This window comes from Impatiens glandulifera, chromosome 1, assembly GCF_907164915.1.
Source record: "Impatiens glandulifera chromosome 1, dImpGla2.1, whole genome shotgun sequence".
In the NCBI taxonomy this organism is placed as follows: domain Eukaryota; kingdom Viridiplantae; phylum Streptophyta; class Magnoliopsida; order Ericales; family Balsaminaceae; genus Impatiens; species Impatiens glandulifera.
Genome location: NC_061862.1, coordinates 77,830,089 through 77,902,177, shown reverse-complemented (window position 1 = coordinate 77,902,177; position 72,089 = coordinate 77,830,089). Strand labels below are relative to the sequence as shown.

At 32.3% G+C, this 72,089-nt stretch overlaps 5 protein-coding genes across 6 annotated transcripts; 2 read left to right on the top strand and 3 right to left on the bottom strand.

The window, feature by feature from the left end:
- Positions 1-30,865: 30,865 nt before the first annotated feature.
- Positions 30,866-34,984, top strand: LOC124918992 (GTP 3',8-cyclase, mitochondrial). The gene is made up of 7 exons (XM_047459085.1): positions 30,866-31,135; positions 31,508-32,089; positions 32,210-32,377; positions 32,458-32,649; positions 33,207-33,275; positions 33,380-33,510; positions 34,670-34,984. Exons 1-6 carry the CDS (start codon positions 31,067-31,069, stop codon positions 33,461-33,463), a joined length of 1,164 nt encoding a protein of 387 aa, XP_047315041.1. The 5' UTR covers positions 30,866-31,066; the 3' UTR covers positions 33,464-33,510; positions 34,670-34,984.
- A 638-nt stretch (positions 34,985-35,622) lies between these two features.
- Positions 35,623-35,997, bottom strand: LOC124933350 (VQ motif-containing protein 25-like). Its single transcript, XM_047473834.1, has one exon. The coding sequence runs from the start codon at positions 35,995-35,997 to the stop codon at positions 35,623-35,625; it is 375 nt and encodes a 124-aa protein (XP_047329790.1).
- Positions 35,998-37,973: 1,976 nt separating this feature from the next.
- Positions 37,974-40,293, bottom strand: LOC124918991 (E3 ubiquitin-protein ligase RING1-like). Its single transcript, XM_047459084.1, has 2 exons — positions 39,117-40,293; positions 37,974-38,286 (listed from the first exon to the last, which is right to left on the bottom strand). The coding sequence occupies exon 1, from the start codon at positions 40,206-40,208 to the stop codon at positions 39,159-39,161; it is 1,050 nt and encodes a 349-aa protein (XP_047315040.1). The 5' UTR covers positions 40,209-40,293; the 3' UTR covers positions 37,974-38,286; positions 39,117-39,158.
- A 2,268-nt stretch (positions 40,294-42,561) lies between these two features.
- On the bottom strand, positions 42,562-43,127 carry LOC124921720. The gene has a single exon (XM_047462410.1). It carries the CDS (start codon positions 43,073-43,075, stop codon positions 42,659-42,661), a length of 417 nt encoding a protein of 138 aa, XP_047318366.1. The 5' UTR covers positions 43,076-43,127; the 3' UTR covers positions 42,562-42,658.
- Positions 43,128-53,623: 10,496 nt separating this feature from the next.
- Positions 53,624-59,693, top strand: LOC124918990 (major facilitator superfamily domain-containing protein 12-like). Of its 2 annotated transcripts, none has more exons than XM_047459083.1 (13): positions 53,624-53,800; positions 54,322-54,509; positions 55,290-55,359; positions 55,521-55,717; positions 55,884-55,959; positions 56,073-56,156; positions 56,233-56,312; positions 56,711-56,837; positions 57,333-57,392; positions 57,484-57,534; positions 57,620-57,778; positions 58,009-58,141; positions 59,162-59,693. In XM_047459083.1, the coding sequence occupies exons 2-13, from the start codon at positions 54,352-54,354 to the stop codon at positions 59,335-59,337; spliced, it is 1,371 nt and encodes a 456-aa protein (XP_047315039.1). In that variant the 5' UTR covers positions 53,624-53,800; positions 54,322-54,351; the 3' UTR covers positions 59,338-59,693. The 2 variants fall into 2 exon arrangements, with proteins under 2 accessions (XP_047315039.1, XP_047315038.1); XM_047459082.1 differs by having other exon boundaries at positions 59,150-59,693.
- Positions 59,694-72,089: the final 12,396 nt, after the last annotated feature.

Here is a 72,089-nt window from a genome sequence, read left to right as displayed (position 1 = left end):
ACTTTTAATACAAAATTCAAACAAATTTGAATTTATACAAAGTTAAGTTCTTAGGTTCTTGAATATTGTGTTATCTTTAAATTTAAAGATTAAAATTTGGTCTTACAAGTTTTTTATCAAATTGAATTTGAATAATTCACTTCAACTCAAAAAACTCAAGTTTAATTTAATTTTTGTTTTTTTTAAATCAGGTTGATATTCATGAACTTTAGTTCAAAAATTGCACCGTAATAAACTTTCTAAGGCATCTCCAACCCACAATGATCCCAAAATGAGTTTTCCTATTCCAACTCACACCTAAAACAAAACTCATTTACCCCATTTTCTCTCGGATATAAATCCAAATTTGGGTATGTACTGTTCACGTATTCAAATATTTTTTAAAAAAACAAAATGCTCCTCTAACTATATTTATATGTTATATAGGTAGAATTGAATAAATGTGTAAAAGAGAATATTCTAAAAATATTCTTTTAAGTTTGAAAATGAGATTTTAGGTTGGTAATGAATTACTGTTTGATAGGACATTTACTGCATTTTGAGTTTGAGAATGAATTTTTGAGTTGGAGATGGTCTAACAACTATAAATAAATTTTGTTTTGAATAATCTATTTATATTAATTTTAAAAATCAAATAACAATTATATATATATATATATATCCCATTAAAATAATTTAATTGACAAGAGTAGTTTCTAAGAGATTAAAGGTCACGTACTTGATTCTCACTTAAAACGCCTACAATAAAAATGAAAGTCATGATTTTTGAATGTCATTCTAGTTTCTAATCTTAAAATAACTAGATAGATACACGTACGTTGTGTAAGAAAAAATTATAAACAAACTAGTAATGTCGTGCCATAATCAAATTTTATGTTTAAGAAACTCAATCGCATCACTAGAAAAACAAGAAACGTCGTTCGTCGATTGAAACGAGACTTGAACGATAGACACGGTCATCACAACACAATTGATGGCATGATCGGCTCGAACGACATGAATGACACGAATTGCACGATCGGCACGAATGACACGATTGGCACGAACGACATGATTGTTACTAACCCTAAATCTCTCATAATTGTGTCGGTATCTTTTCTATACGCTTATTTCCTTGTCATAAGCGCCAGTGTGTTCTATAATCTTGGGTGTTCTCGGAAAGTTGTCTTTCAAAGCAATTTAATCGCTAAATCTTTAGGGTTTCTGAATTTCTCTATTTTTGCATTTACTCTACTTTATTATTGTGTTCTACTCTTCAACAATGGAGAAAAAGAAAAAGAATAAATTCAAGGAGTCAAAGAGTTTGTTATGAAAGGTCTCAAGGAGATTGTTGAAGAAGGCATTCAAGAAAAACAAGACAAGAGCAAAGTAAATCAAATGTTGTGGAAAATTCTGAAGAAAATAATGTAAGAAAGCAGTGGAAGAAGATTTCTGAAGAAAATAATGCGAAAAATCAAGGAAAGAATGAAGGAGCCTTGAATGTTGGTTACAATGAAATAGTTAATCTATTTAGCCTCAAAAACCAAATCACCAAGTTTCCGATGCATTCTAAAAATTGAGAGATTGTTATTAATAAGGAGAAAGTCCAACATATAACAATTGAATTTAAATTTCTCAATTAAGTAGAAGAAAAGTGCATACAGGAATGGGAAAATGTGGTGGTAGGGAATTATATTGGAAAAAATATAGTATCATTCTCAATCACTAAATAAGCTTTAATGAAACAATGGAAGGAAAAGGGGCTTGAGAAGATCTCTACAAATATCCATGATTTCTACTTTCTTCAATTCAAAAATGAGTCGAATTTGGATGAAATTCTGGAAAATGGACATACATACATTGGATTCAACTGCATAAAATTGGAAAGATGGTCTGAAAATTTGAACATGTTAAGTAAACTTAAGGAGACAACACATATATGGTTCAAGTTTGGGAATATCTCTACACACATGTACAAAGTAGAAGTCATTAGTCATTTTACAGGGTTATTGGGAAAATCATTATACATGGACAGAATAACAGAAAGAGTAGAGCATATATCATTTGTTATAATTAGTATAGAGGTGAATCCTCATAGAACATTGCCGAATAATATGATAGTGATCGACAGGAAAGGAAAATTTAATGTCTTGGGAATCACTTATGAGTGAAGACCGAACAGTTGTACATTCTACAGTACTTTCCAACATGATAGCGCGAAATGTGCTCAAACTATGGAAGAATAGCATAAAATACAGAAAGGCTAAGAAGTAAAAAATCAGGAAAAAGAAATAGAGGAGTCTAAAAGCAAAGAGCAAAATATGGAGGGAGAGAAAAAAGTATAAACCAATGAGGGCTCTGAAAATGAAGAAAACAATGAAATTGAAGGAATAAGTGAGTTTCTATTGAAGAAAAGAATAAAGGTAGCGATGAAATAGATAATGAAGAAGATGAAGAAAATTGATTCTCAAACAACTCAAGTTGTAATATAGGAAATTAGAGAGGAGGATACTCGGAATAATCAATGAAAGATGAAGCAAAGACAAGAATCCTGAAACTGAAGTTGAGAACAACAAAGATAAGAATGCTGAAAATTCTAAAAAATGATATTTTCTATCATATTAGCATGGGTTTGTTCAAAGAAAGATTACACAATGAGAATAAGCAAGCTTCATCATCTTCTTCAATTCAATCTCCTTTCAACGCAAGGGGAAGAGGAAGTGGAAGGGGAAGAAGGCACAAGACGCAGTAGACTTATATGGAAATAAACACTCTGATTGGGATAATTAGGAGCTGTTATTGATTGTAATATTTTAGTTTGTAATATTTGTTATGTGATTGTGTGAATGTTACTAATCAAATACTTTAGGTTATGTTAATTGTCATCTTTTAATCATAGTTAGTGTCTGTCTAGCTATGATTTTTGACCCTCTCACTTTTAGAATTTTTAATGAAATAATATTAACTGTTTTTCCAAAAAAAACGTGTTTAATTTAAAATATAAAGTCTTATTAGTTTACTTGGCTAAAGGGTTGTACTTGTTTTTGTAAGGTGGGAAGTTCGAAACTTATATATACGATATTTTTTTAAATTTAACTATTTCAAATTTATAGGTGGGTCAACCCACGACCCGACCCAAATATAAATTTACTCTCACATACATATCCAAACTAACCACAACTCTCAGCTCGACAATCCGGACATTTTGAAATTAAGCATTATTATTATTATTATATATATAAACTTTTTTTAATTTATGGGCAAGTCAACCCACAACTCGATCAAGTATTCATTACTCTCACATTCATATTCAAATTAACCATAGATCTTGATCCAACAATTCGAACATTTTGAAATTAAGAATTTATATATATATATATATATATATATAGTTTCTTTCTTATTACTTTAAAATCCAACTTTATTGATTTGGTGCTTTCTCTTTTTCAAATATGAGTAACTTATTATTTTTGTTATCTATCTTTATTTTAAAATAAAGTTTGATCTCTTTTTTAGCCAAACAAATCAATCAAAATATGATCAAATCTACATATCCATCAAGAAATGGATTAGAAATACGAGTTGGGGTGGGCTTGAGAAAAAATTTGGTGGGCTTAAAAAAATAACGAAAAAATTATTAATAAAACGATAGTGTATATAGATAATTTGTTTTTTCCCAATATTCTAAATAAAGTGTGCCTGGTTAGAATATGAGTTATTTGGAAATGATTATTTTATTGTTAAATAATATGCTTTATTTATATTTTGATTGCTAGAGGTAAAATGTTTAAGAAAATCAAAATACTTTCTATTTAATTATATGCTTTCTTCTATTTTTACTTTTTGAAATATTAATATTTATATATGTATGAATTTATTATAGGATTAGTATTCCCTTAGTGAATCTGAACATTTTCTAAATAATTAATGACGCTAATCTCTTTTGGATAGGCTTAACCTTTTGAAAGTAAAACCTTTAATAGAGTTTAAAATATACCCCTCTCATTCTCCAAATAAACAGTCTATGCATACATTATCCTCGTAAGCACACAAAATAATTAACTAACTTAAATATTATCGTACCAATTATTAAGGACAAAATATTTTTTTGGGTTTCTCTTTATGTTAACCTTTCTTGTTTCTTGTAAGTTTACTCTTTTTATATTATTTTTTTATTTTATTCTTTATTGTATAATTAAAGTGATAAACCTAATATAATTTATAATGGAATAATGAATACTTTGTTTTGATAGAGGAGAGCGGTGGAAGTGACGTTGGGCTATGGTTGGAAAATGAGTTATATTTGAAATTTATTGTTAAACAATCTATTTGGTTGAAATTTTGAATGCTAGATCAATGTAAAACAAAATTAAAATACTCTTCTATTTATATGTTTTCATATCTTTAATATTTTAAAAATGATTTAAATAAAATAAAATATTTGATTGTTTTATTTTATAATTAAATTATTTTTTTTGAAAAACAGCCTAGTGCCATTTCATTAAAAAAACCCAAAAGAGGGAAAAAAATACAAAAGTTTAATATCAGATCTAGACAATTTCTAGATTTGACAATAACAATAATCAATTAGAGCCTATATCGTTTTTACTTTTATTCTACTTGTGACTTTCTCAAACGAAATATCTCATATCTGACAGAGCTTTCTATTCTCTTCATTCCTTTCGATTCCTCTCCAGGATTGAATGAGTGCATTTCCATCTAAAGTTATATCTCTCCAAATATCTTCAGCGGTTCTACTTCTTCCACTGTGAGCTCTTGAATTTCTTTCTTTCCAGATATTGTCGATTACTGCTCCAAAATAGCATTTCAACATACTTACATAGAAGGATCTTCCTTTTGCTTTATTCTTCATCCACTCTTGGATTTCTTCCCATATTCCTGGAAAGTTGATGATGTTCATATTTGCAGCATACATCTTCCAGATTTGTATTACAAAAGAGCATTCCCCAAATAAATGGTTTATACTTTCCTCAACTCCCGAACATAGAACACAGTTGATATCAGGAATGTTTATGTATTTTCGAATTCTGTCTTTTGTTGTCAACCTTTTCCTGTATACCAGCTAGAGAATAAATTGGTGACGAGGAATAATCTTTGGAGACCATACCACATTATGCCAATCTACCTCCTGTCCTCTTGTTCTAACCATTTCCCATGCCTTTCCTATAATAAACTTCTCATTGCTTTCTATTTTCCAGCATATTTCATCATTACTTTCATTGAGTTGTTTCTGTCTCATTAGGTTTAGGATTCTATCACCTTTTGGAATACGCCTCAAAAGTGAATCACATTTACCTTCATAGACGTCTATAAATAAGTACTTGATGTATTCTCTTCTAACTCTGTTTCCTTGCATTTCTTCTTTGAATATAATGGGAATATTATCAAGTCAAGGATCATTCCAGAATAGTACCCCTCTTCTATTTCCAATTGTGGTTTTCACCATTTGAAATGCATCTTTTCTTGTTTTTAGGATTTTCTTCAATGACCATGCCATTTTTTCATTGATGCTTCGTGTCCAGATACTCTGCTCTTCTTTCATAAATCTTGTATGTACCCATTTGACCCATAGGGAGTCCGCTTTTTGCTCTAACTCCCATAAGCTCTTGATGGTGAGGGCTTTGTTCCATTACTTTCTTTGGGATGACTATCTGTTGTGCCTAGTAGCCAATAATTCCAAAGATGACTCTTTTAACGAGCTCGATTCTATCTGCATAAGACAGTTTTTTCGTAGCCCAACCCAAGACAAAATTTCTAACCTTTTCTACCAGTTGTCTGAAGTGATTGTATCGGAGTTGATTTGATGAAAGAGGTACTCCAAGGTATTTCACTGGTAGTTTACCTTCCTTGATTCCCATAATATTGAATATGTTTTCTTTCCTTTCTTCATTAACCTCTCCATAAAAAGCCTAACTTTTGTCCTCATTGATGTATAGACCTATAATACTCGAAAAGATTGTTAGAGCTTCGTTGATTATACTAACAGATTCAATATCCGCATAAGCCACAAAAAATAGATCGTCTGTAAAACATATACGGGTTATTGCTTCTTCTTTGCAGTACGGGTGAAATTTGAAATGATGACTTCTCAAAAACATTTTTAAAATGCAGTCAAGAATTTCCATTATTAAGACGAATAGGTAAGGAGATATAGGGTCTCCTTGCCTTACTCCCCTTTCACCCTTGAAAAAGCCTCCATGAATATCATTCACGCTCACAACAAAGTGAGGAGTGGAAACACATTGCATAATCCAATCAATGAATGAAAAACCTGCAGCAAGGAGGAATTCGTGGATTGATCCCCATCTGATCGAGTCAAAAGCTTTTTTAATGTCAATTTTGAAAGCCACACGTGGCGATATGTTTTTCTTGCCATATCCATTCAATAAGCTCTGCATGAGTAGGATGTTATGGGAAATAGAGCGTTTAGGAATAAATGTTGATTGCCCTAATCCTACAAGTTTATCAATAACTGTTTTCAAACGTTGCGAAATAATTTTTGAAATAATTTTGTAAATAACATTGCAGCATGAAATAGGACGAAAGTCCTGAATTTTTTCTGGAAATGAATTCTTAGGAATCAAATTCAACACTGTGACGTTCCATTGCTTCAACATTTTCCTGTTTTGGAAGAATTCTAAAACCCCTTCGCTTACATCTTTACCTACTATTTCCCAGTTTTCTTTGAAGAAGTTCGCGTTGAAACCATCTGGCCCTGGGCTTTTATCCCCTTTCATCAAAAATACAGCTTTTTTGACTTCTTCCATACTAACTCTTGTAATCAATTAGTTACTACTTTCTTCACTGATTTTTCTTTACACAATCTGTTGAAACAATCTTTGACTGTCCTCTATTATTGTGCTCGTTTCTGTTCCAATCAGCTCTTTGTATAAACTTATTGCTTCCTCATGAACTGCCTTTTTCCCTGTAAAACATCTCCATTTGAGTTTGTGAGCCTTAGGACCTCATTTCTGAAATTCCTTGATGAACATTTTTTAAAGAAGAAAGAAGTATTTTTGTCTCCTAATGAAAGCCAATTTTCTCTATATTTTTGCTTAGCAAAACTTTCCTCTTTAGAACAGAGGTCTCTGAATCGCGTAAGAGCCTCTTTTTCTTCTTCTTTGTTATAAGGTAGATTTGGGGCTCTTAGTGCCTTGCTTTGTATTTCCTCCAGTTTTGTTCTGGCTTCCTCTACTCTTTTAGAAATCCCACTATATTTTTTTCGGTCTAACTTATTTAGCTTCCCTTTCAATAATCTTAGTTTCTCACAAACTCTGAACATCTTTGTTCCATTAATTCTGATGTTCCAAGTTTCATTAAGGATTTCATTAAATTCTTCATCTTTCATCCAGAAGTTGAAGAACTTAAATGGTCTTTTCTATTTTTTCTCCTTCTCCCAAAAGAATTTCAAAGGGCAGTGATCAGAGATATCTGGTTGCAAAACCTGGATTTGGCTTCTTGGGTAAAACTCCACCCATTTTTCATTCACTAGGCATCTATCAATTCTGCTCTTTCTCATGTTGTCCGCCCCTCTTGTAGTTGACCATGAAAATAGATTACCTGAGGAAGACGGTTCAATGCAGCTTATGTCTCGAATGCATTCATCAAAATCCTGCATGTCTTGTTTTATGTCTGTCTCAGGCTCTCTTTCATTTCTGAATCTTGTAACGTTAAAATCTCCCATAATAACCCACGGTTCGTCATCCGTAATGTTTCTTCTCAAATCATTCCAAAGTATCTTCCTCTCTGTCCCAGAGTTGCTTGCATAGACTACCGCAAAGAATATTTTTACCCTTGTCACCAGATTGATAACCTCTGTCAAAATAACTTGCTTGCTTTCAAAAAAATTCTTGATTTCAACCCTTCTTTTATCCCATCCTACTCAGATTCTACTTTTAACCCCATCAGAGTTATGAATAAATTCTCATTCTTCTTTGAAACAACCCTAGGCAACATTCTTTATTTGACTTTGTCTGACTTTTGTTTCAATAATTCCAAATATTGTGATTTCATTCATTTCTACTATTCTTCTAACCTCTTTTCTTTTTATAGGGTCATTTAACCCTCTAATATTCCATGTCATTAAATTCATTAATGAAAAGAAGATGTTCCAGCTTTACTTCCCCTTCCTTTACTTTTTCTTCCTTTTTGTTTTTCCCATATAGTAGGGATATAAGGAATTGTATTTTCCTTAATTAGCTTACCTTGCTGTTTTGGGATTTTTGTGTTTCTCTGGTCAACTTTCTTTTGAATTGGAGATTGTACAGTTTCAACCGATTCAGTTGTCTCTTCTTTATCTTTCTCATTTCCTTTACCCACTTCCCCTTGCTTGCTTTCTCCCATGCTCTCTTTTTCCACTACCTCTTCGGTATTGATTCTTACTTCCAGTTCAAGTTTCTTTGTTACCTCTTCATTCTCAGCCTTTGATTCTGAATCTCTTATCACTCTATCTTCCTTCCCTTGTTCTTCAAAACCTTGTTTTGAATTTCCTTTCTTATCTTGATCCTTCTATTTACTCAATACTGATTCTTTAGTAACCTCTTTCTGTCTTTCATTCTTAACCTTTTCCTTTTCCAACCTTTTTTGTTCTTCTTTCTATTTCTTTTTTGTCTCTGTCTCTGTCTTTGTCTCTTTCTCGATCTTCTTTTTCCTTTCTTCTTCAATTATTTTTGGGCACTTGTAACAGACATGTTCGAATGTATTACAGTCAAAGCATCTATTCGGCCTCCACTCATACGAGATTCTCATAATTATGGGTTCACCTTTTCTATCTGTTATCGTCATCTTGTATGGAAGATTTGATCTCGAGTGTATCTCAATGCACATCCTAGCATAAGTCATATGCTCACCTTTTTCTGTAGTTGGGTCCATGTAGAGTGGACTCCCCAATAGGCTCGCAAAGTGACTTAATGCTTCAGGGTTATACATGTGGGGAGGGATGTTGCGCAATTGGAACCAGATTTGCGCAGTTTCTTTGGGCTTGCTGAAGAGGTTCATACCTTCTGTCCATTTTTCGAGTTTCATGTAGTTTTTCCCAACAAATATGTGCTCGTTGATTAGAATACTTTCGAGATCTGATCCTTCTTTGAATTTGAGAAAGTACAAGTCATGAATGTTTGATGTTACCTTTTCTAGACCATTTTCCCCCAATTGTTCAATTAGGGTTTTTTTGGTTACTAGAAATGGCACCTTGTTTCTTCCGATGAAGTTGCCCACTATGACATTCATCCATGACTTTACGCAGTTTTCCTCAACTTTTTGGGGTAGTTTGAATTCAAACGGGGAACCGATAATTTCAACTTTTGGCTTAAATGTTCCAAGGAAAAATTTCCCCCTCTCTTGAACTGGATTGTCAGCTTTTGTTTCCCCTTTGTTTTTCTGCCCTGCATTGTTTCTGTTGTTCATTCTGCTCGTTACTCTGGTTTTTCCATATTTTCTGATCCTTCCCTTGAGTTTTGCTTTGTTCTTTAGCTTTCTTCCAGACCTGGTCTACATTCCAATTAGAATTGTTCTTGATGAAGTAGACTCTGGTTTTGGGGCATTTAGAGAGCTCTCTCAAAGTTTCAACAGACCAGCTCACAATAGTATCATACTCCTCTTTTTTTAGGAGATTACAGTCTTGTAGGTAATGTAGGTTGAGTTGCTCTGTGTATTGTTGGCTTTTCTCTTTGCTTAAAACGATTTGACCTTTCTTTCCTAATATCAACAGTTTTGTTATCTGATTCCTAAGCCCTTTCAGATTGGCCCTTTCATTAAAACCAACCCTCCATTTCCTCGGGTCTGTTTCTTTACCCAATGCTTTCGCTGTCATTCTTTGCGTTTTTCTTGTTTCACCCAGATTTTTTGCATTAATTATTTCTCTTTCCAATTCTTTCTGGATTACTTTCTCTAGTTCTTCGTCTGAGTCAGGTATCTCAGTAGTCTCAAGTTGAATTTGATTCCCATTGGAATCCGAGTTAATGACCTGTGCATTTTTATTTCCTAAACTATTTTCCAGAACTACTCTATCTTTTCCTAGAGCATGTCCTAGACTATCACAATCTAGGCTATCAGCATGTATTCCACTAACAGTTCTATTTTCATTTGCATTCATCTCATGAGTGTTATTGGGATTGGTAGAAAACATACATGTCGTGTTGACTGCAAAATCCTTATTACTGCTATTGCTCACGTCAGTCAGATTTCCACCATTTCCTCCTGACTTTGGAGACCCATGATTTTTAAAGAGGATATTCGTGTGATTCTCTCCTGAGCCTATGTGGAAGTTAGTTGCATTCGAAATTTCTGTCTTAGGATTAGGGGAGCATGTGTTGGATTCACTCATTGCCCGATTAAGAGAGTTGACCGGGCTTGTACCAACTGTTGACAAAGAGAGAATTTTCCGTACTGCTGAAGCTACGATGTTTGCAAAAGTCATATTTAAAGTGGCCGACACGGACGGATTCGTGTCAGCGAAGCTTTTAACAACTTTACAGTACACATAGGTTTGAATTGATTTTTGATGTACTCTAATCTTGACCGAGAGATCGATGAGTAGATTTAGTAGATTTTCTACGAAAAGATGATCCTTTCGACCGAGAGATGAAATCACGACGCACACGGAACACGGATCGCACAGATGGCACAGTTCGCACGACAACGAACGGTGTGTGATTTCTTTGCGACTACGACCGAGGGTTTCTTCAACGACGATTACGACCGCGAATATGTTATCGGCATATCGCGGAACACTTTATAATTAGATTAGAGTATTGCATAATAATAAAAAAAAAAAGACCTTTAGTGTTTAAATTGGTTGGAACTTTAAGTTTAAACTTTCTATTTTTTAAACTATAATTAATTAGAGAATCTAGATTTGATAGGCTTAATTTATAAAAAAATGAGAGAGAAATAAATAGTATCTATTAGCATGGATAAACTACTTCTACTTAACATTATTTTGGTATTAGTTCTTTTTCGTTTCTTGAAAGTATATTATATTATATACATTTGTTTGTATTATGATTGAAGAGAGGAAAAACATAATTAATTATGAAATATTGAATATTTTGTTTTATAGAAGAGAGCGGAATACTAGTTAAGGCGCAATTACGTGAAACTCCGAGTAACGATTTTCACTATATTTGCTCGGATTTATTTACTTACTTTTGAGGGACATTTATATGCTCATTTGTAAAATTACAGCGCAAAAGAAAATACTTCGTTGTACTCAATTTCCATTTTTTACTACTTATAAATTTTCAATTGAATTATACGTTAATAGATATAGATTGTTTGAAGCACATCAAGAAAATTCTTTATCTGAAATGTGAAACGAAAGAATAATTTTCATATTTTTATTTTGAAATAAGTCATGGACAAAATGGATTTTTAGTCCAAATTTGATAGAAATTGTGCTAATGTTTGTCAGGGAGAAGGTTTCACAACTAGAGGATGTGAAGGGGTTCGTCACAGATGCATTTGCAAGAAACAATGTTAATCCTTAATTTGTGCCATGTGTTTCTACTAATAAATATCACAAATGAACAGCATTCTTATAAAAGATAAATGATAACCTTCTATTCTTAATTAAATATTGAATTAAGATGATCAGCATACTACATTTACATAGAATTTATTTACATCAACAACTTGTGTAATAAATTAAGAATAAAGAGAGACTCTTTAAAAAAAGTATTAATTAGATCTAAAGTTAAAATTTGACCCCTCTAAAGAAAAATGGAAGGAAATAGAAAAAAAAAATTGAATGTGCAAATAAACTATTAATATTAAAAATCTTTCTTTAAAATGGTATAAATAATATAAAAGTGATTAAATTGGCATCTTATCCTAATTTTGGTTTACCAAACATCTCATCTCATGCACATTTATCCATCAATCTAATCGATATCTCATTTTGTGACTTTATATTTTCATTTTGGTATACCTAACCATTTTCAACATTATCAATCTTTTTTACCATCACTTTGACTCACCAATCCCCAATCGACATCTAATATTGTCTCATCTCGTGACCTTAGTTTCAATTCGGCTAACCAATCATCTCATTTCATATTTATCCACCAATTCTCAATCGACCTTTTATCTCGTGATCTTACTTGTTGATTGTTAATGTGAGAGGATATGAAGTTTCATTTTAATATGAGTCGAGTGATTTATTATTATTATTATATATATATTTATTGATACACAAAATTATAAATATAATTAACAATCTTAAATGATTTAATTATTAAATATTCATAATAGAGATCAAAAATTCGAATCGGACTGTGTACAAATTTAAAACAATTATAAAATTTATTTACTGAAAGAATGGTTCACTCTTGGTGGAACACGTGGAACACGAGTAATTCAACTTATTCACGTCTAAATAATGAAAATTTGGTATTCATATTAGGCACATAGACATTGCTTTTGCATTGGAAGGTGATTAAATTGGTTAATTTCATATCATATTATTCAGTCACAACTAAACAATTTGTTAACCAATAATCAACGCAATTATTGTAAAATATATAGATTCCTAAATGAATAATGTAACTAAAATGCTAATTTTTTGGAATATCTATTTCAAATTTCAAAAACTCATATAAACTACCATATAAATATTATGTTTATTACTCGGAGTGAAGGTAAGAAGTCTTAAATAATTAGATGGTTGGGCTTCTATTTTTTTTTATTTGTACATGGTGTGTAATAACAATTACTAGGTTTTTGAAATAAATACCAAATAATTAATCACATAAACTATATACAATGTCTTCTAGTTTCTTTCTCATTACATTTGAAATCCTACTTCATAATTGATTTGGTGCTTTCTCTTCTTCAGATATGATCCAGGGTGAAGGGGACGATATGGAGGACCGTGGTAGGAAGGTTCATCATCATCATAAGGGCCGACGCGGGGATCTTGGCCCTTACCCGACGCACCACTTTCAATTGTTGCAAGTCTTTCTTCAGCAATATTGAATCTTCCGTCCATATTATTGCTTAGTTCGGTCATTTGTTGTTTAAGGGCAGCATGCATAACAGCTGATCCAGACATGTGTTGGTGCAAAATGGCCTGCGTAGCGGCTGATTGTTGGGACAATCCTTCGATTAGGAACTTTAGCGCCTCCATTTCTGTCTGCTGACGAGTTTCTACCATTTGGAGAATCGCCCAGCTCTGATACCAATATGTTAAGCTTGAAACAATAACTTAACTTTCCGAGTTTTGATACCAAGAATCGGGTTCTTGATAGTTGGGACCGAGCGTAGAATTTTATACTCAAGCGCAGCGGATATAATGTGAGAAGAGAATTCGAGGTTAAAGAGAGAAGAAACCGAGGTGAATAGAGAATACTACTAGAATACACCTAATAGTCCAAGATAGAGGTTCAAGACCGAGAGAATAACTTAGAGTAACAACTTTCACAAGCTTCAATTCATAGCCCAAAAAGTGGGGTGGGCATCAGCATTTATAGCGGCTAAATTATCCAATAGTAGTCGGTTACAATTCTGTTACAACAACTTTTAGGGACTTAGTCAACAATCAGTTTTGTGGGAATAGAAAAATAGAATTAAAATATTATTATGCTATAAAAACAAAGTTCCCGACCGAGTCTCTAGCCCAAGTGTTCCATAGGACCGTGGAGGGTACACTTTCTTATTCGTGGATCGTAATATATTGTTATTATTTTTTTTGTTATCTATCTTTATTTTAAAATAAAGTTTGATCTCCTTTTTTTGCATAAACAAATCACAATATTATATGTTCAATGAAAATGTGATCAAATCTACCTAACCATCTTTTAAAATGATATTTGCTTACATCCATATATTTGCATTTCTTTCAATGGAATAGAGATTCAAACAAAAATTATTAGAATAAATTTCACTTTCCAAATAAGTTTGTGAATGAGATGAATTCTACTATAAAGTTAAAACTACACTTTTATGAAAATGATGAGATATCTATTTTCAAATTTTTTAAATAGTTGTATTAATTATATATAATCTTTGAACATTTTAGATTTGTCTTGATCTTAATTAATTTTATATATAAGAAATAGAGACTTCTAAATATCCCAATTTATTACTACAAAATTATGATAAGACTTGATTTTATGTCAAGAACAAATTAAAAGCAATAAAACTATAATGATAAAACACACAAAAAAAAATCTAATTACAAAAGAAAAGTTCTCCTAAATGGAAATTGACATATACACGCTAAATTCTTGTGATTGTAGCATGGTTATATTTTTGTCTTTGCCAAAAATGATTATTTCCTCAACACATTATATATGATTGAATATAAATCTATTTTTCTTCAAACTATAATATATTTTATTTTTTCCAAATATTCTAAATAAGGTGTGCCGCTTGTTAGAAAATGAGTTATTTGAAAATGAATAAATTATTGTTAAATAATCTGCTTTGTTTATATTTTGATTGCTATATGTAAAAAGTTAAAAAAATCAAAATACTCTCTATTTAATTATATATTTTCTTTTATTTTTACTTTTTAAAATATTAATATATATATATATATATATATATATGAATTTATAATAGGATTAATATGCCCTTAGTGAGTCTGAACTTTTTATAAATAATTAATCACGCTAATATCTTTGGATGGGCTCAACCTTTTGAAAGTAAAACTTTTAATAGAGTTTAAATGCCCCTCTCATTCTCAAATAAACATATTTTATGCATACACCATCTTCATAGACACACAAAATAATCAAGTAACTTAAATATTATCGTACCAATTCTCATGGACAAATTATTTTTCGGATTTCTCTTTGTGTTAGTTCTTCTCGTTTCTCGTAAGTTTACTCTTTTTATATTATTCTTTATTGTATAATTGAAGTGATAAACCTAATATATATAATTCATAATGGAATAATGAATACTTTTTTTTATAGAGGAGAGCTGTGGAATAACCTAGGTTATTGTTGGAAAATGAGTTATATTTGAAATTTATTGTTAAACAATCTATTGGCCTGGACAAACTACTTTTCAACATTATTTTGGTGTTAGCTCTTTTTGGTTTCTTGTAAATGTATTATTTATATCCTTTTCTTTGTATTATGATGGAAGAGAAAGACAAAACATAATTAATAATAAAAGATTGAATAAATTTGTTAGATAAAATAAGACCGGTTCAAATAAACCTAACTTAAAATAAACTTTCCATGCAGGAACAAGGAACCGAACCGGAACCAGCTAAAGAAAACCAACCGGTCAAGCTACCAAACCGATCAAGAATACTTGGAACGTGACCGCACAAAGAAAAGATCGGCCAAAGCCTAAAACCGGAATCATCAAATAGCCGATCATCCAAAAGGCAGAGAAACAACCGGAAGAAGTCCGGTTACATCACTCATACCAAAAGCCTTTCGGCTAAGTCAAATGACCGACCAGTACAAGAAGACAATTCGGGTATCTGTTGAGAATGATACCAAAGGAACAGACTGAATACTTCCATATCCATGCAAGTCTGAGGAAAGACTGTAGGCTGCAGAAAACAGTACTACCGGATCCTTCTACTTCGGGATAAGCCAGAAAGGAAATCTTCTAAGTACAGACAACTGTCCAACAGACAGTGCCTACATCAAGTAAAAGACAAACCCGGCAGGTTTGTCTTACAAACCGGAAGAACAGACCGGCAGGCCTGAGACAGAATACCAGGTCTGAGGAAGCGACCGCAGGTCTGAACCTCTGAAACACTGAATCACTGCACCTCTGCTCAGCCAATCAGATTCAAGGAAGAGAAATATGACCGTTGGCATATTTCACCTATAAAAGGAGGCAGTTGCAGAAGAGTAAATGCGGGACATTAAGAGACAACAGTGAGATATTGAGATATTAAGAGACACATTATTGAGATAACAAGCGCTAAGATCATTTACTACAAGTGATAGAGTGTGATGTTTTATAAAGCCTAAGTGTTGAAAGTTAAAGTGTGTTTTACAATTTCGGTGTAAATTGTAAGAGTGTTATCGAGCAGGAAATAAGTCTCGATCGGCTTGTACTTGTATTCCTTAGTGAATATCCTTCTCGCGGTTTCGAGAGGAAGGGGTGACGTAGGAGTTTTATCTCCGAACATCCATAAAATCTGTCTTGTCATTTACTTTCTGCCGGCTTCATTATCTAACCGACTAACTTAACCACACCGCTCCAAACCGACTCTATACTAACCATACCGAATATCCAGATTACCGAAACCGACCCACCATTTCCAAATCTCCATCATCCGAAACCGGCCTTGTCTATCAAACAAGTGTGCTGCTTCAACCTGAAAGCAAACCTCTTCCGCGCTTGAACCTAGTTCAAGGGCTTGTGACAGGTTGTGTAGTATTGAAACCCCGGTGTTAATCTCTAACCAGATTAACCACCGCCCTTCGAGTGTGAACCGCTAACCGGTCCAACCCCCCCGGTTCCCCAGCGGCGACCTAGATCCTAACAATTGGTATCAGAGCAGTTAGTTTCAATACTCAAGCAAGCATGTATCAGGATAAGCCTCCAATGCTAGAAGGTGATGACTTTGCCAACTGGAAGGCACGCATGCACCTGCATCTAGTCACCTTGGATGATGAAATGGAGTCCATTCTGACCGAAGGACCGATAATTATTGATAAGGATAGAAAGGAATGGACGGCTGAAGATAGGAGAAGAAACAATCTGGACAACCATGCAAGTAACCGGATCTCCAACAGCGTGGACAGAAACACATACTGCAAGATCAGAGACTGCCAAACCGCGAAGGAGACATGGAACACGGTTATCCAGATCTTTGAGGGAAATGAAAGAACAAAGGAGAACAAGATAATGGTAGCCACACAGAAGTTTGAGAGCATCAAGATGAAACCAGGAGAAACTATGAAGGAATACAGTGACCGGTTCACTGGTGTGTTAGATGAGTTAGCAACTCTGGGCAAGAAGTATGACAACAAAGAGGTCATTATGAAGGTTTTGAGATCTCTTCCAAGTGCTTGGGACATAAAAACGATGGTAATGAGAGAATCAAAGAGCCTACGTAAGATGAAATTATACGATGTATTCGAAGATCTTAAGGCATATGAGTTCGAAATGAGATCTAGGACTGAAGAGGAAGTTTCGGCATCAACATCAACCAGAGCACTAATCACATCTACAGAACCGACTGCACCTACTCCTACACCTGCACCGGCCCCTGCACCCGTACCGATCAGAACCGCCGAACAGTTCACTGAAGATGCCATGGCAATGCTTGCACAGAAGTTTGGGAGGTTCATGAAGAGGAGTCAACCGACAAACAACTACTATGGTGATAAATCCAATGTAAGATGCTATAACTGTAACTGTTTGGGACATTTTAAGTGGGAGTGCAGGAAACCGAGGAGGGACACCCAGAAACTGAACTATCAAAATGACAGAAACAATTATCAACAAACCGGTGAAGGAAGTGAGGTACCGAAAGCACTGATAGCCGACGATGGAGGAAGTCTATGGGCTCACAGTGACAGTGATGATGAACTCACGTGCCTCATGGCAAATGAAGAACAGGTATTTGACTCTCCCTGTGAGGAATTTACTAAAGATGAGTTATACAATGCATTAAATGACATGGTAGAAGAATATAAGAACCTATTGACCATGCTACCTAAGCACCTCAACATTAGAACCGATCCCACAATACCCATTCCGACAGAACCAGAGGTACCCATCATAACCGAACCGGAGGTCATACAATCTGATGATACCCATACTCTAGAAACCGAGTTAGATCCTAAGACCGAACAACCTAGTGAACCGACTAGAGAACTAACCAAGGAAGAAAATGCCAGACTTCAATATAAGATGGCCGCGTATAAGAGATCTAGTGATATAGTAAGGAACATGAATAAACACTACAGGCATCCTCGTTGTAAGCGTGGCCTGGGATATAGAGAAAATAGCCCCAAAGACCGAAAACCCATAGAGAAAGCAAGGCTTACAAAAGGAAACCTTCCCTTTATAAAATTTCTTAAAAGCTCCTGGACTGCTGAAGAAGAGGAGACCGCATACTATAGGGAAGAAAAGCTAAAATACGACTATGTTGGTCCAACCGATTCATGGCTTGACCCTGTGAAAAGAAAAGCCGAAATCCTCAAACATAAGAAAGCCTTTCCTGAACCGCGTAGATTAAACCATAGATCACCGAACCAAAGACCACCACTATTTAGGACATTTGAAGGAAAACTGAAATACACGAGACCGAGTGCCAAAAGGACAGTTAAGACCCTAGCAAAGAAGACCGTCCGGTTTATCAAGGTTTGGATACCTAAGGGACTAATCGCATGTGGACCCAAGTAAACGTGGGTACCAAACAGTTGTAAATATGTACATTTTGCAGGATCCAAAGAAACGGCTAGGAAACTCCGAATGGTTCTTGGACAGCGGTTGCTCCAGGCACATGACCGGAAACAGCAACTTGTTAACCGATATCAGAACAGCAACCGGTGCTCTAATCACCTTCGGTGACAACTCAAAAGGTAAAACTGTGGGCAAGGGTAAGATTGTCCATGGTAACCTAACTATTGATAATGTACTTTTAGTTGAAAACCTAAGTTTCAACCTACTTAGCATTAGTCAGATGTGTGATGCTGGATACACAGTAGAATTCCTTAAACATGCATGCTTCGTTAAGAACTCTCAAGGCATCGTACTACTAACCGGAAATAGGATAGGTAATATTTACAAGGTAGACTGGAAAACTAGAGTAGAATATCCTATATGCATGATAGCTAAGACTGATCAAACCTGGCTGTGGCATAAGAGACTAAACCATCTAAACATGAAAACCTTAAACTACATTCGCGGTAAAAAGCTAGTTGAAGGTATTCCTGACATAGTATTTAACCAGGATAAGGTTTGTTCAGCATGCCAAATGGGTAAACAAACTAGGTCATCTTTTAAGAGTAAAGGAAACATTCAATCTAGCCGATGCTTAGACCTCCTTCATATGGATTTATTTGGACCGATTCAGGTCATTAGCTTAGGAGGTATGCTCTACACCATGGTAGTTATTGATGACTATTCTAGATATACATGGGTAATATTTCTACCATCTAAACGTGAAACCGTATCAAACCTGATCACACTTCTTAAGCGCCTGCAAAATGAAAAATCAACTCGTATTAATAGCATTCGAAGTGATCGAGGCACCGAATTTACCAATAGTACATTAACTGCATATCTTGATGAATCCGACATTAGACACGAGTTGTCTAGTGCTAGGACTCCTCAACAAAATGGCCTAGCCGAGAGAAGAAACCGGACTCTCAAGGAAGCCGCACGGTCCATGATAGCCGACTCCGGCATTGCTCAGAAATTTTGGGCTGAGGCTATCAACACTGCATGCTATACACAAAACCGCTCTTTAATAAACAAATTTCACAACAAAACGCCGTATGAGGTTTATTTTAACTTAGTTCCCAAACTCAAGTAGCTCAGGATTTTCGGTTGTAAATGTTATATTCATATAAATGGTAAAACTTAACTCACCGTTTTTGATGCAAAAACCGATACCGGCATCATGCTAGGGTACTCGGCAGTAAGTAAAGCATATAGAGTATATAATAATAGAACTGCAACCATGGAGGAAACAATTCACGTTGTTTTCGATGAATCGGTTGAAAGCAATACTGCTTCATGCTTTGATCTACACAACAGATTGGAAAATAACGATATTCATTCTGATAGTGAAGATGAGACTCCGGTCTTCAGGCGGTTTGTCCCTGACCAAATGGGTAACATTGAAACCCAGCCGAATCAAGTTGTTCCACAACAGGAAGCTGACACTTCGGTCCAATCCGAGGGAGTCGGTCGGTCTGACAATCTCGTTCAGCCTACCGACATGTCTAGCCTTGATCAAATAAACGGTAATTTGGTAGACATCCCTGAACTGAATCTCAGAAGAAACAGTAAACATCCTCCTGAGCAAATTATAGGTGACCCTTCAGAACCTGTTCGAACTATGAATCAACTTCTGGAAGGCTACTTTAACTCAGCCTTTATATCCCAGATTGAACCGAAAAGAATAGATGAAGCATTGTCAGATCCGGATTGGATCTTGGGAATGCAAGAAGAGCTGAACCAGTTCGAGAGTAGTAAAGTCTGGTACCTAGTTCCCAGACCGAAAGATCAATCGGTCATAGGAACAAGATGGGTATTCAAAAACAAACTCAATGAGGACGGTTTGGTCACGAGGAACAAAGCCAGATTAGTGGCTCAAGGTTACAAACAGGAAGAAGGCATTGATTTTGAAGAATCATTTTCTCCTGTAGCCAGGATTGAAGCCATTAGGATTTTTCTAGCTTTTGCGGCTTTCAAAAACTTTAAGGTTTTTCAAATGGATGTTAAAAGTGCATTTCTGAACGGTGACCTACGTGAAGAAGTGTATGTTGAACAACCACCCGGTTTCAAAAGCGCTGCATTTCCAAACCATGTATACCGACTGAACAAAGCTTTATACGGTCTAAAGCAAGCACCTAGAGCCTGGTATGATACACTAACCGCATTTCTATTAAAACATGATTTCACCATCGGTTCGGTGGATAAAACACTGTTCAAATTTGAAAAGAAGGAACATATCCTACTTGTTCAAATTTATTTAGATGACATTATTTTCGGTTCCACCGATCCTAAGCTATGTGACAAGTTTTCAAAAATGATGACTGACAAGATTGAGATGAGTATGATGGGAGAATTAAGTTTCTTCCTAGGTCTTCAGGTCAAACAACTCAAAGAAGGAACATTCATCAGTCAACCTAAATATACCAAGGAGCTGCTAAGGAAATTCGGGATGGACACCTGCTCCTCGGCGGCTACTCCAATGAGTTCATCCATTAAACTGGACAGAGATGATGAGGGCCAATCGGTAGACCAGATTGCATACCGGGGCATGATCGGTTCCCTACTGTACCTGACAGCGAGTAGACCGGACATCTTGTTTGCAGTTGGTGTTTGTGGGAGATTTCAAGCAAATCCAAAGCAATCCCATTACACAGCCGCAAAGAGGATACTGAAGTATCTAAAGGGAACACCTGATGTCGGTCTGTGGTACCCAAAGGACTCGTCCTTCAATCTAACAAGTTACTCAGATGCAGACTATGCAGGATGTAAGATTGACAGAAAAAGCACCAGCGGAACATGTCAGTTCCTTGGTGACCGGCTCGTTTCATGGCATAGCAAGAAGCAGACATCTGTGGCCACATCCACTGCAGAGGCTGAATACTTGGCGGTCGGAAGTTGCTGTTCTCAACTCCTCTGGATCCAACAGCAGCTGAAGGACTTCGGTGTCATAGCCGAAGAGTCCCCGATCTTCTGTGATAACACGAGTGCCATAGCGATCACCTACAATCCGGTTCTCCACTCCAGAACCAAGCACATCGACATAAGGCATCACTTCATCCGGGAGCATGTCACGCTGAAGCATATCCGGCTGGAATACGTACCGACCGATCAACAAGTAGCCGATATCTTCACAAAGCCGCTACAGGAAGCTAAGTTTTCTCAATTCAGGCTTACTCTCGGCTTAACCGACATTAGCCAAATCCTTCCAAAGGATGCTTAAAGGGAAACTGGTTCAGACAGACAAAACCGGTAATTCTTTCTAAGCTGTTGAATTTCGAATCCTCAGGGTGTCTGTGGAAGAACCGCCCAGTTTATCAGATAGAGTAAACCGACCGGCTACTTGGTGCATGCATCAAATAACCGCATCGGGATGAACAACTGATGACTGACCGGCTCGGAAGCAGGTCACCCTAGATTATTTGAATTTCAAACAGAAGAGGAATAGTTATCAGGGATTAAGGATATCTGTTCTGCAACATTACCCTCTCAAAGTAAAATAGGTCGCGCCTAAAAAGACGTGAAGATCTTTTGATATCTTTCACAGTTCAGGCCTATGACCGACACCTAGACTGCAAACCTGCCTATTTCATGCAAAATCTCTTATCCTGCAGTTAATACATATCATCTCATTTAATGCCTGGACAATAGGATAGTCCTTAAACTAGTATTTAAGTGAAGCAAACACTCGCCACATCATTCACAAGACAAAAGAATACCCTCTCACTAAGGCAAAAATGTCTCAGTATCCCAACATCCTTCAGGTTGATTTTCAATCCTGCTCAACCACAGATCAATATGAGATATATAAGATGATTAAGTCTCTAGAGGAAACCGGCCTTCAGTGTTTCCTAGACGACAAACATACCATCTATCCGGAATCCGTTTTGGAATTTTCTACCACGCAAAGGTGTTTAGGGGCACCCCCCACTTTGAAACCCACATTCAATCCAAAGTGGGAGGCATTGTCTTTGATTTCACCGAACGGGACTTTGCGCGGTGTCTTAGCCTACCAAGGCACGGGATAACAGATCTAGACATTCCGGCAGATGTAAAGGCCGAGATCTCCATCGCCTTTTCCCGGTCTGACGAACCAGTTGAAGACCATGGAGAAAAATCACGTCTGAGAGCTGAATATCAGCTTCTAAATGATGTGATCGGCAAAAGCATTTTTGGTAGGGACGTCACAAACACCTACAGTGTCTCAAACTTCAACATGATGGCGGCCATAATCACCGGCACACCAGTAAACTGGTCTAGGGTGCTCTTTGACACCCTTATCTGGATGGTCGGCATCCGATCAGTTGGTTTCATTCCTCAAATAAGCAGCCTCCTTGTGGAGCTTGGAGTCCCAACCTGTCCCGGCGAAGGTTTGAACCAAGCTCAGGTGCTCACCAAAGAAGTAACCGACCCATTCTATAGGCGGTTCGAGAGGGCTTGGAGGAGAAGAAATCGCAACAACGGTGATGTCAACCCCTATGCACCCTAAGTCACTCCTTCCTACACCCGGTCGTTTTGCTTCATGCACCGGGTGTACTCTTAACCAACTCAAGTTTGATCGTTTCGGCCTCTTCTATGTCTCTTTCGGCTTTATTTGTGTCTTTCTTGATTTCATGTTTGCTTCATCGCTCTTTATGCCATTTTCGGCATTGTCTTTGTTATTTTCGGCCTCTATCTAATTAATCTCGGTTATGTTTAAGTGCATTTAATGAGATAATCCCAATCAATGAGATAACCCCCAACCACCCGCACATTTAAAATCCAACTAACCTGGTTACTTCCCAACTAACATTTACCTAGGGCTTTGCAATCTACCGTTTCCCCATGCGCCTTGAGAAGGTAAAGATTCTTTTCCTTAATAAAACAAAACTGACCATCAATGCTAAGATTTTCCCTCCAAAACCGATCCTATATAAGGAGCTATCCTCTACTCATTTTATCACATCCGAAAGCACAAGATCACATCTGATATTCTTGAATCCCGTCTCTCTCAATACCGGAATCATGCCGAGCAGAACTCTGGGAAATTTCCTAAGCATTGATTTCAACTCTTGCATGGGCGAGAGGGACTGTACTTCTGAGCAGAAACTCATGTATGACGCTCTCACTGAAACCGGTCTTCAACCATTTCTTGAAGAGGCCGGTCCTATTCTCCTAGACGATGTCAAGGCCTTCTTTCGAAACGTCTGCATCAGGGGGAAGTATATCGTCTCTACCGTCAGAGACCATATGTTCTGGATCGATGAGGTTGAATTTGCCTCACTATTCGGTCTACCCACTGAAGGTTTCTCTGATTTTCCGACTATTCAGGACCTTGCGGGATTTGAAACCGCGCAATACCTGTCGGCCACCCATGCTCCGGTGGAACACTTTGGGCCAAAAACCCAGCTTGCTATTCACGGTCAGCTACTGCTCGAAATCGTGACCCGGTCGATTCTGTGTCAATCACCGAATCAACGGTATTCTAGGAACACCTACAACCTTATGACCCACATTCTTTGCGAATCGGCCATCAACTGGTCAACGGTCATATGGGAAAACCTAACGAATATGGTGCTGACCAAGAAAGGTCTCGGGTATGCACCGCATATCAGCAAACTGATTCTTGGGTACCGACCAGAGTTCGGACCGGGCACACCGGCTTCCTCCTCAAACATCCTCGACAAGGATTCTGTAATAGACCGAATCTGTAGAATGTCTTTTCAATAGGCTGTACTTTACATTATTTTTGTATGCCTATCTCTGTAACGAATCCTATGCCGGTTTCTTTTCTCTACTACTTGAATTTTAATATCATTTCAGTTTAAATAACCGTGTCTTCTTAATTCTTCGAACATTTATAAAGTAACCGGTTAACATCTTCAAACTATAACCGCGTTATTATCCGGTCACATAAACTCTGCTTAAAATAATCTGTTAACACTCTGATCACTCAAAATAACCGGTCAGACTTCGAAACCACATCATCAATCGGTTTCAAGTAGAAGAGTGCGTCATCAATGACATTAGCAAAGGTTTTTGGAGGGAGATTTCCCGCCCAAAATTGCCGCCCCTCTGTTTGCTGCCCTTTTGTTTGGCGCCCTTTGTTTGGCGCCCACGGTTTGACGCTCATCTCAATTCGGAGGGAAAATTCCCGCCTTTTATTGATGGGACGGTTGGGCTTCCAAACCGCATCTATAAAAGGGATTTTCGGTCATTTTACTTCATTCTCACGCGAATCTGCTTTCTCTCTCTAAGCTCTCTCAATCTCTTAAGCGGTTATCTCTTACATTCTCAAATTCTTAAACATGGGGCGTGATTCGGCTTTGTTCAGACTCTACTCTCAGGTGGATTTCGAGGAAATCCGGTTGAATGGTACGCCCGAGGCGAAGGAAGTTATTGACCGGCTAATTAAAACCGGTCTGGAATACTTCCTCGGCGGTCCCCATATTATATACAAAGATGCGGTCGAAGAGTTCTTCAAAACCGCAACCGTCGTCTACGACAAGATCACCGCAACTGTATGCGGTTCACAAATAGAGCTCACCGAAACATTGGTGGCCGAGAGCCTGCATCTTCCAACAACCGGCCAGGATGCAACAGCAGAAATAGAGCAGGACACCTTCGAGGCGGCTTGCCAGATCCTATCGGCAACTGAAGAGCCGATCAAAGCATCCGGCAGCAAACAAATGTTAAAGCCGGAGTATATCCCAGTATGTGACATCTTCGCAAGGGCGATTCTGGCGAGGGGAGGAAACTTCAGCAACCTCACCAAAGACAAAATCAAGATGTTGATCGGTCTGATGGAGGGAAAAGAGGTCAACTGGGCAAGATCGGTGTTCAGTAACCTAATGGACATGGTAAAACCGGATTCAAACCGGTCGTGGGGATACGCCGTGCCCCTCGGTAAGATCTTCCTCCACCTAAATCTCGACTTGGGTCCCGGCGTTGCTGTAGCAGAACGCTGCCTCATCAGATCAAGGCAATTCCTTGAAAGGACGCAGCCGGCCCCCAGTTCCACAGGTGGCCAAAAGAAGAAAAACCGCCAAGAAAGCTGCCTCAGCCAAAGCAAAGGCCGAAGGAAAAGGCAAAGAAAATATAACCTTCTCAGAACCACCTCAGCACACAGAAGATGAGGAGTGGGCCTTTGAGAGAACAGACACCGAAAAGACGGAGGATGATAGAACGGTCCTCAATGAAGACGGCTCGGCCCAGAGTCCTAAGGATTCCGCACCAAACACCAACCATGAGACCACCGAGGGTGGAGAAGAGGTTGATAAAGAAGCCGATGATGAAGGCGACAACACAGAGAGGGAGGAGGCCGAAGAAGCAGAGGCCGATAGGATAACTGGGAAACTCCTTCAAAGCATCAGAAGAAAAGCCGAGTCAGTTGAAGAACTATACCTGGAGTGGCACGAGCACCGGTTTGATACGCCAAATAGACAAATCCTACCGGGCCACACAGATGAGCAATGCATGAACAGACTAGAGGAAGTGGAGGACCTGATGATGAACATTACGAACTCCAACACACTCCAGGAGGTACAACACCGAACTTGTCTCTTGTTACCGAAGGTTCAACTTCGGAAACTAACGACAAAAATCCGAAAAATTACGGAGTAGCTCAACAAGATGGAATCGGTGGGCACCCTAGCGCCGCAGGTGTTAGCAAGGCTTGAAAAAGCCAAAGAGGAACTAACTCAAGAAGTCAAGCGGCTGGAAGCCATATGCAGCCGAATGCAAGTACCGGTCTATACTGCTCCCGAGATCGAAAGGTTTCCGGTCAACTGTCCAACTCCTCCAAAGGAGAATGCAGCACCGATAGAATCCAGTGACAGGGCCGATCCAAATCTCACCGAGCAATCGCCTCCACCACAGCCGGAAGTCCCCATTTCAGACGTTACTAAAGAATGGGTTGAGGACCGACTTCAAGAGTTCGAAGGTACAGTGGTTCAACCATTCAAGGATAGATTCCAAAGAATCACTGGCTCGGCACTCAATTTCGCCGATGCCACATGGTTTCTTTTGAATTCCAATCAGGACCGAATCTCAGAAATCGGCGATGATATGCGGGAAGAGACGGTTCAGCGAGATAAATGTGCTCAGCGGACCGCAATTCTGGAGGATGTGACCTCCGACTTAAAGGATGACCTCAACCGGCTTGAGAGAGATACCGATCAACGGCTGACTGCGATGAGTGAGGATCTGATCGGCACGACACTTAACCGGGTCTCCGACCTCGAGAAGATAAATAGGACTCTCGTGGCCGAAGTAAAGGCGCTCTCCGAACAAATGGCCGAAATTCTAAGGGCTAAGGTGAATGCGGACGCCGCGGCTGTAGCGGCTGATGCTCAAGTAGCTAAGAGGGTCCAGGATGCGCTGGATGCCGAAGCAAGAAAAGATAAAGAGGCATCGCGCTCATCTCAGCTGACCGAAGCGGAAGAGGAAGCCGCGCGGATTAAAAGAGGAGAGGCCCTGTTCCCAGGGTTTGCTGAAAAAGTAGCCACTCTAGCAGCAGAGGATGCTGAACGGTTGGAAAGGGAGGCACGGAGGCTGGAAGGCTATGCAAAGGAAAACGAGAAGAAGAAGGCGGCCGCCTCCACCTCAGCGCCGAAAAAGCGGAAGAGGGAAGCTCCTAAAAAGGAGGCCCTTAAGAAGGTTCAGATTGCCGAGCTGCTCAGAGAGGTCTCTGAACCGGTCATCCCAAGTACATCGTAGCAGGACGACCAAATCGAAGATGAAGTCGAAGCACAACTGCGGTCTCGGTCTACAAGACGACGATCTTCCGAACCGACCGGTCGACAGCAACCAAAGAAGAAGAGCATATATGAACTCACGGACTCTGAATAGGGACTACCTTTTCTCTTATTGCCTTAGTACTTTTATATATATTTTGTCTCTTTCGGTTACCTATATATATATAGTTACTTTTTGAAACCGGCCATCTTTTGCATTTCTACTTAGTTTTGATAATTTTAAATAAAATAATCAAAAAGGGAGAAATTGATAAGATAAAAGATAAAGATTCTTATAAAAACTCTTCCAAAATTTTTCTCAAACATTTTTCGGAAAATTCTCCCAAGTCAGTTTCAAAAATCCGGCCAAACAACACAACCGGCCTACGATTGCAAACTTACATGATTTTGATAATTTTAAATAAAATAATCAAAAAGGGAGAAATTGTTAGATAAAATAAGACCGGTTCAAATAAACCTAACTTAAAATAAACTTTTCATGCAGGAACAAAGAACCGAACCGGAACCAGTTAAAGAAAACCAACCGGTCAAGCTACCAAACCGATCAAGAATACTTGGAACGTGACCGCACAAAGAAAGGATCGGCCAAAGCCTAAAACCGGAATCATCAAATAGCCGATCATCCAAAAGGCAGAGAAACAACCGGAGGAAGTCCGGTTACATCACTCATACCAAAAGCCTTTCGGCTAAGTCAAATGACCGACCAGTACAAGAAGACAATTCGGGTATCTGTTGAGAATGATACCAAAGGAACAGACTGAATACTTCCATATCCATGCAAGTCTGAGGAAAGACTGTAGGCTGCAGAAAACAGTACTACCGGATCCTTCTACTTCGGGATAAGCCAGAAAGGAAATCTTCCAAGTACAGACAACTGTCCAACAGACAGTGCCTACATCAAGTAAAAGACAAACCCGGCAGGTTTGTCTTACAAACCGGAAGAACAGACCGGCAGGCCTGAGACAGAATATCAGGTCTGAGGAAGCGACCGTAGGTCTGAACCTTTGAAACACTGAATCACTGCACCTCTGCTCAGCCAATCAGATTCAAGGAAGAGAAATATGACCGTTGGCATATTTCACCTATAAAAGGAGGCAGTTGCAGAAGAGTAAATGCGGGACATTAAGAGACAACAGTGAGATATTGAGATATTAAGAGACACATTATTGAGATAACAAGCGCTAAGAGCATTTACTACAAGTGATAGAGTGTGTTGTTTTATAAAGCCTAAGTGTTGAAAGTTAAAGTGTGTTTTACAATTTCGGTGTAAATTGTAAGAGTGTTATCGAGAAGGAAATAAGTCTCGATCGGCTTGTACTTGTATTCCTTAGTGAATATCCTTCTCGCGGTTTCGAGAGGAAGGGGTGACGTAGGAGTTTTATCTCCGAACATCCATAAAATTTGTCTTGTCATTTACTTTCTACCGGCTTCATTATCTAACTGACTAACTTAACCACACCGCTCCAAACTGACTCTATACTAACCATACCGAATATCCAGATTACCGAAACCGACCCACCATTTCCAAATCTCCATCATCCAAATCGGCCTTGTCTATCAAACAAGTGTGCTGCTTCAACCTGAAAGCAAACCTCTTCCGCGCTTGAACCTAGTTCAAGGGCTTGTGACAGGTTGTGTAGTATTGAAACCCCGGTGTTAATCTCTAACCAGATTAACCACCACCCTTCGAGTGTGAACCGCTAACCGGTCCAACCCCCCCGGTTCCCCAGCGACGACCTAGATCCTAACAAAATTGTTTTATAGAGGAGAGTGGTGTAATGATGCTAGTTAAGGCGCAACTATGCGAAACTCCAAGCAACAATTTTCACTATATTTGCACTTCAGACAAAAATTGCGCTAATGTTTGTAAGGGAGAAAGCTTCACAACTGGAGAATGTGAAGGGGTTCGTCGCAGATGCATATGCAAGAAACCATGTTAATCCTTAATTTGTGCTTTTATGTTCTTTGGTACTAATAAAGATCACAAATGCAACCAGCATTCTTATAAATTTTAAATATGTTTCAATTTTGATAAAAGAAACCTTTTATTCTTAATTAAATATTGAATTAAGGTGAGCATACTACAGTCACATAGAATTTACTTACATATACAACTTATGTAATAAATTAAGATTAAAGAGAGAGAACTCTTTAAAAAATGTTAATTAAATCCAAAGTTAAAATCTGACCCTCTTAAGAATAAATGGAAGGAAATATAACAAAGAAAAACATAATTTGAATGTGCAATTAAACTATTAATGTTAAAAATCTTTCTTTAAAATGATATAAATAATATCAATGGAAAATGACTAAATTGAAAAAATAAAACCGGACTTTCTTATTCTAATTTTGATTTATCAACCATCTCATTCACATCTATCCATATTCTAATCGATATATTATTTCGTGACTTTAAATATATATATAACATTTTTAATTTTATTTTAACCGTTTTAAGTGTGTGGACGGGTCAACCCATAATTCGACCTAAACATTCATTTATTCTCACATATATAACAAATTATTCACAACTCTCGACCCAACAATCCAGACACTTTGAAATTAAAATTAATATATATATATATATATATATATATATATATTAATTAGTTAAAAAGTTGAATTTATATTGTTAAAAATGTTTCACGTTTATCAAATTTGGTGTTAAATTTAAAATATAAAATTTTATTAGCCTAGTTGATTAAATAGTTGTACTTTTTTTGCTATGTTGCAAATTCGAAACATACATATAACATTTTTAATTTTAGTTTTAACCGTTTTAAGTTTATGGACGGGTCAACTCATAATCCGACTCAAATATTCATTACTCTCACATACATATCCCAAAATTAATCACAGCTCTTGACTTGTCAATTTGGACACTTTAAAATTAAGCATTATTATTATTATTATTATTATTATTATTATATATATATATTAATTAGTTAAAAAGTTGAATTTATATTGTTAAGAATGTTTCACGTTCAAATTTGGTGTTAAATTTAAAATAAATCTTATTAGCCTAGTTTAAATAGTTTTATTTGTTTGCAAGGTTACAAGTTCAAAACATATATATAGCATTTTTTATTTTAATTTTAACCGTTTTAAATTTATGAGCGTGTCAACCCATAATTTGATCCAAGTATCAATTTACTCTCACAAATATATCCAAATTAACCACGGTTTGAAATTAAGTATTAATATATATATATATATATATATATATATATATATATATATCATTATAAATTATAACTAGATTTTGATATTTTTTTTAAATTTTAACCATGATACGATCTATTGAAATGTTGAGTTTTTTTTTATAAAATATCAACTATACAGTTTAATTTATTTGATTTAGACCTGTTTGGTTCAATTTAAACGATGTAATCGATTTTTATTTGCAATCTAAATTTAAATTTAATGAAGCAATATGTTGGAATTACTTGATTTATTTGTGAAGCAAGCATTAATATGTTGGGGGAGGGATTACTTGATTTATTTGTGAAGCAAGCATTAGAGATTCTAATTTAAAAAATAGGTCCCAATTTATGAGTGATACCAAACATATAAAAAAATAACTTAAAAAGGTCAATTCTAAATAGACTTCTTATTGATTTTATTAGTTTATAAAGAAAAAAATAATCAATATCAATATTAAAATAGTGAAAAAATGAAATAAATAAGAAGGTTGAAATTGCTAAATACTAACCTTCTAATAGATGGGGGCCGCCATTAATGGAATAGAGAAGCAAAGTGCAAAATAGTAGATACATACGACTTCACACCGCATAAAGAAGCTGGCTTTTAGAGCCAAGTGAGAGCCGCCTATATATATATATATAGCCGCCTATATATATATATACATTCGTTTCATTCTCTGCTTGCTTCAACCGCCTGCTAATTACACAATTTGTCATTCGACGTTGTAAGCTTCGTCTATCTCTTCTGTTTGATTGATTGCCATGATCATACGCCGATGCGCTTCGAGATTTACCGGTCGGAGTCTCGGATTTAGAGGATTCAGCAACTGGGTAAGTATATATCTGTGTGCTCAAAACCAGTAACTGCTGGTTAGTACCCATCTGTAGGATTTCGATTAACAAGCACAGCAATCAACTGTGTTCGGCTTGCATTGCTTGCCATTAAAGTTAATTGCTTTCGAAACAGGCGAACAGTTACTAATGGGAAGTATTGATGAACAATTTACAATAGATAGAAGTAGTTGTGGTTATAAAAGACATGTGTGGACATGGTTTTACTACTTACCCATTATGAGATTTGTTCATTCTTAAAGTTTACAAGATTTTATCTTTACCATTGGATTTTTTTTCCATGATTTATGTTGGTTTATCTCTGCTGAGTTCACTCTAGGGTTTCTTACTCTATTTCTAACTCATAACCAGGTTGATGGTAAATTGCCAGCTTACCGCTCTGGTAATATTGATCTGTTAAGCACTTATGCAACTTCGTGTGAGAAGCTACCAGAAGAAGTGTCAAAAGATAATATCATTTCAGATATGTTGACTGATAAATTTGGAAGGGTGCATACATATTTGAGAATCTCCTTGACAGAACGATGTAACTTGCGATGCCAATATTGCATGCCAGCTGAGGGAGTGGAACTCACACCTAATCCGGAACTGCTCTCTCAGAGTGAGATTATTCGATTGGCTAACCTCTTTGTTCGCAATGGGGTGGACAAAATTCGTTTAACTGGTGGGGAGCCAACTATTAGGAAGGATATTGAAGAAATATGCTTTCAATTGTCTAGTTTGAAAGGTTTAAAAACATTGGCCATGACTACAAACGGAATTACTCTGGCAAGGAAACTTCCAAAGTTGAAATCGTGTGGGCTTACCGCGTTGAATATTAGTTTGGACACGTTAGTTCCTGCAAAATTTGAGTTCATGACAAGGCGTAAGGGCCATGAAAAGGTGATGGAATCCATTCAGAAGGCGGTTGAGCTAGGATATAACCCTGTGAAGGTACGCTTGTATTCCACTTCATTGATATATGGTTATAACATCTTTTTCCTAAGATTGTAACCTTAGGATGAGATTTAGATATCATTTTCTTGGTCACAGTTCATTTGTGATGTATTTCAGATCAATTGTGTGGTTATGCGTGGATTCAATGATGACGAAGTCTGTGATTTTGTTGAATTAACTCGTAAAAACCCAATAAATGTTCGATTTATTGAGTTTATGCCCTTTGATGGAAATGTGTGGAATGTCAAGAAACTAGTACCTTATGCCGAACTATTGGACATAGTGGTAAGATGGAAGTTCCTAATAAATAACTTTCATAAATGTCTTATTATACGGGTATCTTCTAATGCATCATTACCTTTCAGTCCAAAAAGTTTGAAGGTGTAAAGCGAATCCAAGATCACCCAACTGAGACAGCAAAGAATTATCAGATTGACGGACACTGTGGTTCAGTTTCCTTTATCACATCAATGACAGAGCATTTTTGTGCTGGTTGCAATAGATTAAGATTGTTAGCAGATGGGAATTTCAAAGTGTGCCTGTTTGGTCCTTCAGAGGTACCTTCTTTGTTGTTCTCAAAATTCAGCTTGTGGTTTAATTTTTCTTCCATTTTAGGAAATGTAAATTTTATACTGAAGTTGTGGAAATGATGTAGTTGCAGGACAAGCTAGCCCGGACACCCAATAAAAATTAAAAATGATGTACTTGTTTTGTCTATGATAGTTAATGACGTTCTTGATTGGTCTACAATGATATAAAATTGAATATTTTGTTTCATTTTGATATAGCTGCTACATGGACTGTTGGTTTCTAACTTGATAATATCTTATTAAAAGTCAAATAGGCAGAACCTTTAGACCTGACCTTTTTAGTGAAAACAGTATAATATATGAATATACCCAAAGCATTTTTTCTGAGATTTTTTATTGGGGAAATGACATTGTGTCATTTTATTAATATTTTGAGAAAAAATTAACCAAAGTTGTTTTCAGCTAAAAATACGTATCTGATATCTGGACTTTAGCACGATTGAATAATTGAAACTTGTTTAAGTATTTTGCTTTCTGTTTTATGCTGGCCTAGATGTCCGTTTCACCAAACCTCCTCTCTACAGGTTAGTTTGAAGAATCCTCTTCGCAGTGGGGCTGATGATGACGAACTTAAGGAAATAATTGCTGCAGCAGTAAGCACTACACTCTTTTTTACTTATTTATTAATACTAAATGTTGTTAGAACTGTACACTTTCCTATGTTCTTGTGAACTGTAATCTATTTCTCCTGCTGTAGGTAAAGAGGAAGAAAGCTACTCATGATGGAATGTTTGACATCGCAAAGACCCCAAATAGACCTATGATACATATTGGGGGATAAGGGGAAAAGGCGGGAAAGGCCCTTTACTAATCTTATTATAATAAAAGGTAAGGTCAAATAGTCAAAAAGTTTTTGGAATACTCTATCAGAGTTTATTATACCAAGATATTGTATGTATGTAGCATTTTTAGTTTATTTTGGTGTTGTTGAATCACGCAGTTAGAATTGTATACTCATATTGACTAGCTTCTTATTGAGCTAGTCAATATGAACTCTAGTCAGTTCATTTTGTCTAGTCAGTTCCTGAAAAATGTGTGGATTTGTATACTCATATTGACTAGCTTCTTATTGAGCATATTTGGAAACTAGTATTATGTCACAATCTTAGTGAGAATTACGATCTCATTGGAAACACGCGAAACTTAGAGTTGAAAGTGATTTTTTTTCATATGGCATGTTTTTTTCTGGATCATGGTCCATGTCATTTGGTACGATGCATATTATAGTTATTTTTTAGATTATTGTACTTTTTTCTTACAAACATAATAAATGTAAATTTTATAGATCATGAATCATGATCTAGATGAAAAAAGTAATGCATACCAAAACAACCACTCATATTGTTGTGTGGAATACATGACTGTTATGAATTTGTGTGGCCTCTTATTCTTTTCAGCTTTGTGTGGTAGAATTTTCAATCAGAGAATTTGGCGTGTTTAGCCTAATGACCCCAATGTCAAAATATGTGTATTGCTATAGCAGGATAAGCATTTGTAGATGGACAAAATAAATTGTACATTCTTAAATTTGGGTAAAACTGGATGATGCTACCTAAACTATGCAATATAAAGGGTTAATTCAGTTCTCACTGGTTTAGTTCTCTGGCAATAACTTCTTCAAGGTTTCAATCTTAATTTCTGATGCACCACAATGATGTATACTTAATCAAGTCTTTTCTATCTTGTTTCTCGTTGAACTCCCTAGCTGATCACCAAAAGACATTTGAAGAATGGATAAAAAAATGTTTCCAAATGAGGTGTATGTAGTAATGCATAATCTGGTGAAATTAACAATAATATCCCTATAGTTACTTTCTCATTTCCCATATATATATTTTTTAAAACAAAGGTCTTATGGAATGGGTGGATTGCGTTCTTTACCAGTATTTGGTATCAGTTTTTCAGAATAACGGGCCTATCAATAATGCAGTGGCATTTTGTTGTAGAGTTGTTTTTTTTTATTACTGATTCAATGAAAATTCTTCAGGTTGATTATTTGGCGGCCTCTTGTTGTTGATTCATATTAAGTGGTGAAATAAAGTTGAAGAACTGAGAAGTGGAGGATTACAGGCTACAGATAAAAAGGAACAGACAAACACCTCAATATTGTTTAAATACAAAAGAAATTCTATTTATATAATGCTTGTGTATATTCAACAACTGAACCTTGAAATGTATTTTATTATCAATTAGATAGATGAATTTTACTAAGTACATGGAGTCAATGTCCTTGAATTTACAGTGAAGCTGCATTTGAACTTGTATGGAGTTTTACCTACCAAAATGATTGATTTTTCTGTCTCTGTCTGACTTTTTAATTCTTAGGTTAAACTATCCAGTTCATGATGCTGACCATCATAATTGCTAGTTGTTGAGAATTTGAACCCTTTCTTCTCGTTTAATCCTCTTATTTATTCTCATATTTTTATGTTACTCTTGAATTCTTTGTGATTTCACTATAGTTGTCTACAAAATGGCAAGGTAAATTCAGAGGATCTGCTGCACAAAGGCAATTGTGAAGACTTGTACCAAATGGATCTAAAATGTTAGTAAGTATTCCTCCCCTTGCTCATCTATAGTAACTCATTCCTATTGATGTCTTTAACTCCCGTTTAGTTAGTGAGGTGTTGCACTGCTTGTCTTTAAGTAATTATTTCCAAATAACCTGTTTGATGTAGGTTAGAAAATTGGGCTATTTGGGTAAGATTACAGTATATCAATAGATTGCTGATTGGATCGTGTGTGTGTTGTTTGGAATTAACCCACATCAAACAAGGCCTTAGTCAAACACAAGATTGGTTGTTTCTCATATAAATAAGTGTTTGGATCATAATTTTTGTATCCAGGTGTTTTCAAACTATAAATGAAACAACTTTACAATAACTACAATCACAATTAGAAGCTTTTACAGTTCAATCTATATAATCTCTTATTCTTTTTTCATAACACAGGAAACCCCAATAACTCTTCTTCCATGTCTACAAAGAGATTATCAATGTAATAATCCGAATTCTCACCTTGCCATGATTCTTCAATCTCCTGCTTGATTCTCTGTTCACGCGCTTCCTTAGTTTTGCTTAATCTATTTGGATCTTTGTTTATCTTCTCCGTTTTTCCTTTGCTTCCAGCAGGTTTTCCAGTTAGTCGCTGGACCAATTCACGGAAGTGTTCCACGTCAGTCTTTATAATTTCTGGCGCAATTACATGAATTATACGTATCTTTCGCTTCAACCTAAATATTGCTCTCGAATCTGTGTGTATTGTCGGCAAGGATGGAGGTGAGACTCCGGTGCTTGTGTGTGCTTTCATGTTCATTTATAGAACGAAAATGAAATTGATCGGCTTTTCTCAGATAAAGGAGACTATACCTTGTCTTAAATAGATGAAACTTGCAAGGTTAGTCCCCACTGTCCCTTTGTTAATTTAAACATTACAGTTGCATGATTATGACATTCTTCCGTACATGATAAACTATAGATATATGATTGGCAACTTGTTTATGGTTTTAAATATATTATATCTCCATATCCTTGGTTCAAAGTCTTCTATTTTGTTTGTTGATTTCATTCTTGATCTAGGTTGTTGATAATGTTGTTTTCCTTATTTTGGCAAACTATGAAGAGTGATAACCGACAGGTTGTGTAGGTTAATAATGTTTGACTTTGGTTATAATTAATCTTATATATTCAATAATGGAATATTATTGGATACTCTTTGTTATGGAGAGATGGTAGTAGTTGTGATTTTTAAATTAAAAGTCTTTTGCCTATACAAGGATTTGTTTGTTGGGAGAATTGGCAGATCATCATGCATGTGATTAAATAGTCTGGTAAGAGAATAATTGTATCATCCTCCATGGAAATGGAAGTTTGAGAACATGGGTACACACACAATCAAAGTAATTAATTAATACTCACCTACAAGGTTAAACCTATATATGATAAAAAAAAAAAAAAAGTTTGGACTAAAGGGCTTTCTATTTTGAGGTCTTATGTTTGATTCTGATTTAAAGTGTTTTAGGTCATAATTATAGGGTTGTTGTCTTAACCTCTTCCAGGGATTAACTGATATAATATAAATAAGTTAATGGAAACTGTCTACATTTCGGGAATGTGTTTAATGCTCTAACTTAGTTCTACCATATAGATCAAAACTTAAGATCCGAAGAGTGTTTTCAAATGAAACTCATAATCGTCATTTTGTAGGGTTTCATTGGTTCGGTTTTCGGGTTATTCGAGTTCTTCAGTTTGGTTAGTTTGGTTTTTTCGATTTATTTTTTCTAAGTTAATTCAAAAACCGTATCAAATTTAAATAAATTTAAATAAAACGAACATAATTTGATTTTTTGTTCGAATTTGAATAAATTCATTTTTTAACTTTTATTGTCAAATCAATTATGAATTCAAATTATTCGAATTTTGAATATAAAAACAAATTACATGAATTATTATATCATAATAATTGTCATATTTAATATATAATTATTTAATTATATCTAATAAATTATATAATATATGATTAAAATAAAAAATAAAAAATAAAAACCCCACTCAAAAATCAAATCGAAACTTTATTTAAATTTAAAATTCGATTTGAAAATAAAAATGAAATTCGAATTCCGCTCTATGAAATTATACTTTATTATTTTAGGAGACATCTCCTCCTTGTCTATCTTTTTTTTTCATTCTTTTTTCTTTGAGATCATGATATGGGTTCATAAAATGTGATAATAAGGATTACAGAAAATACTAACTTCCTTTGTGATCACATGCATGACATGATATATTGTTCTGATTAAATCATCATAATTGAAAATAAAGTCACCTTTTAGACTATTTGGTTTTAGGTCATTTATAATTGTTGCTAGAGAGATTAAATATAGTGGTCGGCTATTCTAAATCTTTATCAGGACAAGAATAATGCTCGACTAATCTCCAATTATTAATGTTATCCATGAATTGTGATAATTAACAATGGCACACTTTTATTAGAGTATCAAAACAATGTTTCTTGATCTCGAAAGCATTTGAATAGCGAAATTTCGGATTCTACCATTTCAAACTTGTCAAATTTGTAGGTTCCATTTTATTCGTGATTTAAGTGAAAATCGTATGACTTAATATATCAAATAAAAATTTACTAGAGTGGTTTAAGTGATGTGAATTTTATCAAATAGATCAAATGATAGTAGTAGCCTCTTTAGAGAATAAACCATGAAAGTAATTGCATTTTGTTTGGAAGCATTTCATTCATCTTGTTTAATAGATAGAAAATTTTGTTCATCCACATTTCACCATAATCAAATAGACATTTTCCATAACAACATGAATAAAAGCTTATGCATGAGGCCTTAACACATGCATAAGAGAAACTCTCAAGGGAAACATAGTTAATTAATCCCCCCCAAAAAAAATATTTGGTTTATCCAAGAACCCCATTCAGAATTTAATGCTACAACCTACCATAGAGAGAGCATGGAATAAAAAAGAGTGAAAAAAAAGATGACCCGAATCTCGATAGCACAAAAAAACTATGTGCCATCGGTTATTTTTATTTGTTGTCGTCGACACAGAGATTTACACTTAGCTTTCAAATACCCATGACCTGCAAGATAGTAAAAAAGACCCTTCAATTGTTAAGGTATTTGATCAATGAGATGAACCCTAAACCCTAACAGGACCTGATATTGCATTTACTCTTGTTTAGTATCAAATAAGACTTGAACTCTTAATCCCTTATATAGGATCCCTAAATTGGATCAAAATTGCATGTAATCTCAGTATGACCCAGATAACCTAAAAGTGAACCAACAATAGAAATTTTGTATCCAACCCTTTGTTAATAATCTAGATAAAGTTTTGTTTGGAAACTTAACTTAGTTATTATATCTATTGTTTTTCATCTGGGTCTGGATCCGAAAACATAAATGATAAGTGTTTCTAAATGTAGTCTAGTATCTAAGCTCAATCTGACCTAGATAGCCTAAAAAATGTGCCTAAAATAGAAATTTAGATCCAATCCCATTTCGAATACACCTAAATGCAAAAGTACTAGATTCAGAAATGTAGAATCTAGATGAGATTATGTTTGGAAGTTGAACTCAGTTAGAGGTAATTCATTGTTTCTCATCTAGAACTGGGGATCAGATAGCCTAAAACATGTGGCTACAATAGAATTGCTCTTCCAACTGGAGTTTGTGTCTAATTGGGATAATTATCTCTAGAACATGTACAAAATTCAGCATAATCAAATGAATGGATCATTCACGGGTGTATGCAGCTAGTTTATACCAAACTTATCTGGTTCTATATCAAGAAATTTGAACTAAAACTCAAGTAATTGGTGTACTCTTGTTTAGCAGACAATGAGACTATGAACTCTTAATCCAGAATATGAAATAATGAAAAGGGAAGAGAGGAAACAAAAGAACAAACCTTGATTTATTTTCTATTACTTTTTCAGAATCGAATCGAATCTCAAAGCATGATAGTGTCGTCATCATCATCATCATCTTCTTCTTCATTGAATTCTCCATTTCCTCTCATAAATTCAGCTGGCCAGCTTGAAACAGTCTCCACACTGTTTGCACTGCCATCCATATGCTCATCTTCCGCATGTTGAGGCATAGAGAGAAGAACATCATCACTGCTTCTCCAGTCAGTTGTTTCATCTTCTCTAACCTGTTGAGGAATCAGGTCATCTCTGTTCCAGTCATCAGACATAAGCATGTTCCTACGAGCCATGTCCCTAAACGTATTCCTTAATCCAAACCACTCCTCTTCATCCATCATCAACTCATCCAAGCTCATTCCCTGAAACCTTCTCCTCCTCTTCTCCTTCACTTCATCATTCTCTGTCGGCAACTGAAATCTACAAACTGGACACGAGTTGTGCTGCAACAGCCATGGAAGAATACAATCAGAATGATACATATGCTTACAATCCAACTGTTTCGCTTCATCTCCGATAGAAAACTGATCTTTACAAACTGCGCACATGATAACCGAGTCGAGTAGAAGTAATTCTTTCGATATCTTCACAGTCGGGATTGACTCAACCGCGGATTTCGATGCCGACGATTGATTCCGATCAGAAGGAGATGAATCGTATGGATCGGAATCAGTAAGATGCTGGATTAGACGGCGAAGGAATGGACTATCGATTATGTGATTGTGATTGTGATTGTCGTTGGTTGAGTTAATCAAGGTCTGATGATTTGGAGGAAAGGATGAATCGATTAGGGAAACAAGATGTGAAAGAGAGGATTCAGTACCGGAGCTAGGGTTTGAAGTGCTGAATAGAGGAGTACTTTCCATTTCTTCCAGGAAATCTGTGCTGCAGTGAGGACAGTGAAGAGAGGAGAAGGTTGAAGACGACGATGACGATGACGATGAAGGAGGAGGGAAGAGAGAGACGCTGATGTCGCAGACATGGCACCAGTACATCTGCCTCTCCTCCGCCATGGCGGCTGCTTCGGCGACGGCATCGGCGACGGCGACGATGGCGGTGGCGGAGGATGTAGACATTTTTCTTTTTCTCTCTCCTTTTATTTTTTTATTTATTTATTTTCTTAACTTTCAACTGCGTGTTTTCAGATAAGGGAGAGGGGAGGGGGAATTTTCTTTTCTTTTATTTTAATTATAGGATGGAATGGATATCATTAATATATGTATGCCTAGTTGTTATTTAATAATTGATGAGATATTTTGATAAAAATATTTAAACTATATTAATATATATAATTTAAAAAATTGTTAAAAGAAAGATATAAAGTTTTGAGAAATGATCAGGTGAGGGAATTTGGTGAGGGAATGACTTGGCATAATCTATTCGCTGAAGAAATCAAACAATTTCTCTTTTTTCTCTCTTTCCTCCCACTTTTACATTTTCCAACTAATGAAGGTGATGTCAAGTCATTCCCTTACCAAATTCCCTCTCTCTATCACTCCTCTAAAGTTTTTAGTTAATAATTTGAACCATTTAAATTGTTAAGATTGGTATGAGAATTAAGTAAATATGAATGATTATTTTGTAATTATCAAATTATTTTATTTTAGGAATTAGTTTAAATTGCAATAATCTTGTTTAAGATATCTTAGATAAAAATACAATTACTTATTTTTAATCCAACTTATTATAGATATTACTTCATCAATCTATTATGGATTTTTGGTGATTATTTTAAACAAGATAAAATTTAAATTTGAAAATTTATATAATTTAGTGTTATGGTGTGTTTAGTAACTCTGAAATTGATATTATAGTCCAATTCAAATTTATAAGTTTAGTAAATCTTTAATATTAAAAATTATAATTATAATTTAAATGTGATTCAATTTGGTGTAATTTTATAATTCTCCAATTTCTCTATTTGTAATTTCAATTTTTTATTTTTTATTAAGTAAAATAGTCTAATTATTTTATTATTTAAAATTCTGCTAAAATTTTTAATCAATTTTTTTTTATAAAAATTATCTTTTTTCATTTTTAATTTAGTAAGTTAACATTTTCAATTAATATATATTTTTTAATTTTTTTTATAATGTGAATGATTTTTTTTTCCAAACATTGTTATATAATTTTATCGACATAGAAATATAGGAATTGAATTATAATTTAATTTTAAAATTTATAAAATTATCAACTCTACTTCCATTTAAAACATACCAAAGAAGATGATGTATTAATAATTTTATTTTGTTTAATTTTTTTTCCAAACATTGTTATATAGTTTTCTCAATATAGAAATTAAATAATTTAATTTCAATATTCACAAAATTATCAATTCTAATTCCATTTAAAACATACTAAAGAAGATGACGTATTAATAATTTTATTTTGTGTTAATATGACTTGTTTAATTTATTTTTTTTCATTGAGATGATAAATTAATTTAATTTTTGTTTTTTTTATTTTGAATAAATATCTTACTTACACTTATAAAACTAAAAAAAACCTAAATATTTGAGTATCTTAAATAATTTTTTATTTATTTTATTTTAACTATGCTAATGGATTTCATATCTTCTTATTAACAAATATTGCACTTAATATATAGATTAGATTAAAATTAATACATTTTGCACTTAAATTAATTATTTTTCACATTCATAAGTTTATATATTTAATTAAGCCCAATCAAATAAAATGTTAAAATGTATTAAAATACAATTGCAATAATAACATTTATTTTTCGAGATTACAATAGTAATAATAATCCAAATAAATGAGGTATTAAATGCGGTACAATCAATATGTTGCAAGTATATTAATTCAAGCTTTGGGTTATTTGTTGGGATGTTTATTAAAGCCCTAATAATTTTGTTCACGAAAACAATGTATTTATTTATATTTACAGCAAATAAAGCAAATATTATAAACTTTATCAAATACATCAAATTAAAGATTTTATTTTAACGGTAACCCAATAATAATAACATTTAATTTAAGGCATTTTACTTTAAAATCAAGTATATCACATTTGTTCTCCTAAACAAAAATACATCAAATTAAAGTATATTTAAATTAAAAAAAAAAACGCAGATACAATAACAACTGAAAAAAAAAAACTTCATTTTCAATATTTTTTATTTTATTTTTGCTAAATATTACACTTTTAACAAAAATAATAAATATATATATATATATATATATAATATTTTTAAATAATTTCCAGTTTATTATCATCTTTGTAATCAATTATATTATTTATCTGATAAAAGTGTTTAGTAAAATAATTTTTAAAATAGATAAAAAAAAAAATTATTTAGTCAAATTGGTAATATATATATATATATATATATATATATATATATATATATTTATAAATAATTATTTGAATAAAATATGAATTAAAAGTTCGTATTCAAAGTAAGAACACTAAGATTATAGCAAATTAGAAATTATTTTCAGAAGTAGAAAATACAAGATCTGATCAAGCAATCGATTGATTAAGAACACAAACCTCAATTCAAAATCATGCATTCTTTGACGCCTCAAGATCCGCAGCTTGTTTAAGGAAACTCTGATCATCATCCTCCAAAGCCATCTGTATCGGTGACGATCCAAGATCTTCAGCTATAGCAAGTATAATTTTCTTCATCTCGTTCTTAAATTCATCGCGATCGACAGTACCGCTATGATCGCAATCAAATTTCTCGAAAATTGAATCGTATAGCTTCGTAAGTTCATCAGGAGGTGTTGAAACGTCGACGCCAAAGTGCGTTTCAAGTAACCGCAATGATTCAAACGATTTCCTCATCTCAGATCTGGAAAGAACGCCGTCGCCGTTAAGATCTAGCGATGTGAACGTCTCGTTCATGCTCTTTGTAAACTCTGCTTCGTCTTCTACGAAAGATCGAATCGTAGAGCCATCGATAATCACAACGCCCATTTTCTCTCTCTTCTTTCTATTTCGTTTCTGTTCTCAAATTGAAGATTGGTAAAGTGATTTATCTTACGGTTTAAACCGGGTCTGCAAATCAAAGATGTAAAAAAACCCGTAAATTCTGTTAGAGATTCGTGGTGTTTATAAATTGGTCCATAATGGCCCGGTCTTTTAATATGAAAATGCAGTTATGTAATAATGGGTTCATTTACAAATTTATTTTAGACATCTAAATATAAATTTGAATTTAAAAAATAGGATAAATCAAAATATATATATTTTTACTCTGATATAACATTAAAAATTATATATATATATATATAACTTAATTAGTTAATTATATGTAATTTAATAAATTTATAATTGTCAAATTGAACTTTTTTTTTATATTTGAGTTTGAGATTTCAGATATATATAATTTTAAATTTTACAATTTAAGGTTTTTTATTTTTAAAATTATAGCAAACGAACTAATACGAAAGAAATTGGATTCTTTATGATAATTGGGGATATCATTTGAAGAAGTCGTTAGAATTATTCAAGGTAAGATAGATCATTAAGTCTTAATTGTAATGCTTGTAATAATGTCATAAAAATGATATGTTTGCTGTGTTTAATTTCGTTTTCTTACTTTTTTTTTTTTTTTAAATCAAACTAGGGATGGTCTAGTTTGATTAAGGAATTCATGTCCGTTTTTCCCATTTTTGGGTTTTAATGAAAGGACAATAAGTCCTTTTCTCCCAAAAAAAAATTTATACCAAACGAGATTTTGTTTTAACAGTTTAAAACGTCGATTTTGTCTTAACTTATTATCTACGTATCATCCATAAATAAATAGAGTAAAGATTCATATCACTAATTTAATTAATGTATTTCAGCGAATTGAAGATTTTGAACTATCGAATTTTAAATAATCAGTAGTTAAAATTTGGTTTCAAAATCCTAAATTCACTTAAATTTGATAATTAAATTAGTGATATTAATTTATTTATTTGTATGAATGTTAGGTAGATGATAAACTAACGGTGTTCGAAGCCTAAAACAAAATAAAAAAATCTTATATCTCAACTATTTCTAAATAAATGGCCAACTTGATGGACTAATTTATAATATTTCACTAAGTAAAATACTCAAATTCAATTTAAAGTTTTTCTAAATGGATTAAAGTATTTATTAATATAATTAGCATTCCTTAGTTGTAAAAAGAAAAAATATAAGAAGAGAGAAAAGATATATTTTAATTTTATAATCAGTTAATTAAATTGTGTAACGTGGTTCCATCTTACAAATTCTTTTACTTCTCATTTTTCATTTGTATGCTAGTGAATGTACATAAATTTATTAGTTTAAGAAAATTGTACACTGGTGAAAAAGGGGTCAAAACCGAGAGTAAAAACTCTCGGTTTTGACCCTATAACTTTCGGTATAGACACATTACCAAAAGTTTTGGTAACTCTCGCCATCCCTCGGTATTGATTCTCTCGTTAAAAACAATTGGGCATTTACTGAGAGATATCGTAGAGTTTTCGGTTTAGATACCCTAGAGTAAAACCGAAAGGTAATTGAAAAACTTTCGGTTTTTCTCTTTGTGGAAAAACCGAGGGTTTTACAAATAACTTTCGGTAATGTGTATAATCCAACATAATTTTATTCATACACAATTCATTCCATTTAACAATTCTAACTTAAAATCAAATATAACTAAAACCCAATCTAATCCAACATAATCTAACATAATCTAACACACATAATACCTAATCTAACATAAATCAAATCAAACATAAATCAAACTTAAATCTAACATGAAAAACTAACATAATCTAACATAAATCTAACATGATACCTAATCTAACATAAATCAAACTTAAATCTAACATGAAAAGTTAACATAAATCTAACATTAAACTAAACCTAACCATATAATAAACCAACAAGAACTAACCTTGCACAAAAAGAGCAACGAAGAAGAGCAGCGGATGTAGATTGACGGGCGGGCAGGGGGCGGCTGAAATTCGTAATCCAAACCTAATAACATTAAATTACACCCAAATCAAACCAATCACAATCAAACCAAAACCTAAATTAAACAAAATCAAACATCAATTAAACCTAAATCAAACATCAATTAAACCCAAATCAAACCAACCAAAATCAAACCAAAACTTAAATCAAACCTCAATTAAACCTAAATCAAAACTCAATTTAACCCAAATCAAAGCAACCAAAATCAAACCAATAACACAATCCAATACAATTTCTAAACTTTTTTAACAAAAATATAAACCTAATCTAACAATAATCCAACATAATCTAAGCAAAAACAAAATCCAACAACCAATTTCAAAAACCTAATCCAAATCCAAATCCAAAACCAAATCTAAAAATCCAATTCAAACAAATTTCAATCCAATTCATACCAATACAAAAAAAACCAATTCAATTCCAACCTAAATCAATACTAACCTAAAATCCAATTCAATTCTAAATTCAATCTAATTCATACCAATACAAAAAAAAAACCAATTCAATTCTAACCTAAATCAATACTAACCTAAAATCCAATTCAATTCTAAATTCAATCCAATTCATACCAATTCCAATAAAATCCAATCCAATTCATATAAATTCCCAAAAAATCCAATTCTAAATTCAATCCAAATCATACAAATTTCTAAAATCAAATCCAATTCATACCAATTCCAATCAAATCCAATTCAATTCTAATTTCATTCCAATTCATACAAATTCCCAAAAAATCCAATTCTAAATTCAATCCAAATCATACAAATTTCTAAAATCAAATCCAATTCAATTCTAAATCAAATATCTAACATAAATAAAATTCAATTCATACCTAAATCAATTCTAGAATAAATCAATTCATCCAAAATCCTAAAATCTAACTAATCTAATCTAAAATCCAATCTGACCTAAATTAAAACTAATATATATATATAACTTCAATTAAATAAGTAACTAACCTTCTAACAGCGGTAGTCTCCGGCGGCGGTCTTCAAACAGCGGCAGCGGCGGAAAGCGGCGGTCTTCGAACAGTGGCAGCGGCGGTCTTCAAACAGCGGCAGCAGCGGTCTTCAATCGGTCTTCAATCCGCGGGATTCTCGTCGTCTTCGGCTGGAAAGTGGGCGGCGCGGAAGGGACGGTCTTCAATCGGAATGCTTCGGCGAAGAGAAGAGATGAGCGGCGGCGCGGAAGGGACGGCGCGGAGGAAGAAGCGGAGAGAGAGATGAGAGCGCTGAGAGAGAAAAGAAACGGGGAAGAAAAGAAGGGTTTTTTTTCATTGAAAACGTGATTCCCGAGAGTTATATCAAAACTCTCGGTTTTATTTAATTAAATTTCGAGAGTTATTTGAAAACTCTCGGTTTTTGATTGTTTAAATTCCGAGGGTATATAGTAAGACCCTCGGTTTTTGATTGTTTGAATTCCGAGAGTATATAGTAAAACTCTCGGTTTTTTATTATTTTTTTAGATTTTTACAATTAAATTTAAATACACAAAACCGAGAGGTTTTGGTAAATCTGTCGTTTTATATGCATATTTCCGAAAGTTATATATTTAACTTTCGGTTTTACAACATGATAAATTGTTAAATTATTTGGTTTCTCACTTTCTAATAACGTTGAACAACATTGATTTAATACATTTGATATCCTTAAAACATTTCTCAATCCATATGATCAAACATTATACAAATACATAGGATAATACTACATAAACATTCATATTCACTTCTCTTTATGATCAAACACATTCTTGAACATTATAACATTAAACTCCATCTAAAATTTTCAAATAAAACACACACTTGATAATATTAGTTAGGAGTCTAGATTATAACAAAAAAAACCAATTAATTTAACAATTTGTGACATAGCAATTCCGAGAGTTAATCATAAAACTCTCGGTTTTTATGGGTATTTCCGAAAGTTTTACTCTAAACTCTCGGAATTACCATTGCACAAATTGTTAAATTAACTGGTTTTTAATCTTCTAATGACTTTCAACATTATTAATTGAACACATTTAATAACCTTAACACATTACATAAGCTATATGATCAAACTTTATACACATTCATGTCATGATCATAAACACAAACATATAAATACACTTCTTTATATAATCAAACACAATCATAAACATTTTAACATTAAACACAATCTTAATTTTTAAAAAATAACACACACTTGATTAGATTAGTTAAGATTCAGATTGGAATGTATCAAACCAATTAATTTTCCAAATTATGATTTGGTAACACTGAAAGTTAATAGCATAACTTTCGGTTTTTATGGGTTTCACCGAAAGTTTTAAGTAAACCTCTCGGTCCTGACCTTAGACAGAATGTTTTTAAGAATGGTCAAAACCGAAGGTTTTCAAATAAACCTTCGATTTTTCCCTTCTCCAATGTTTAAACGAGGATAAAAACCAAAGGTTTTTAAATAAACCTTCGGTTTTCACCCTTCCCATACTTAGAAAATATTTAGATTTTTACTTAACAGGGGTCAAAACCGAATGTTTATTTGAAAACCTTTGGTTTTTACCCTTCCCCATACTTAGAAATTATTTAGATTTTTACTTAACAGGGGTCAAAACCGAAGGTTTTCAAATAAACCTTCGGTTTTTACCCTTCCCCATACTTAGAAATTATTTAGATTTTTTAAGCAGGGGTCAAAACCGAAGGTTTATTTGAAAACCTTCGGTTTTTACCCTTCCCCATACTTAGAAAATATTTAGATTTTTACTTAACAGGGGTCAAAACCAAAGGTTTATTTGAAAACCTTCGGTTTTTACCTTCCCCATACTTAGAAATTATTTAGATTTCTACTTAACAGGGGTCAAAACTGAAGGTTTATTTGAAAACCTTCGGTTTTTACCCTTCCCCATACTTAGAAATTATTTAGATTTTTTAAGCAGGGGTCAAAACCAAAGGTTTTCAAATAAACCTTCGGTTTTACCCTTCCCCACTTAGAAAATTTTCAGATTTTTACTTAACAGGGGTCAAAACCGAAGGTTTATTTTAAAACCTTCGGTTTCGGCCATGCTGTTTTTTTTTAAAAAAAAGTGAAAAGTAAACAAAAATAACATATAATTAATTAACAATATATTAAAACCAAACCAAACATAATAATAATAATTCATGAAAATTAAAACAAAACACATAAAAATATTGTCATCGTTCGTACGGAAAAACAAATAAACACATAATTAATCTAGAAATTATTAGATGGGTGGGAGGAGGGGGTGGTTGATTCAGTCGACTCCTCAACACTATAAGTTCCTGTTCGAGATTCTCTAATCTCTGGGCTATTTCGGCCCTGTCCGCTTTAATTTCACTGAGCAATTGGCCTCTTTCTACATCTCTCAATCGGATTTGCTCCATTTCCAGCGTCATCTGTCTCACCTCTTTCTCACGTGCCGTAATTTCTGATTGTGCTATCAGATTTTGGTAACACGGATGTAGTTTCTCCGGTGTACGCCGAAGACGGTGTACGCCGAAGACTATTCCATGAATCACACATCCTAAATCAATGAAACAAACAAATAATTTAAACTACCCTAAATCTAGATAATATATATAAACTACATTATAAGAAATATACATCTAATGTAAACAACAACAAAAAAAATAAATAAATGAAACAAACCTGAACGCGAGAAGAGAAGCGGCGTGTAGGAGGAGGCGGCTGCGGCGCGGGAGAGAGAGAAAGGAGAGATGAGTGTGAATGAAAAAGAGAAAGGTTAAGGTTTGTATTTATAGAGGTAGATGCCGAAAGTTTTCATATAACTTTCGATTTTGATATTAGTCAAAACTGAAGGTTTATTACAAACCCTTCGGAAATAACCATTACCAAACTTAGAATTATTTTTAATTGAGCAAAACCGAAGGTTCTTTGGAAAACTTTCGGAAAAGTGAATTTAAAAAAAGGTAAAACCGAAGGTTCTTTGAATAACCTTCATAATTAAAAATCTCTGGAATTGCAAAACCGAAGGTTTTTGTAAAAACCTTCGCAATTAACCCACATCCAACACTTAGAATTATTTTTGGTTTTTGGGAAGGTAAAAACCGAAGGTTCTACAAAGAACTCTCGGTAATAATCAATAAAACCGAAGGTTTTACACCCCTCTCGGAATCTATTTTTAATACCAAAAGATTTACTCCTCTCGGGAGTATTTAGGAGAGTTTTATAAAACCTTCGGGAATAACCGTCGGTAAATGTCGATTTTTTACTAGTGGTAACTCATAGACTTAAAAATAAGTAAAAATATTACATTCTTATAATTTAAATTCAAGTGCGATGAAAGTTATTTTTAAGAGATAAAATATACATCTTTCTATTTTAAAATATTCTAGATCTGCTGTTTCAAGATAATGTCTCACTTATTGTCTCATAGGAAGAGAAGAGAGTGGAGAGAGGAAAGAGAAAATTGAATATTAAAATAAAATGTCATATATATAATTTTTTAGGGTTTATAATTTAGAATTTAGGGTTTAAGGTTTAAAATTTAGAATTTAGAATTTAGGGTTTATTTCATATATATATAATTTTTTATTTGTCTAATTTATCAAAATTATGTTGTTTTGATAAATGAGACAGCAATGACAGCTTCACTTGGGACTCACCCTATTTTAAAAACAAAATTACATTCTTATTTTAAAACAGAAAAAATAAAAATAACTTAAAATATTAGATAATAATATTTCCTTTTAATTTAAACTATATTCTGATATATTTCTTTGGTTAGCACCACTCAAAGTCAAAACTATACCCCATATATAAGACTTTTCTAGATTGATTTCAGATTTGAATCTTGATGATTTTTTTTATTTTTTTTTGTGAAATATTATAGGTGTAGATTTAAATGAGATGACAGATAAAATATGTAACTTAATTATACATAAATATATATATATATATATATATATATATTGACATTTTCTATTTAAACTTGAGTACATGTGAAGAAAAATATTAGTCAGCATGACAATGAGAACGAAATCATATTTCTTACATGTTTCACCAGAAATTGTTGTTGACAATTTTTGGTTTGCACCAAAAATTCTGGTTAACAATTGAGAATTCACAATCACTCCATTATCACTTGTCATTGTTGTTCAATGAATAGATCATTGTTAACCAACCATATTCATCCATTAGAGTTTATTTGAAGTTAGGTTATTTGAGATTTATATTGTTTTTTTTTAAACATTGTTAGTCAAAAGAATAAGTTATTAAGATTTTTCAATGGGTTGAATTACTGTAATAATTTTTTATATTTAAACTTTATAAAAATATTTTAATTAATTATTGAATTGATGAGAAAATTCAAAAAAGAAAAAATACGACAACTCATAGAAAGTGTCTTACTTAATAAGGTTCTAACTATCATGTTCATTAAAATCGTTGTAACTGGTAGTACTAACTTATAAAATAAAGATGTGAAATGATAATTCTTTGTGAAAAAAAAATACTCAATATGAAATAAGTACTTTAATATTGAGAAAAAGAAAATAAAAGATGATAGAAATATGGAAATAATAGTCATGGAGCATATTCCACTAAAGTAATTGGATAATATTTTAAAATGATTTTTTACTTTTTTTTCTTTCTGACTTTTTACTTTGTTATTGTAGTATGAAATTTCCTTCTAATTTTTTAATATTGTTTTTGAATACTTAGTGGCGAAAGCAATATGACTAAGGTTTGTTTGATCATTATCAAGTCATCATTTTTTTTTTCAAATGAACAATTAAAATTTTATAAATGAAAATTATTTTCCAATTTTTATATATTAGGTACATTTAAACAAAATAATTTATTTCTTGTAAATAATTATTATAATATAATATGATTTGTCTTAAAATAAATTTGTATGAAACAAGTCTATATTTTGAATAAAAAGGCAACAATTAGACATTGGAGTTGTTATCAAAATAATGTTATTTATTTCTAACCAAATAATTTAACAAATAATAATATTGACTTAAATAATGTCTCATCGAAATCAATATTTTTGCCTTCAAAATATTCAAAACTTGCAAAACCAATGATATCAAAGAAGGATAAGATGCTGAATTAGTTAAAACATCAGTGGTAAGTACATTAAATACATATGAATTATCATCCCTTCTAGTCTAACGGTAATAAAAGGTGAATACTAACCCTAAGTTCCAGAGTTTAAATTCGTCGAATCGTAAGTTCTACGCATGGTTAAATGGTTAATATTTTAGGGCTACATAATCTGTTGTCCCATTTTTTTCAGTGGGAAGAGTTGGGTTTAAGAGACAAAAATGTCACAGGTTCAATTCTATCTGGAAGCGCTTTATACGGGAGATCATGACGGTTGGTGTTGGATGTCATACTAATTTTCCTTTATTTTCAAAAAGTTTCAGTAAAGATTTTTTGTTTGGGTGTATTATCAATTAAGATTTCTTTTTATACACAAAATTTATCTTATTACAATCTTAAGAACTAAATGTCTACTAAATTGGTTATTCATTTACAAAAGAGTATTCTCTTTTGGACGAAATCATAACATTATACTTGACTCAAATTATTTACACTCACTAAAATAAATAGAATTACACATTTTTACCATAAAAGTGGAGTTATCTTTAAATAACATTTCCTTATAATTTTTTTTTATCCAACCCCATGTTAAAAGAGAAATAATATGTGCAATTGTGAACACACAACAACACTTAGACAAAGGTCTATAAAGTTTCAAAATGTTTGGATTCATAAAAGATTAATGTTCTATTTTGCTTAAAATATGAGACATCTTTTTAGAATCAAACTAGGCCTAAGCTCATCTTTGGAAGATGTGTTGGCCATGGCTCTATCTTTATTGGATGGTAGTGATGAGCCATTCCACATTCCCACTTATCTTCTTCTTCCTTTATTTTTGTCTATTTCACCAGGAAAGTTCCCACATCTCTTCTTAACACCACAATTTTGGATTTATAGGATTATTTATTTATTCATTTTAAAAGTTCATTTGTGATTTTTTAGAGTTTGTTGATATAAATGATGAAGAACAATTTAGAGAATTTGAAAAAGAATGAATGAGAAAATGAACAAACATGGATAATTTGATTGATCGAGTCTCTCTTCACACATTTTTTTATCGTCATTCTCTCTCCTAATACTCTCATGAATTATTTAAAAAAAATAGTATATTATTGTTGGATGAAATTGTTTTATATTTACTATTTAAATTTTATAAAATAAAAAACAAATATTAATGATTTAATTGATAATGAAATAAAAACTTATTTAAAAAAAAATAAAATTTTCATTGTTTCAATAAAATTTTCATTGTTTCAATTTTTGTTTTAAACGTTTTATGTTAAAATGATTGTGAAAGTGATAAATAAAATATAAGTAATGCCCTCTTGTCATTCAAACAAAATTATTTAAATAATTTTTAAATGCAAAATTTAGTTTATAATTATTAACTAAATTTTGCAAAAATAAAATAAAATACAAGGGATTTATTTTCCGTTCATTATACTAAACAAATCAGATTAATAAATAATTGTTCGTTTTGATTTATACATTTATTTTTCTACAATTCCTGAATTATTATTTTATAGGAGAATCATAAATGATGTTGATGTAGAACACTAGGTATTTAATTGTTTGTTCAATTAATACACCTATTAAATTATGAGTTTGGAACATTAAAATATGTCTAATAAATATATTTTTTAATTTAAAAAAAAAAATAGCTACCAACTTCTTCTCTTTTTGAAAGTCTTGTTGATATATATATTTTTAAATTCAACCATAATTAAATATTTTTCTTCACTCTCTTATTAATTACATAATCAAAATATTAAAATATTTTTTTTATAGTTATATTATTAATATAATCTTAAGTCCTTTTATAAAAAAATATATTTTCTAAATCACCAAATAAATCCAAAAGAGTTGTCATGTAATTTTTTTGTGACTACGATTTATATTCGGGATTACTTAAAAAACATTTGATAATTGATTTTTATTTTATATTTTTAGATGCATGTATGACTTTTATTATTTGAAATATTATGATGAACTAAAATTACTTTATTTGTGTTATATTAATAAATTCACTCATTAAGATAACTTAAATGAGAATAATATTTTTTAATAGATTAAAGTTTCAAATTCAATTCTTATTCAAAAATAAAATAATAGAGTATCCAATCTTGATTTCAAACTAACCCTAAGAAATCATGTTTCAAAGTTCAACCTACAATTTTTAGTTGACTGTTCGGTGAGAATTTTGAAACCCTAAATAATACGTGAGAATTTTGAAACCCTAAATAATACTTTTTTTTTTTCTTTTCTATTTAAGTATGACAAAAAAGCCCATAATATGTTCCGTTCTTCATATTTTCTTCCAAAATACCCTTGAAGTCGAGGTTAAAAACCACTGAAGATAAAGGCTTGATACGTCTTTTCATCACAATATAATAAAATTATTGGAAATATCAAAATAAAATCCACACTGAATAGCAGTTAATGTATATATAAGGGAGATTACGTGAAAACTATCGTCACCGGTCACCGGCAACTAATCTCCGGTCACAAAATCTCTCTCCATCTTTCTCTCTCCATTTCTCCATAAATCTTGGTTCATCTTTAGGAAGATTGAGAGTGTTTGAAGTTGAAATCAAGTGCTATTTGGATGAAGGCGATGCTGTGGATATAGACGAGTTTGAAGGTTTGAATTCAATTTTCTATATGACGATTGATATCTTTGATGATTCTTACTTTATGCTGTTTCTATTGCGATTCACGTTTGAGGAGTTTGAGATGAATCGGAATTCGGAACTTGAATTAATATGTTGATCTGTCAAAGAATTTACAATTTCTTATTCGAAGTTGCATGAGTGATTACTCAACAGTATACTAATTCTCATGTCATTGTTTACTATAAGCTGGATGTTTTCATTTGGATATACTTAAGCAGGATATAATTATATGAGATTATAGAGTAATTAAGGAACTGTATATACTCCAATCTCCATGTCCAGATCCTTATGCTATTGGAATTGTGATTGTGTTTCATTCTGTTCTTGATTTGATGTTACATTCTAATGTATTTCTTTATTAAGAATGGAGTTTGATTAAATGTTTTAAGAACTCATTGACAACCATAGACCTCTGTTTATAGGTCATATTATTTGGTGTATAGTTGAACTGTTTTGAATATGAGTACTTAAGCTCTTTTGGGTTGAGCAGGTTCTGAAAAGTATCAATTTGCACGACGTTATGCCAAGTGATACGGGAGATGAAGAATCTTGTGCTAAGCCCCTTGGAAGATTGCCTGTCTTATTCTATGGCGTGGGACACATGCTCAATGACATCACATCAGCTTGTTGGTTCACATATCTCCTAGTCTTTTTGACGGAAATTGGACTATCCCCAAGGTCAATTTCTCATCTCTAGGTTTTGTTTCAATATGATCAAACTGCAATAAGTACTCTGCAATCCTTATGAGCTGTTAGTGGGAGTGAATTTACATGTTCCTGGTTTCAGTTAGAGTAGGCGAATGGGTAAATAGAGGGAGACCAAACAAACATAAAGGAACAGGAGCAATCTCATCCTTCCCAGTCTGAACATACAATTGTGGTTGATCTGATAATAGAAGAAACATATTATGCAGAAAATTAGGTGTATTATATTTTCTATTGTTCGATACTCCTTGTATTTAGTCATTCTAAAGGATTTCTCCTTCTCTAGTTAACCCAAGTACACAAAAAAAATATTGCAAAGTTGGACATAATCACATAATATGCAACTTCCTGAATTGTAATAAGTTCTCCAGTATGGAGGCAATACAGACATGTTAAGGTTAAAAATAACAAAAAGAAACACTTGTATGTCCCACACAATATTAAGAGCTTGCTTGATGTAGGTTTTCTTTTGAAATTGTTTGATGAAAAAATGGTTATTTGGGGTTAAATGATTAAAATATCTTTATTTAATATTTTAAAATGTTATAAAGATAGCTGCAGTATTTTAGTTGATGAGTTGAGTGATTTGATTGATGATGGGATAAAGGGTTATTTTGATTAAATCCAAATAACCCTTCATCAGATAAGTTCTTAGATATACTAGTATAAGTGAAGAAGATTCCTTTTGCAATGGCATTTCAGTTCATTCTAGAACAGACTACATAGCTCTGAATGCAATCATTCAACATGTAGGAATGCTGCTGTTGTCATGCTCTCAGGTCAGGTAGCTGATGCATTTACCACTATATTTGCTGGTGAACTGGTATGCTCTCTTCCGCGCACTTACATGTGAATTAAATGTCAAATTTCTTCATTTGAATCCAGTTCCGCTTTCTTTTGCATGTTACAATCGCACCTTCCGTGTTCTGAAATACTCACGATTGCTTACTTGTTAACAACTCCTGATCTTATGCTTTTTGATAGATAGACAGGTTTGGACATTTCAAAATATGGCATGGTGCTGGCTCTGTTCTGGTTGCTGTTTCCTTTTCTTCTGTATTTGGTGGCTGTTTACCTTGTAACATCCTTGGTACCGATTCATCTACTTTGGAAACCATTGGATATAGCACATTTGCTGCAATATTCAATGTTGGCTGGGCGGCAACTCAAGTTTCTCACATGTAATAACTTCCTCTAACTGTCTGCCATTGGTGCTCTATTTGCCATTGATAGGAACTTATCCAGAAAGAACTGCAGTAATCATTATTTTCTTGCTATTTCATTTTTGTGGTGACGAAAATGGTCTTGAAATTGGGTTTTGGCTTGTTTATCTTTAATTGATACTAGGGCTATGGTGAATTGCATTACCCTTGACTCAACAAATAGAGTGGTGCTGAATAGTTGTCGTAACGCCTTTACAATGGTTAGCTCATATGTGATCATAGTTTCGTATTCTTTGTTTCTCATTCAACAAAATGAAGTTTCTATGACTTATTGCTTTTCTTTCTGTTTTGGGGGACTGGAATTTGTGTACAGGTTGCCAATCTCACACTGTATGCAGTTGCTTTAATTGTCTTCAATTTAAGCTCGTCAGCTACCCTTTTTGACATAGAAAATCAAGTGAGCTCATTTGTAACCAAGAATTGTAATTCCCAATTCTCGATTTCGTAAAATCTCATTTTATTGTAATGTGCAGTATCGCTGGATTGCTTATTTGTCTATTTTCATTGGATGCTGCTTTGTTGGTATATTTCTTCTGTGGACCAAAGAACCAAGGTGCGTTAGTTGTCCTTAACCTCCATTTAATTTTCTTGCTCTCAAGTCCTCTTGCTATTCAAAGTTGTTGCTGCTTCTTTCGATGAAGAAATGACTGTTTATGTCATTTTTATTGATAACTCTTAGGCGATGAATGGTGATTCGGATTTAATCCAAATAACCCCATCCCATCATCACAATCACTTCATCAATCAAATAATTCAAATATCAACTAAGCTACCCTTTATTTTTTAAAACATTTAAAATATTTTAGTTATTGTAGTCACTAAAGCCAATTTATCCACTTTTTCTTCAAACACGCTTCTTTTTTCTTCCAAAGAAATGGAATATTTAAAATAAAAACCTACATCAAACAATCTATGAATAACTGTAATGACAACTGACTTTTTCTATTTTAGACTGAAGCAAGGAGTCCATGGTAGAAGTTATGCAAGGATATCTTGGTCTTATTGGTTTAAAAAGCTCCTGTACTACCAAGTTGCTCTTGTTTACATGCTTACTCGATTGGTGACCAATGTCTCCCAGGTCTGTATTATTTGACTTTTGTTTCGGACTAGTTTTTTAATAAGATCCAGATCTATAAAAAAACTGAGGCATTGAAGTATTTATTTTTGTAAAAGCTCACTAGTTAAAAAAATAGTAATTCAGTTCTCCCACAAATTGGTTTGAGAAAAACATTTTTTGAAAAACTCTTTTAGATAGTGTCTCCACCAGGAACCAAGGCCTTGATTGATATCCTAATAACTCACTCACATCATTCAAATCATTGACCAAGATATTAAAATACCCTCTATTTTTCTTAAATATTTATTTATCATAAAATTATACCCCTAAACCTAATGTCTTTTATCCATATAATCTGATTTTCTTATAACTTACATCAACAAAGTTATGTGAATACAACCACTTGGTTATTTAAACAACCCCAGATCAAACAAGGCCCAAGAATAACACTTTGGTATTGAAGCCAATAACTTTAGTACTAATTTAACTCTTTTCTTTTTGTTGTTGTTGTTGCAGTCGTTTCTCGCATTCTTCGTCATTAATGAACTGCGGATGGCTCAATCATCTAAAGCTTTGGTACTTGAAAAATCTTGTCAACTTTGAATTCTACTAGCATATGGAATTATTTCTTGTAAAGTGTATAAGTTTCATTAAACTGATTGTATAGGTTCCTGGAATCATATATATCTGCAGCTTCATTGTGTCCATCCTTCTGCAGGTCTATTCAGGAACCTTCTGTGGGTCTGTTTCAGTATATGCAATTCTTTTGAAATACGTAATCATTGTAATTCTTGTTATAACAGGAAATATCATGGACTGGGAAACGGGTGAAAGGGTTCTACTCTGCTGGAGGCGTTCTTTGGATTCTTTGTGGTGCTTCGATTCTCTTCCTACCAAGCCACCTGAATTTTCTTATGTACCCCTTATCAATAGTGATTGGCATTGCAAATGCCCTTATAATGGTATGGAGGGAATTATGTGCCTCTTGGGAATCTATTTTCTCGTTCGATTTATGTTTTTTTTTATCTTTCCACACTTATTGTTTCCGTATTTGGATTTGACTAAATTTAGTTCCCTAACATTTTTGTATATGGAAACAGATCTAGATACAAGAACAATAAGTGTTTCCAACCAGGGTACTTAAAGTTGACAACTTCACACAATTTAAATTTATTATTTCCTGTGTCTACAGGTGACTGCTATCAGTATGCAAAGCTTTCTTGTTGGTCAGGATCTGAATGGATGTGCTTTTGTCTACGGATCATTGAGCTTTCTGGACAAAATGTCTTGTGGGATTGCGTTATATTTACTCGAATCTTACCAAAGTAAGTCTCACTTGTATCATCCTATTTCAAGCTTGCATCTCAACCCTTAAAAGCTTCTCGAGAATTAAGAAAAACCTATTATCTTGTTTAGACTTGGCAATGTTTGATTGCGAACATCTAATATGGCAAGTGTATATTAAAAAATTCCCCCATTTTTGGTCCTTTTTGAAATTTCAGGTTTATGTTTCATCGTAACATACATAGAACCTATTTGGAAACAGGTCTTTTTACTCAATTTATCATCTTGATATGGATTCAGACCAGATTATTGTTTGAGAATTGAGATAATTGTTTGTTGTTTCTAAAAACATGTGGGTGTTTTAGAAACACACCATAAATGATAACTAATGAGGTTTCTAATTCATTCAACTGATCTGATATGAATCCATATCGCGATGAGAAATGGAAAAATATATTTTCCAAATAGGTTCTTATATACTATGAAACATAAACATGGGAGGTTATAGTTGTGGGTTGTTGTGCTGACCTACTCCAGATGTGCAAAAACTAGCCCGACACCCTAATTAAAATAAAGTATTCATTCACTTGTGATTTTGTGTTTAATTTCTAGTGTTTGGTTAACATTTATTAACTTTATACTTCTAAATCTTTGAAAATCGGTCTTTGTCAACATTGGATCGGTACATCTCTTTGTACTTTATTTACTCTTATTGTCTTTCCAATTTCCATGGTTTCCCATTTGGTCCTTTATATGAATTTTATGTTTTATGTTTCATAGTAACATAATCCAACATAACCCTGGTTTGATAAAAAAGTAGATTATTTGGTTGAAATGACTAAAATATCCTCTTATATTTTAAAATAGTTTAGAAAATAAAGTACGAGTATTTTAGTATTTAGTTCATGATTTAAATGATTTGATTGATGATGTGATAATGATTTATTTGGATAAATGTTCATTGAACAATGCCTAAGCTTCTAATTACATTATTCATGTTTTTATGGTTTAATATCTATATATTATAGACCTAATTGTTAATAACACAGTTTCTTTAGCAGATACATCAAGAGACTTGCAGGGTTGTAATGCCATAGTGGCCTGTTTTACAGTAACAAGAAACGCTTTTGGACTAGTTCCTGCCATTTGCGCCCTAATTGGGGTTGTCGCTACCTACACAATGGAGCTCCACACATCATCTCCTAAACCTATATTGGAACCCTTATTATTGGCATAATTTACTACAGAGAAGATAATTAAGCATTGATGTTCACAGTGAAACCGCTTAAACACGATAAAAACTACACGACCTACATTGCAATGGCATCATATATGATCTGGATCCAGATTCAGAAATATTAGGTCTATAATATATAGAAGTTTGATCAGTCATAGGATGTACATTAATTCTTTCCTGGTTTTGTTATGATATCTAGTTACATTAGTTTCTGCTAAACATTTGTTGGTTCTTCTTTTCGGTAAGAAGAAGTTATAATCAAGGTTAGCAGGCTGTCAAACAATATGGTCCTAGTTTAATCAAAATACCATTTGTACCCTAATTTCCATCAATTAGTCCTTTCAGTTTTTACGATTTTTTTTTTCACACGATATTCAGTGGCTTGTGGGTTGTTCTTGACATGGGAATCATACTATTATCTAATTGATCAAGTGGACCGACATAATAAAGAAAATGTATTTCAAACAAGTCTTAAACAAATTCATACATGTACAGTTGTATAATATTAAGTTCATTGTTCTGGATTCAATTTTTTTTGTAAACTTAGAGAAGAAAACAAATAATGATTGATGATGATTTTGAGGAGTTAAATGATAATTTTTTGTAAAAAGATTTAAAGGATATTGATATATATAAATAAAATAAAAAATAATAATTTAAAATAGATGACATTTTAGTATTTTGGTTAATGAAATGAGTGAAGTGATGATTTAGAAGTGATTGATTTGAAAATTGATTTTGGTTGGATTTTTTTAAAAATCCAAAGAGAACAAACCCCAGATTCTAGAAGAGTTAGAGAAAAATTATATATATATATTTTTATTCATCCTACATTTTTAACCCCGGTCAGAGATTTTAATTTCATTCCCCATTTCCGACACATCCCCGTTGCAACTACTTTACAAGTTACATACAAATAAATTTAAATAATAATGGAACTTTTGTTTTGTTTTGTTTTGGAAGTACAGTGGATTTCGATAATGATGCTTAAACCGTTATTAGTGAAAATTGAACTTGTAATTTTTAATCTCTTAAAACTAAAATCGTGTTTGATATAATAATATGATGAATGAAATTTTAACTTGATGATAATCATGTTATTGATAAGTTTGACCAATTTGCCTTGTCATAAAAGCTCAGATATTTTTTTTAACTATATAATTAAGATGGTTAACTTAAAAATAGATATATGCATACAGAAGATTAGATTAAGAATATTCCACAATATCATATAAATCTCCATCATAAATAAAGAGTATTAATTAAATACCCCTGTATACTTATCAACTTTAAGACATAATTGTTATATATTACTAGATAACTTTTGTATTAAAAAGACAAGCATAGATCCTGGAGGTGTTTGTATTGATTAGAATACAAATTTAATAGAGGAAGAAGAAGCAATCAAAATATCATTTGATTTAATTAATAATTAGAGTAACTTAACGGAAGCATGATGAACCATAACCAACATCTTATTATAAAACAATTGATTTTTTAAAATGATACATAAAAACATAGATTAAAATAAAAATAGATTACAAATTTATTTTAAAATAATGTGAGTACAGCGATTTTGTTTTAACTCTAATTAATAACATTGAGAAAAGAAGAATATAAAAAAGATTTTATCTTAAGTACATTCCATTTTTATGAAATGAAACTTAAAATAAAATAAAATTACAGAATCAATCTTAAAAGAATGAAAGAGTCCGAGCCCTTCTTAAGTTCAAATAGTATTTTAATTTATTTATATCAATTGATTAAAACGAATTTTCTCTTTTTAATTAAATCTTTTAATCTCCATTTTAGAGTGATAAGGGATTTTTTTTTTTGTTTAATTATCTTATTTCGATTCTTTGAATGTTTTTTTTTTATTGAAATATTATTATATTTAAGAAAACATTCAATATTATAATAACTTTTATTGTCCTAATTAATATTTAAAACTCAAATTAAGATTTTAACATTTCAGTCGAATTTGAACTTTCTAATCAAATGATTTCCCGGTCCTAATAGACAAATGTTGGTTTAATTTTGATATGTAATTAATTTAAAAATAAAAGATCTTCTAAACTTATAATTTATTAATATATATTTATAATTTTTTTTTTATTAAACTTTAGTATAAAATAAATAAATTAGTTTTATTTTTATATGTATTATTGTATATGAGACCCTGTTATTTTTTGAGTTCTTTTTTTATAAGTATTTTATCTATTTTTTATAAATTATTTCTATATCACATCAATATCATTTTTAATATAAAATAACTTATTTTTATAAGTTAACATTCTTACTTTAACTTTATAAAATAAAAATTTAACTCCAAATAATCTATTTTTAACTATACAATCTGTTTTTTTTTTAACAAAAACCCAAAAAAAACTATCAAATAACCAATATGGACAAAACTATTATATTTTTACTTGTTACTTTTTCTGCACATAAATGATTAAAGTGGGTTTATACTCCATTTCATGTGGTATACCTTAATTTTTTATTACTATCTTATCAAAAATTTCGGTATAAAAAAATTCATACATTTACCTTACCTTAATTTCGGTTTACCTTAATTTTGGTACAGTATCAGTATTATATATTTCATACCTAAAAAATATAATAACTTAACAAAAAAATCAATTTAATATAATCACTATATTTTTTTTTGGAATTAAAAAAGAACTATAGCATGACACCCCCAAAACAATGGCCCAAATTACTACATAAACGTTACACAAAATAAACAATTAAAGGTATTTATCATAAAAAATATATTTTTTTTAAATCCTATATTTTAAAAAACTAAGAAATGTTAAAAATTAAAATTAGTTACAAAAGTTAAAATTATCAAAAAAATAAACATAAGTTGTTTTTAAGCTAGACTAAAATGGATACGAGAGATATTCCTAAAGATATTCCTAACGACCTTCAATCAGATTTGTATTTATAATTTTTTTTTATAACTTGATAATACAATGCATATTAGATAATAATAATAAATATTAATTAATTTAGACTTAATTAATAAAAATTTCTCACTCTATTTAATTTGTTTATTTTTATTCAACAATTCAAGTTTATCATATGTATAATCTTCTCTAACGTTGTATTTATCTCATTTTAACTTATTATTTGTGCACACAATGTCTCCACTATTGTAAGACTCAAATTGTTCATAAAAAGATTAACTATTATTTTATCTAAACTAAAAGCAAACTTACTAATAACCGTTGATGATGAGATTGTAAAAATATCCTTAACAATAATTGAAATGATTGAGTACTTAATTTTACTCTTTTCTACCGCTCAAAAAGATTGATAGTTTGGTTGGATACTTTTTCAATTTTATCGTATATAGATAATAGATATTAAATAATATTACATTATAATTATATTTTAATTTGATTTTTTAAATTATGTTTCTATAATTAAATTTATTTATTTCTTTATAAGTAATATATATATATATATATATTTATATATATATATATACTATTTCGGTATATCTCGTTATACCAAAATTTTAAAAATTTCATACCTTTACCGTACAAATAATTTCTGTATTGGTATCATACATTATCTTTTTTTCGGGTATACCTTAAAAATCGATAATTTCAATATATTGCGGTACAGTATTTTCGATATACCTATAATATCGGTAATTTTTCACCTTATAAATGATAAGTTTAAAAAGTTATACATTTTGAAAGTAATTTAATTTTTAGAATTAAATTATTATTTTTAAAATGATTAAATATCAAATTAAATTAACATGTGCCAATTAGTTTAAGAAATCTCCTGGGTTAAATTAGCATGATCATAAACAGTACCTTTTAAAATATTCTCAACATGCAATTTAATTTAGATATTAATTACAAACCAACTAATTAAAATATAAACTTGTAATACAAATTATTAACATTTAAAATTTTTAATATTAGTCTAATTATAAATTAATATATATATTTTTAATTTTATTAATTAAAAATTATAATGGTATATCTTGTTTTGACCTAACTATTATTTTATTTAAAAGTATTAAAATTATTTTTATCTTTTGTCTAATTTATCTTTTAATTGAATCATATCCATAAACTGTTTTAAAAGTTTTAATCTAAAATTAAAATTATTGTGTGAGAATGTTTTGAAAAAAGATTTTTTTTTTAAATAAATATAAATTTTAATTAACTATTCTTTAACTAATTTTAATTTCATAATTAAAATAAGAAAATAATAGATAGAACAGGACTAAGGCACAACCGGTCACACAAGACTATGTCATAACATTGTTGTACACAATTTAACATTGCACAGTTTAACACATTTGATTTAAGTGCGAATATCATTTTATTAATTTTATTGATTAAATCTTAAATGTTTTATTTAATTTAAGTTTTATTTTAAAGACGATGACAAAATTATCATGAACATCATGATCACGTGTGCGTTACCTTTTCTTTTATAACTGGTCAATATTATATTTTTCTTAATACATCTGTCCTAACCCTAACTCTAAATCTTAGACTGTAAACAATTATAATTATGACAAAGTTGATGCATGGGGCAGTCACAGATGTTTGGGTTGTCTTAAATTATTATTATTATTATTTTATTGTATTTGTATAAATAGAAAAAGAAAAATATTGAGAAAAATCATAATATATATATATATATATATATATATATATATATATATATATATATATATATATATATATATATATATATATATATATATATATATATATATACAAAAATTAAAATGTATGTTTGAGTTTTGTCAGCCGCACATCTGGTAAGAAAACACCTATTTGGGCGAGTTTCTAAGTGACCTATATAGCGGGGGCACATATAGCAAAAGAAAAAGGAATTTTTATTTTTTCCATGCAAAAAATTAATCTTTTTTGAATTTTATTAATAAAACAGTACTCAATCACTAATTGACATGGCTCCTGACATTTGTGTTTTTTTTTTTTTCAGATAATCTAAATTACATCTTATTTATTTTATTTATTATAATTTAAATATTTTATTTAAACTAAATAAATTATAAATTTAGTTTTAGTGTTTAAAGTAAATAATTGTATAATAAGAATATTTTTTCACATTAAATATGTTTAATCTATTTTGTTGTGTTATATATTTTGAGAAATAATTCGGGAGAGAATTTTGAAAATGAGAGAAGAAATGACGTGGTACAACTGAAAAAATAAAATATTTTTTCTTTTTTCTCACACTTTTTCCATTTACATGAGTTGATGTCTTGTGTCACGACCCAATCTTCCTGGCCCAAGAAGAGGAGGAGGCTTAAACCCTCTTAAGCCCAACCCAAAGAATATTCTATGCTGGAAGACAGGTCCTTGAGTAGCGCATCTAATTGATAGTTAAAAAGAATGTCCTTGATTAATGCATCACTAATTGACATATAAAAGGAATGTCCTTGATTGATGCATCACTAATTGACAATTAGAAGAAATCCATAAATTAGTGCGCCATTAATGTAACGACTAGAATTAGTCCTATAAATACCCTTAAAGTATTACATTGTAAATCACGAAGTATTTTTATCAATATATTACTTTCTCTCTCGAAAGTTCTTGTGTTTATTCGAGTGTTACTTTGAGTAAGGTTGACTAGTTATTCAATCTTCCGAAGATCATAACTAGTGTCGCACGGATCGTTGGTGAAAAGACCAAGTCCGTGACACTTGTCATTGTCTCACTAAATTCCCTTCTCGTACATTTTATATTTAAAACCAAATTGTTAATTAGCTATCATATTAATAAGATGTCTAACAATTAGAAGACTTAGAGGGTGAAAATGAAGAAGAATTAGATGAAAAAAAATGTGAAGAACTAGGGGATGAAAGCAATGGAAAATTAGAAGTTGGAAGTGATAGAAAAGCAGTGGAGAAAAGTGAAGAGTAGACTATGAAAGTAGATTGAAATAACTCGGCAAAGTTGAAGCCAATGAATGCGTAACTCACAAACAAACATCATCATATACAACAGATCAATCACCAATAGTAAAGCCTAGAGCCAAACATGTGGGATGCGGCGTAAATATAATCGCTGGAATTCGAAGAATCTAGATTGGGTTTTGTGGAATGAAAATTAGGATTCTAAAGTAGAGTAAAAGTAATCAAAGAGGAAACTCACAACATTATCAAAATTTTAAAATTGTAGGTCTGGTATGTTTTTATTGTTTGTTACTGTAATCTTTGTTTGTTTGTTTCCAATCAGATACTCTAGGGTCGTTGTTTTTCATCCTTTAATCAAAGTTATGGATTGTCTAGATTTGATTTTGACCCTCTCCTACTTTTGGTCTTTTTAATGAAATAACGTTAAGTTATTTTTCCAAAAACATATGTCTTTAGATAAAATAATTTATTAAGTTTTCTACTTTAACTAAATAGTATATTCTCTAATTTGGTCCAACACCAAATATTAATTGTTTCTAATTAATGTATCCGATTTGATTTATTTGTTTAATTCTCTTATACAATAGCAACTATAACAATATTTTTAAATATTTGATTGATAATAATATTCTAAGCGGTTTTACCAATAATATTATAATCGGAGTATTTTCTTGACTAAAGTCATTACATTCATGTGTGGGTCGCATGTCCCTTCATGTACTTCCTCCATGATCCTCTTGGATTCAGGATTATCTATGTAGGGAACGTTTTGACCGTCGAAAGATCCTCTTTGACTCTCGGTTCCTAGTTGAGATTACCGGTATGAGTGTACAAACCCACCGGTCCTAGGTTAGCTCTTTGATAAGTTCATCAGTCTGGGTGTATAAACCCATCGGTCCTAAGTTAGCTCTAGGCTAAGTTAATCGGTCATAAGTTCGTGGATACTCGGTCCTAAGTTGAACCTCTCGGTCTTGGGTTGGACCTCTCGGTATTGGATTAAAATCCTTGGTCGGACCTCTCGGTCCTAGCTCAAGAACATCGGTCGGACCTTTCGATCCTATTGAAATTCTCGGTCTTGGGTCTTGGTCCTAGGTTCGAATTTCTCGATCCTAGGTTTCGGTCCTAATCTAACAAGCCTCAATCCTCAAGAATGCCAAAGTTTATTTTTTAAAATTTAATTTTTAGCTTGGTTTCTTTGATCTAAGAGTTTGGGTAGCTTCACAAAGCTCCCAAAAATATGTTGATCATCATCTCAATGTACCAATCAACCTGGATGATGATCAAATCGTTCAAAATAATTTGTGATCAAAATTTGAGTCGGAGATAGAAACATTAAGTTTTTCAATGGGATCTCTAACACGAAAGAAAGAAATAATGTGATTAATTTGATCTCGATCGAGGAAAAAGTTCATGATAGTGAACCTGAAATCTCTACGAGTATTGTCAAATTCTATAAGGGTTTGTTTAATGAGCCATTTAAGGCTAGATCTAAATTAATTGATATAATTTTTTATTCAATTAGTACAACGCAAAAAGATATGTTGGAGGCTCATTTTACATTGAAGGAGGTTGAGGAGGTCTATCAATCTCGTTTCGTCATTCTATAAGATTATCGTAGAATGTTTGGCCAACATATTGCGGAGTGTTAGGATCGGAATTAATGATAGAGACGGGGACCTGCTTACGTTGAACGCTTACACACACTTCGTTCGATATTAACTCTGTTAGAAGTTAGTATCTGATTTCTATTCTACGCAAGTCTTCACAAACTCTTGAACCGAGTTCAAGTGCAGAAGTGTTTGTTTGGACTTGAAGCAACAAGAAAGTATGAATGGAAGAGCGAAACACAATACACATGGAATTTATGGATGTTTGGAGTATAAAGCTCCTACGTCACCCCTTCTTCTCAAACTTGAGAAGGATATACACTAGAAGATTTGGTTCAATACAACTTGTATAAACCTAGTCGAACAACCAGGACTTAGTTACTGCCTGTTTTCAAACTCCTAGCACATACACTATGTTGAACAGAAACAGATTCTGTCAACTTACAATGTTAACTAACTCACACAAAATAACTATTATTGTAATACACTTTTAATACTCTAACACACTTGAAGGTTTTTACGTCTTGAGAGATTGAGAGAATGGTAAGATAATTTTTGCAAGTATAAACTAGTTGTATGAATGTCTCAAGATGTGTTTGAAAAATCATGTTCAGATGTCTTCCCATTTCTCCTTAAGTAAGCAAATATGCAATAGTCATATTTGCTCCAACGGACACCGGTCCACTTTTGGTTTGCTTGGCTTCAGAATGGTAAAGTGGAGAAGATCTTCTTTGATCTTGTCTGTATTTTAATGATAATAAGCCAAAGTTCATTAATGTAATTATGATTTTCGAGGAACGTGCATCTCAGAGATCTTGACTTGACTTAGATTCTCATAGCATAGCTTTGCTGCTCCCAAAAGGTCTTCATCAATCTTTGCACGAAAGAGGAAACAATTGTTGAAGACGCATAAAGTAGTCTTCTGATAATACCGAAATCATTCCAATATAGCATCAAAATGGCAAAGTACCGGACGCACTCCAATTTGATATGCAACTGAAGTTATAAAATACCGGAGACTTTTATTATTATAAAAATCGATTATATAATACCGGACGCGTGTTTAGCAAAATACCGATTTGCAAAATACTAGACTTGTTAGGCAAAATATCGAAATGATATAAAATTGGTTACGTGTTTGTAAAATGCCGATTTCATAAACTACCAGAAGCGCTTATATAATACCGAACATGCTTCTTATATGACCGAAGCTATATAATACCGGAAGATAAGACCGGACACGTGTTTTACAAAATGAAGACTTCATATAAAACTGGGTACGTGTTTGTAGAATACCAATTTTACAAATTATCGGAAGCGCCTATTATATAAAACCGTTTATATAATACTGGACGCACTTCATAAAATACCGATTCATTATGATGCATATTACGTTCAATATAATGCCGATCTTGCATAAAATGTCGGTTTACAAAGTACCGAACGCGTGCCTTGATGTAAAACCGATGTGCAAACTACCGGTTATACTTTGATAGAATACCGACTTCATATAATACCGGTTATGCTTCTGTGAAACCGATTATAATATCGCTCTTATAAAAATGTCGATCTTCATAAAATGTCGATCTTTGATCTACACGTGATTAAATTTAATTAAGTTCTTATTTAATATTTAATTAGCACTAATAATTAATTAACTATTTTACTTAACACGGAAGATGTTAGAGACGATCATATCTAGGAATTATATTGCATTTATCCAAGGTTGTCAATTCTATGATGCTGTATTAATAGTAAATGACTGCATTGACTCAGCTAATTCAAAATGTGGAAATTGTGTTTTTGTCAAGTTAGACATCGGAAAAGTTTACAATCATGTCAATTGGGTGTTTTTATTTGATGCAATGGACAAAATGGGAATGAGTGCGAAATGGATTGGTTGGATTAGATTTTGCCTTCCGATAGTTAAGTTTTCTTTCATTGTTAATAGAAGTTCTTAGGGATTTTTCGAGAGCTCTAGAGGGATTAGACAAGGTGATATGGAAATTCTCTAAAAAATGATGGCTTTCGTAGAAAACTCGGGACTCATCTGCGGAGTGAGTTGTGGGTCAAGAAGATATCATATTGTCATATCACATTTTCTTTTCGCTGATGACACGCTTTGCATGGTTCAGACTACTTATAGGAATTTTAAACACCTTCGAGATATTTTATGGATATTCGATACATGTTTCGATTTTTGAGTTAATCTTAATAAATTAGACATCTATTTTTCAAATTATATTTTGAATAGAAGAAGGATGAGATTGTCAAATATGTTGGGGTTCAAAATTAGTGGTCTTCCGTCAACATATCTTGGTATGTCATTAAGTGCTAAATTACGATCCAAGTTCTCTTGGGACTCGATTATCACTAAACTAGTAAAAAAAAGTCAATATCAACAGTTTTTACTGTTGTTATTAAACAAAAAATGGTTAGTATTGAGTAATACCAACAGCTCAAAAAGCGGTTGACATCCGTTACTAGAGCCTCCGTAGGCATTGCTCAAACATGAAATATCAACCATTTTGGGGCGGTTGTTATTACTCAATAACAACTGTTTTGTGAGCGGTTGTTATTAAGAAATATCAACCGTTTTACATGCAATTGTTATTAAGCAATATCAACCGTTTTAAAAAATGTTGTCATTACTTAATATTAACCATTTTGTAGGTGGTTGTTATTAAGAACTATAAAAGAGGTTGTAATTTCTTAATTATAATGGTTGTTGACATTTTTTATTCCGAATTTATAAAAAACATATTTCAATTATTTAATTAAAAATCACTTTAAAATAAATTTAATTATTTTATACAAAATTTCAAATGAGAAGATAATTTTTAAATATAATTCCAAAATTAACATTAAAATAATTTAATTTCATTACATACATATACTACATTTAAATAAAAAAAATTCATAATACAAAAAATGAAAAATAATAATTCTATTTCTTATTCCTTGATCTTCCTCTTCTATTTTCTTCCTTGATCTTCATCTTTTATCATCTATTTCTTCTTCCTTCAGCATAAACCTCATTTTCTTCATACTTAACTACTTCCTCTTTTTTTATAATTAATTCCGTCCAAATTTAGTATACCTACATATAAAGACATTTACAACATAAATAATTAAAATTAAAGTTAATAATATAAATATTGTTGGAGGAATCTGTTTAATCTATTTAACAACTTCTTAGTGTATCTCAAAAACTTAATTATACAATGATAATTTTACCTATAAGGCAAATGAGAAAGGAATTAAGAGCATTGATTTGAAGAAGGAGAGTTGTCTCTGGGATTTGAGAGCATAGGTTGAGAGTTGAGGGAGGTTGAGGGATGAGAGAGGTTGAGGGATGAGAGAGATTGAGGAGAGAATAAGTAATCGAGGTCATAAAAATAAATGTTGTGGGAAGAGAGGTGATTGAAGAGAGAAGAAGTTATCGAGGTTAAGGAGAAGTTAATTAATTCTTTTGTATAACAACCCACGATTTTAATGATATTTTATTTATTTATTTTAATTATATATATATATATTATATTTAACAAATTTAATTACTTAAATATTATATATATATATATATATATTAACTATTAAATATTATATATAAATATAAATTATTAAATTCAAAATATTAAAAAATATTTAATATCAACTATTTTTAAAGTGGTAATATTATATATATTTACTCTATTAAATAACAAATCAAATTAATTTATATAAAAAATTTAAAATTTAAATATTTTATATGTATATTTTATTAAATAAATATGAATATTTCAAATTTAATTATATATATATATATATTTATTTATTTTATTACATAAAATATGAAATTATATTATGTTTTTAAATTTAAAATATATTGTCATAAAATTTTAGTTTTTTTACTTATTATTATTATTATTTAATATTTATATTATATATATATAATTCATATAATTAATTATTAATAAACTCATATATATTTATATAAATAATTATTAATTATATTTTAAATTTATTAAAAATATATGATTATATATTTCTCTCTAATCTCTCCACTTATTAATTTTTTTTCTTTAAATCTTAAATTTTAATTTCTCCTTTTTAATAGTATTTTTTTATTCTTATTAAATATTAAAATTTATTAATATTTATATTTTTCATAAACACTAAATTTTGTTAATATTTTTATTTTTACTTTCCATAAAAAAAATATTCCTTCGTGTATATATATATATATATTTTTATCTTATCTCACTTTTATTTCTCATATAAAATAAATAAAAATAACTCAAAAATTACAAATAAATTCTCATAACAACTTTTAATAAAAATATTGAATAATTTCTTTTTTACTAAGAATAAAATTTATTCAAACATTTTGTTGCAACAATAAAATATAATATAACAAAATATATATCACAATAAGTCTTATAGTACCGGTTAATATTTCCCCCTTTATATCAATGGTTTTTAAAATGGTTGATATAGATTTGGTCAATATCAACGGTTTTTAAAGTGGTTGATATAGATGTGGTTAATATCAACGGTTTTTAAAACTGTTAATATAGAGTGGGTCAATATCAACCATTTTAAAATTCCGTTAATATAGATGAGTTAATATCAACCGTTTTAAAAGCGGTTGATATTAACCCCCTTTATATCAACGGTTTTTGAAATCGTTGATATAGAGTGGAGTCAATATCAACCGTTTTAAAATTCCGTTAATATAGATGAATTAATATCAACCGTTTTTAAGAGCGGTTGATATTGACCCCCTTTATATTAAGAGTTTTTAAAACGGTTAGTATTACCCCTTAAATATCAATCGCTGAACAAACAGTTACTATTTTTGGTTACTATTAATGATTTTTTTACTAGTGAAAATAGAATTTAGATTGTCTAGATGGAAATGGGTCGGCTAATCTGTTATAATAGTGTGTTGTCATATTTGCTTACATATATAATATCGTTATTCATTCTTTCCAAGAGTGTGGAGGTAAAAATAGAGAGAATAATTTGTAAATTTCTATGGGGATCTTCTAATTCATTATTTTGTTATCTAGTTAGTTGGGATAATGTTAAATGTTTTAAGTATCAATGAGATCCAGATATTCGAGATTTTATTTCTTTTAATAAGGCTCTTCTATCAATATGGCGTAGTAGATTTGCAATGGAGTCGAATAGTCTTTGGGCATTAATTATCAAATGTAAATATGGTAATGATTGGTCTGGTT

Coding starts and splice junctions, on each gene's coding strand:
- LOC124918992 (XM_047459085.1), top strand. CDS start 31,067: ATGATCATACGCCGATGCGCTTCGAGATTTACCGGTCGGAGTCTCGGA. Junction 31,136..31,507: donor TTAGAGGATTCAGCAACTGG/GTAAGTATATAT, acceptor ACTCATAACCAG/GTTGATGGTAAATTGCCAGC. Junction 32,650..33,206: donor GCCTGTTTGGTCCTTCAGAG/GTACCTTCTTTG, acceptor TCCTCTCTACAG/GTTAGTTTGAAGAATCCTCT.
- LOC124933350 (XM_047473834.1), bottom strand. CDS start 35,997: ATGAACATGAAAGCACACACAAGCACCGGAGTCTCACCTCCATCCTTG.
- LOC124918991 (XM_047459084.1), bottom strand. CDS start 40,208: ATGTCTACATCCTCCGCCACCGCCATCGTCGCCGTCGCCGATGCCGTC.
- LOC124921720 (XM_047462410.1), bottom strand. CDS start 43,075: ATGGGCGTTGTGATTATCGATGGCTCTACGATTCGATCTTTCGTAGAA.
- LOC124918990 (XM_047459082.1), top strand. CDS start 54,352: ATGCCAAGTGATACGGGAGATGAAGAATCTTGTGCTAAGCCCCTTGGA. Junction 57,393..57,483: donor CTCAATCATCTAAAGCTTTG/GTACTTGAAAAA, acceptor CTGATTGTATAG/GTTCCTGGAATCATATATAT. Junction 57,535..57,619: donor TTGTGTCCATCCTTCTGCAG/GTCTATTCAGGA, acceptor TTGTTATAACAG/GAAATATCATGGACTGGGAA.